The sequence below is a fragment of the Antennarius striatus genome, chromosome 4 (assembly GCF_040054535.1).
Source record: "Antennarius striatus isolate MH-2024 chromosome 4, ASM4005453v1, whole genome shotgun sequence".
Lineage (NCBI taxonomy): Eukaryota > Metazoa > Chordata > Actinopteri > Lophiiformes > Antennariidae > Antennarius > Antennarius striatus.
In genome coordinates this window covers 25,286,471-25,355,561 of record NC_090779.1, presented here as the reverse complement: position 1 = coordinate 25,355,561, position 69,091 = coordinate 25,286,471, and the positions used below count along the sequence as shown (strand labels likewise).

Below are 69,091 nucleotides of genomic sequence, written 5' to 3'. Positions count from 1 at the left end.
GCGTCCCAAATGGACCCAAACGGCCGTTTTCATCTGGTTTTTGATTCCTTCGGGAGGCCTGAGGAGTGCTGACGGATGGATGCGGAGCCTCCGAGCGTGGCCCCGCGGCTCCAGGTCACTGATCTTATTTGGCCCCTGCGTGGAGGAAGAATTGGTTTTGGCTGGGCAGAGGACAATCATCCAAACCGAGGGGACTGGATGCTGCCGGGACTCCGGGAGAGCCAATCAGAAAGCCCATCGATCAGTTCCCCTTAATCTCACAGCTGGTGAGCACATCCCCACTAAAACTCTGTAGCTTCAGTCCGACTGAAAGGGGATTGGACGGCTTCCAGGGGCTCCCGACCCCTCTGAAAATGGATCCCGCAGGAGCAGGAAGAGTTTGTCTTCGACATCAGATGGTATTTCGCTCTGTCCTCGGCTTTCTGAAGGCGGCAGCCCACAAAAATAAATAGTTAAAGATGTTTAATCTCCAGAGGAAACGTCTCGTTTTACCTCAGGAATATGGAAATGACGTGTCAGGGCAACAGAGATGCAAACAAAATGTTTTATTCACTAATTCTAAGGACAGGGAAAACCTCTTCTGTCTCCTGTCCGTCCTCTCGGTTCTGTTCTGCAGGACTTCCTGCAAAAATGCTGCCAGTCGGTTCTCAGTATCACAGATAAGCTCAGTATTGATTCCGTATTGGTTTTGTTTCGGTGCAGCATCTCTAATAAAATGATGTCACTCACATTCTGCTGACATCAAATGCCATCAGATCCCATCCTGACTCAGGTCTTATTTTGAAGCTGCTGCGTTTTTATGGTCGTTCCATCAATCTGACGCTCTGACCGAGTCTGAGTTGGATGATTTTAAATGTTGGAAAACACAAACCTCAAATAATCCAGAGGAAAAAAAAAAGGGGGCCGCGCTCCATTGGGGATCAAAAGGTTTGGCACCTTTTCTTTTGGGGTTGGACGTAATAAAGACGATCCTGGAATTTTAATGATAGGAAATATGTCTAAAGGACCGTTTTTCCACTTTGAGGCTGCAGAACCAAACCCCGATGGACGACGGCTAAATCTGTCGCTGCCCTTTTAACACGGAGGAAACGACGGCGAGGAGGCGAGGAGCAGCAGATGGCGGCGAGGAAAAGGCTTTCTATTTTAACCGACTGCTAATTAGGCTGCAGCTCACCTTTAATGTCAGCCAGACTGCTTTGGGTGCAATTATCCTAATGGGGTCCGGGCCCCAGAATAATAGCTGCAATGTCAGGTCGGGGGCCGGAGTTTATCTCCATCGACACAAAGGACAAGAGGGGTCGCAGCCCGGACCCGTTCCTCACCGCCGCTGATGGATCCCGTTATTACTCAGAAACGATTTAATCACATGCATTAATAATTGAACTAATTAGCTCCCATGTGCCCCCCCCCCCCGCACCTCATCAGCTGATTAATTAGTCCGTTGATCGTTAGCCGTCTTGACGGCCCGCGTGTGATCGGATGAGAGGGCGGATAATGAGGGACTTGTCGGTCGATGGCTGCTGGTTAATTAGACCGACCTGATCCGGGGGCCGCGTTGGAACAGTTGTTTATGCCACAGCTTCTAATGAGGAGGATTTGGGGTGGGGGGCTGGTGGGCGGTGGGGGGGGGTCCGTTTGGATGTTTGTGGACTGGAGTGATCGCTGGCCTCCAATAACCCAAAGAAAATCACTATAATGTTCCAATAATCGATCTATACGGAGACCGATACCAGATCCGTTCTGCTCGACATCAAGTCTGAATAACAGCCTTGTTTCCTTTGCAGGGTTTAGTTTCCTAAATCCTCATTATGATGACCTACAGTCGGGTTTGGACCTTCTGGGTTCATATATTTCCTCCCTTGTGTTTTCATAAAGCGGTGAGGACGCTTTATAGACCTTCTGTTTTTACCCGATCAGTAGGACAGAAACCTGGTAGGTCTGAAGCTTTAGTCCCATAATGATTTAATTCTTAGTTGTAAAATCACACTTCAGTGGTTTTTGCTGATATTCTGGGTCGACGGTCCATCGGTTCCCGACCAGAACCTCCATCTGAGAGGAGGATGAAACTCTGGAATCTCCAAAAGTCCACCAAGACCTGGTTCCAGAAGAAGTCCTGGATCGCTCTAGAGTTGCCTGAATATTCCAGAACCAGAAGCCTTAGCTGGGGAGGGACGGGCTGAGATTCCTCAGGAATACTGGTGTCCAGAAGCGTCTCTAACAGAAACTATTGACTCATTCCTGTTCTGGTTTTCACAAACAGCTGATAAATAATATATTTTTCCAATAAACCCACCGCTCCATGAGGGGTTGAATAATTTTGCCTCTAACTGCAGGTTTACCAGACTCCCCAGGGAAAAATCCACAAGATGTTCCTCAACATAAACTCTATATATTTACCACGATTTGTACTTCCAGATAAAACTTTGCTGGTCTTATAGAAATCAAATCAGCATGAAATCAGTTTCTTTACGGACCGTGACCCTCAGCTGACCCCATCCGTGTGCTCTACGATCCGTGTCCACTTCATCTTGGGAGTGTTTCTGATCTGGATCGCCTCAAAATTTAATCAACTCAAAATTCCCCACAAAAAAAAATAATAAAAAAATAAAATAATGTAATCAGTCATCTGACGGCTTCTCCAACCGACATGGGGACCAGATAATCTCTGACTGTCTGGATCTGAAGTAATCACATATTGTTATATAACATTCCTCCAACATTAGAGGAGAGAAAAAGAAAAAAAAAAAAAAAAAAAGCTCCTTTGTGTTCTCTGAACATCCCATAATTACCCCGCGCGTTTCTGGTCCTTCAAGGACCTGTGATGGAAAAAAAGTGACCCAGAGGAGTGAGTGACAGCTCCAGAGGAGGACACACAGGTGTGTGTGTGTGTGTGTGTGTGTGTGTGTGTGTGTGTGTGTGTGTGTGTGTGTGTGTGTGTGTGTGTGTGTGTGTGTGTGCGCGAATGAACGCATTGCATATGTGTCACACGCACGCGCGTGCACGTCCGCGTGAACGCGCAGCAGCATCTGCTTGCGCTCCGAAAGCGCGCCCTGGAGATAATTGGTGTCCTTGGAGTTGAATAAGCTCATTCTAAAACACCTCAGGCCCGGGCCGTCCTGGTGTGCGACTGTCTATTGAATAATTGATTCAGAGAGGGAGGGGGCGGCTCCTATCGGATCCCAGCATAATGACTTTATATAATTAGCACGCAGTGTGGAAAAAAAAGGAGAGAAAAAACGTTTGGCTGTGGGAGTTTTTACGCAGAGAGAAAGAAAGAGAGAGAGAGAGGGAGGGAGGGAGGCAGAGCGAGGAGGACGCGTCGTCTGTGCGGACGAGCCCGTATTTTGTGGGGGGGTGAGGAGCTGCAGCCCTCGGAGAAATCAGCTGAGAGAAGGAGACGCGGACACCCCCCGATCCGAGGACATCTCCACGGACGCAGCGTCCGACGAGCCCCACGAAGCCGCTCCTGACGCGCGCCGCACACACACACACACACACACACACACACACACACACACACACACACACACACACACACACACACACACACACACACACACACACACACACACACACACACACGGACTCCATGGCTGTTTCTCCGGTGGTTTCGTGGAGCGGAGCCGAAGTTTGAGCGACTCCCGGTCGGATCGCCGTGAATCTCCTCCCGGTTCGGTTCGGTTTCATCCGCTGTTCGCTGGAGGATGGTTCTGGACAAGGAGGAGAGTGAGTACCGACACACACACACACACACACACACACACACACACACACACACACACACACACACACACACGGTCCCGGTTCCGTTTGGTTGGACACGATCCACAGCGGAATGTTCTTTTTTTTTTTTTTTAAAGGATTTGTTTTCAGCTGCGAAGGAAAAACAAGAAAAGTAAAGATTGGAAGTGAAGAGAGAAACCTCTCCCCCCGGACTGACCTCCTGTCACACATCCTTAAAGCATTTGTTCACCTTTTCATAACTGATTTAATTTAATGTTCTGTTAAAGTGTCCCAGCATTCGGATCCATCCCATTCAGACTCGAATCAGATGTTGATTCGGATTTAAATGAGTACATCCGGTTCTTATTTAAATCCTCCTTAGAATTAGTTCTTAATTATGACTCATTTAACCCCATGTGTGCCTCCCGTCTACCTGTGCGCCCCCCCCCCCCCTCCTTCAGGTGTGGCCCTGGTGTCCCTCCAGTCCAGAGAGAAGCCCAGGGGGTGTGCCGGGTGTAACGGGCGGATCCGGGACCGCTTCATGCTGCAGGCCCTGGACCGCTTCTGGCATGAGGACTGCCTGAAGTGCGCCTGCTGCGACTGCCGCCTGGGCCGGGTGGGGTCCACCCTCTACACCCGCGCCAACCTCATCCTCTGCCGCAGGGACTACCTGAGGTAATCACCAGCCCCTCTGCAGGTGTGTCTGCACCGGGTGAGGGGGGGGGGCAGAGAGGAAGCTGCACCACGCAGCAGATCAGCCCAGCAGACAGCAGAGGGGCAGTGCAGTCAGAATATTCCAGATTATGTGGAGGGCTGGAGGGAACCTGGATTGATGTGGGTCCAGCAGAACCTGCAGGAATAAAACGTGGATTAAAAGGTGGATTAATGTGACTGTATGTTGGGTTTAAAATCCTTTTTTCCCCCCACTTTATTTTCTTGCAAATTAAACCAACATGTAAATCTGAGCGTTATTTCGTGAGCTTTGCTCCGTTCCAGCCTCTTCCCTCTGTTTTGTGTAAAGCTAAGTTAAGTCAAGCTTGAACTCCAATCATTGGACACGCTAACACTGACAAACATTCTCTGGCCCGATGCAGATGTGATCGGACATTCACCCGCTAAGGCCCAGCAGTCCCTTTTAATTAAATTGAACCCTAATCCAAAATTCAATAATGGGCCGTGTCAACATGGCTGCCCTCCAAGTCCTCACAAATGTAAAGGAAGTGGCAAAAATGAAGGTATTTGCCCTTTTTGTTCTGATCTGCCCCAAGAAGAACAGTATTTTCCGCACTATAAGGCGCACATGTAGGGTTTATCTGGAAGTCCCGCCCCTTAATCTGCATTTTTTTGTGTTAAACTGCAAACAGACAAAAAGTAAATAACGTCAACGTGTCTTTCCGGCGTTCGTAAACTCGTAAACTTCCGCCGGCGTTGGGAAACGGCGAGCCAGATTGGCTCACGGTTGATCGACTTTCAAGAAGTCGGCGTTGTCGCTTCCTTGGCGCGTTCCGTTTGAAACCCCGACGTTTAGAAACCACTCCACACACTCCAAACCCTCCAGATGAAGTAGGAGCCGCTCCTTCATGAAAGCCTTTTGGGTTGTTTTTTTTTTTCGTGGCCCCGGTCCTCTGGAGGTTCTGTGATTCACCACACAATTAATTTAATTTATTTGAAGCACGTCACGGCTTCGCTATACGCTCAAACTAGTTTACAGCCCTACAATCATTTGACCATGAATCTCCACGACACGACTTTGTACACAAACCTACAGCTGGCCCAGACGCCGGCGTTGGATTTATACACCCTCGGCTTTTCTGGCCTGAATAACGACGTCTGGTGTCGGGTCAGCGGGAGAACTCCTGATATCTCAGCCACATTTCTGAACTCGTGTTAGTCTCATGTACAATCCAGCTGGATTTGGTTGGGGCTAAGTCTCTCATTAGCCGCGCTGCACTTAAGAGACCAAAAGCCCTTTTGACAGTTAAATTGGCTCGATTGCCTCCTGTTTTCCTCATCATTGCGAGGGTGCAGACCAAAAAGCCTTTGAAGAGTGGGATTAGAACCATGTGATTTCTTTTAATTGGACCATTAGTAGAGAATTAGCATTGAGCTCCATTCCCTCATTGAGGAGAATGAAAAAGCCCACCAGGTGCCCACTCAGGACTCCGGCTCGCTGGATCAGAACACTCGCTTCATTAGGACGTTCTTTTGTTTCCCCACTCGTTTGATGACGTCTCTCATTGTGGTCCAGAGATCTGGGGGACACATGCTCCACTCCTTCCTGTCGGGGCTCTCTAATGGAATATGGAAATCAGCGGCGGCCACTTGTCTTCATGTGTGTCGGGGTTCTCGGCCGGTGGGGGGGGGGGGTCGCTTGTTGGCGCTTCTGGAGGTGAATGAGGTGAAGCGATCTGCAGCTGGCGGTCAGTCACACATAAATACCCTCAACTGCCCCGGCTTGGAGTCTCTGAGCTGCTGATAGAATGCAACTGGGATCGTAGTTATATAAGGTTTAAGGTTCTACCTCCAACGCTCTCTCCACTGATGGGAAAAGTCGTGACTCGTAGCAAATGGAGCATCTGGAGTTTTTACAGCTGATAAAATAGTTCAAATCCTGCCTTCACACAATGCTGGCAGCATGGGAAGGACGGAATCCCAACATGGGAGCCGTCAGCATTGTTAGGCCTTCATCACACCAATGGGAACACAGCGTTTAGTAGAGTTTAACTGGATATAAACTAGTAGACCAATGAGGATCGGGAGCTTCTCTTTATGTCAAAGGCTTTTGATTATATTCCGGTTTTAATCATAAAGAACACATAATCATGCAACGGTAGAGCAAACCCAACCTAAAAGTGAAGTAAAGTTAATAAAAGTTCAGCTTTTGCATTAGTGTTGCCAGTTTATCCATGTTAGCATTAGCTAACGTGTCAGCGCTGGATTTTAATCGCATTCAATGGCGACTTTATATTATGATTCTTGTTAAATCAGCAGGAACTTAAATTTACAATTTAGTACGAGTGGTTTGCAGAAGATGCAGAACGTTGAGTCCAGTTGAAGCACTTTCTTGGGGGGGGGGGTCCTCCTTTCATTTCGGTATTGTTTCCCTGTGCAGCTCTCGGTTTGGAATGCACCCCGACTACAGGTCTGCTTGTTGCCCTCTCTCGCTCTGCAGGCTCTTCGGGGTGACAGGAAACTGTGCAGCCTGCAGTAAACTGATCCCTGCCTTTGAGATGGTGATGAGAGCCAGAGACAACGTCTACCATTTAGACTGCTTCGCCTGTCAACTCTGCCGCCAGAGGTAAGATTAGGGGAGCAATTAGCCGGGGAGATCAAATTCAGTCGACTTATCTGCGAGGTGTAGCAGTATAAGGTCACCGGTCCTCACGAGCAGACTATGAGTGCGTTATAATCAGTGATGTGATGAATTTCACTGCTGTTCTAGACGCCAGAGTGTTCAAGACTCGGTTTGTTAATCACAGCAATCACGCAAGATTAATTTTGTGATGATTACAGCAGCGGATGTGATCAGACCGGTGGATGCACGCTGAAAATATGCCTGAAAAACACCCCCAAGGACTTCATGATTCGCTTCAGTTCAAGCAAGAACCAAGACCCAGTTCCATATTTTTATTCCTCTCTGTAGATTTTGCGTGGGAGACAAGTTCTTCCTGAAGAACAACATGATCCTCTGCCAGCTGGACTATGAAGGAGGCCATGCTAACGGCGGCGCGGAGAGGCAGCTTCAGTAAGAGGTAATATGGTGATGACGATGAATTACGGTCCCAGACAGCTGCGCTGGCGGTTTGAACTAAGCTCATATATCTGGATGGTATACAAGTCCGCTCATGAGCTCATCCCAAATATAACCATATGTAGACACGAGCCGCCAGACCAGAAGAGGATCTCCTGATGGGTCGCAGCGCGTTATCTCCAGGTCACGTCCAGCACGGACATACGCATCCATAATCTAATCCACGCATGACGTCAGGCTGACATCAAACAGGCCGAGAGTCAGCGTATACCTGCAGTAAATCTGAAACCTGCCTCACAGTCCTCTCTCCCAGTGGAATTAATAAGCATTCGCTTTTTTAAAACCAGCGCAACAGAGCAAGAGTTAGCATTTAATGAGATAACAGCGTTGTTTTTGTTGTAAATCTCCTCCGATTATTTTCAACAAAATCAAATTAGCGTCAGAGATGATCCACAGCTATGAGCCTTTAGCCTCCGCAGCTCGTCGTTCAGGTTCAGGCGACACTGACTTTCTGCATTAGCATCACTGTGAAACCCGCTTCCAGATGCAGAAGCAGATGTTAGCTCGCCAGCGGAGCAGCTGCACGTTTGTGGCTCTCTGGTGACCAATCAGAAGTCGGATGGGAGGGGGGGGGGCTTTAATCATGATATGTCTGAGTCCAGTTTACTCAAACCAGGAACAGGAACGTCTGAATAGATCAATTAAAGCGATATTTGAAATCAATATATTATTGTAAAAACCATAGTGTCTGGAGAAACATCAAGGAAGAACTCCGTTAGTGTCTCGGGGTTTTTTTTTAATTTAATGTTTTTGTTTATAATGAAGCAAAAAACAAACAAACACACAAACAAACAAACAAACAAGCTAGAATTTGAATTTTAAATAAAAATCAGAATGCACCCTGTCCTTAAAGCTGATCAATATGACGTTTTCTCGCCCTCCGTGAGGCCTTCACTGTCGACGCGTCACTCCGGTGATCTCACCGCTATTGGAATCCTGTAACTGGCGGGTTGGAACTTGTCTAATGGGGCTCTTGAAAGCTTCAAACTGCAGATGAGTGAAGCGAGAGCAGGGCTCTTCCTGCGTTGGGAATCTTAATGGCTGAGAATCCTCCACTGTGGGGGCAGATGGGACACGTTTAAGGGCAAGTGCTGCAAATACCACAAACTCCACAACTATGTGAGCGTTTCAAGGTCTGCCTGGGTTCAAAAACATACCCCAACGGCGCCGGCAGCCCAGCCTATCATTAGGAGTCTAACTACAACTACAGTTCATAAAATACACAACACCACTCCGGACAGCTAATGCACTCTGGGAGAGGAGTTTTTACTTTTAGTTGGTTTGAGGTCTGCCAGAGTTCATCTTTAGAAAACGAAAGATGTCAGGAGACATTTTCTTTGACATGCAAGTCTTGAAGCGTCGAAGAACTTGACTAGTTTTTCAGGTTTCGTGAATGCATGATTAAATGGGATGACAAATCTTTAGCATGTTCATCCAGATGTTTGCCATTTTAATATATTTTGTTTTGTTTGGATTCCATTAAAATGGGAGTCTACTTTAGAAATGTGGCTCCAACACTGTAATTTTGACAAGTGAAGGTTTTTTGGCTTCCAGATGTTGTAACTTTTTCTGTATTTTCTCTAAAAACCCATAAAGCTTTGTGGATGTTGGACGATTGCAGATCGGCTTAAATTTTAATCAAAGATGTCCATATCGGTATTTTTCCTTGTTTGTACCCACCTTAAATAATGTATTTGATATGAGGTTCAGGCCACTGTGATAAATATAGCTAAAATTGGTCAAAATGATATTGACAAAAACCAGTAGGTGAAGTATGAAGCTGTTTTCATGTATTTTGATGTTTCCTTTTCATTTAAATGATAAACTTTTCTCATTTATAAGGGAATAAGAAGTAGAATTTTAGCGTAAATGAGAAAATAGTTATAAAAATGGGTCCCCAGAGCAAGAGAACTTCTGCAACGTGTTTTAATGTAGCCCCCTGGTGGCGGTGACTGATGGCTTTGCTGAGACTGACTTGGCAAATAAGACTCACCGGCGATGGGAGATGGAGAGTGTGCATGATGGAAGACACACCTCGGTGCCACTGGATACACGGGAACAGCTGATATCTCAATCAACAGCTTCGGACAATCAGTGTGACCGCAGAGACGAGAACGATGGGACGGAACTACAAATTCAAACTAAATGTGCAAAGAACGATCCAGCTCGGCCTGCGGGTGGTAATAACAGATGGTTATTTTACCGTTTGTTTGTTTTTTTTTCATTAAATGCTGGTGCTTTACTACTGGATTTATTTTTCAAATGTATAAGAACAGTCCTGAAACCACCACAGCTGAGTCTGAACCAAATTACACGCCAGATAAACACATAATTCATGGATTATTTCCTCTGACATTTGGGAAAATGTGGATAAATAGGCTGTTTCACAATGTTAAATATGTCTTGGATCAGCCTTTCTGTCTGGATCAGAACCAACATTTCATGAGTTCTTCTCTGACCCGTTTCCCCACCCCTCCAAGAAGTTTCATGGAAAACAGGAAAACATCAGAGAAACGGATTATTGTTCTGAGAAGAATAGTTGTGTACAGTGTTCGCCTTAATAAACATCTGAAAGGATCAATAAAGAGACTCTATTAAAACCTCCAAGGAGAATGAACGACTCTCTTCTGTCTTTTATTGCATTAAAGTTGTAAAGTACTTACTTTACGACTTTTTACTTACTTGTTTCTCTTTTTAGAAGGTCTTAGTTATGTAAAACTCAATGCTTGATCAGATAAATACCTAAAATGTTTTCTCTGCACCTCTGATTTTGATCTTTTGATATTTTCTTCTCTCTCTGCAGAACCAGCAGGATGACTGTGATCCAGTTGGACCATAAACTCACAGCAGTACAGCTTCTTGTTTCAGACTGAACCATGTGTTGAAACAACCTCAACCACCAGGACGTTTTTCCTGCACCCAGTGATCGAACTCTTTATTATAGAGCTGCATGGCAACCATTCCACCATGACGGACATCTCCGGTTTGATGGTGCAGAGATCAGCCAGGAGTAATGAGACTATCAGGAGGATATTTTCCAGAGCACTTAATGTGGACTGTGTGTGGTTTGCTCTTTTTTTTTTAATACATTCAACAAATAATTTGAATAGTCTGTTCACCACACTTGAAATGCTAAATGAATGGTGGGAAAACATTCAGGCCACACATAGCATCAACCAAATCATCCACCAAAGAGAAAAGGGTCTTTTTAATCTTCTCTCTGATTGTCCAATTGTTCTGGCAGTCACTGGACCCCCACCCATCTGGCTGGCAGGAAGCCCCCCAAAAAAGACAGAAAAAATATTTGCAATTGCTTTTTGACTCCATTCAACATCTGAGTAGGAAGAGGAGCTGCTTCATCTCCCTTCCGTTCAAAGCAGAGACTCAAAGCTCTGCATTTGGAATTGTGTTGGGTTTTTTTCTTTTACCAACATTAAAATTAATTTTAATATCAGTTTTGTTTGTGTTTGCTCATTAATTATGTCCTGGAATCTTTGTGACCCCTGAACGTGAGGAAAATCATTGACAGATGTGAAGAATGATTAAACTCACCAATTTGATTCGGATCTTTCCAGTATTTATAATGATAAACATTTAGCGTCTAGATTTAGGTTTGTTGATGTTTATATGAATTATAATTAGATGTAATTGAACTAAAAGGCGCTGCTATACCTTTCACTTTTTAAATTAATGGAATTTGGCCTAAATTCCCCAGTCTCCCGTGCGAAGTTCCAATGGTGGTGATCTGGCGCCCCCAAGTGGCCACACGCACACATTACAGCGGTGACAGACTTCCGCTCCTGCGGGCAATGAGGAAGTTGAAGCGGCTGGTTCTCCTCGCCGTGACGCCGTCAGACACCGTCCACCGGAGGCTCCCGGTTCTACGTCATCATGGCGATGTCCGCGTTCCAGAAGGTGACCCTTGTGACCTGTCTCGTGCTCTGCGTCGCTCTCCTGCTTCCCAAGATGCTGTTATCCCGGGGCCGGAAGGATGCTGCCGAGCGGCCGGAGGGTGCGTCACGTTTCCCGGTTCTTCTCGTCTTGTGCACCAGGTTGAAGATGAAGCTGCTGATGAAGCTCTGCTTCAGATAATTTGATCTGTATTTTGGTGTTTGAGTCGGGATTCGACGCACATCGCCTGTGTCTTTATCCTTGCAATTACATTTTCCTCCCTGAAGGGGGAGACAAATCTCCTTTTGCTGCTTCATTATATATCAGGTTTAATCTTCCAGGTGAAATGCTGCTCTTCTTCACGTGTCCCGCTTCTCCTCCACGCAGGTGCAGGTCACCTGCCTCCCTTGATGCACCGCCACGTCGCTGCGGAGCCTCGCGGGGGTTTGTCCAGGGGCCACAACTCGGAGGCCACAGCCCGGGTGAAGGGGGCAGGAATGGGGGCAGGAGTCAGCGGTAAATCCAACCTCGCAGGGCAGATCATCCCTGTGTACGGCTTCGGGATTCTACTGTACATCCTCTACATCCTGTTTAAGGTGGAACTGCACCTTTAATCTACTACTTCATTCAAGAAGCTTGACTTGTTTATTCACTTCTATGATTCTTTGCTTTTATAAGTACAATAATTAAACTGCAGTGACTTAAAAACCATAAAGAACTGTGAATAACAACACAGAAGCTCACCATGGATGTGGTGGAAATAGAAACGCTAATTTTTCTGTTGGTTTTGTTGTTCATTCTAAACAGATCACGTCTAAAGGGAACAACAACAAGCCGTCGGAGGGCAGGTTTCCCTCCGTTCGCTCAGAAAACATGAAGAGGAAGATCAGTAAGGATGAAACATCAGCCGTGTTCCTCTAGCTTTCAGAATTGTTTTCAAATTCTCACTGAATGAATGAATGAATGAATGAATGTTTCCTATTTGAGGTGGGGGGGTTTGACTCTCCTGCTTCTGTCCTCCAGCTGACTTCGAGCTGGCTCAGCTGCAGGAGAAGCTGAGGGAGACGGAGATGGTGATGGAGAACATCGTCTCCAGCGCCCACCACAGTCCTGACAGGTGGGTCCGGGATTCCGGTTCCTGATCCAGAACAAACTGATCCAGAACAAACGTGTCGATCTGACTTCATCCGATTGCGTTTGAAGTCACTGAGGAAGACGGAGGCGTTGAAGTGTCTCCATCTGAATCTTCAAGGCTGGGTGGAAGGAAGGCGTTCCGGGTTATTCCGGGATTAATATTTCCATCCTGTGTTCCAGGATGAAGGGCGTGACGGCCGATCAAGAGGAGAGCCTCCTGCAGCAGCTGACGGAGATAACTCGGGCGATGCAGGAAGGCCAACTGGTGGAGAACACGGCACCACAGAAGAAGAACCAGGACGGCTGGGAAGGTAGGTTCCTGGACGGAATCAGGACGTGTTTGTGATGGATCCTTCCATCCTCATTGATACATCGATCAATGACTCTTCACATTTCTCTAAACGCCTGCAGATTTTGCGGCGGGGCCGGAGCGATACTGGGAACACGCCCACTGCTGTTGTCAGCACCATCGATCCGGCTGCAGTCCGCAGACGGAGACGCGAACCCATGGAGCTGACCCAGACGACCTCCCTGATGACATCACAGGTGGAGTCGAGACGACAGAAGATGCAGCAGAGGACGACATGAGGCCAGACGGCGAGTCCGGGGTGCGTGAAGACGGAGAGGCGGGCTGCGAACCCCATCAAGGCGTCCCGGAGGAGGAGCTGGGCGGAGTCTTGAAGGAGCTGGAGGTCTCGCTGAGGGTCACGTCGGCGCTGGAGCAGGAGGTGGAGGACCTGAGCAGGACGACGGAGACGGAAGCTCCCTGCGGCGCGGTCAGACGGAGAAGCAAGAGGAGGAAGGCGAAGAAGACCTCCAACTGACGGCCGTCAGGACGGCGTGAGAACTGAAGCTCAGACCGCCTCCTGGTTCCTGCGTGAACGTGTCGCCTTGTCTTATCATTTACCTCAAAGGTGAGTCGAGTGTCAGCGCAGCTCGAACATCACTGGCGTCAGATTCATCCACCGACTCAAAGACCAATCTACTTTCTGCTGTCAGATGTTGCTTTATTTACGCACCCAAAAATATTCAGGATCTTCTATTCGCCGTCGTATCAAGAGGAACGTCGGCCATGAAGGGTCTCCTCAGCTTCGTGATTCTTCTCATGATGGATGCAGCGAGAAGCTTTAGGACGAACCTGTGTGGACTTGACATCAATGGGAAATCACAACCGCCGCGTCTTTCAGAATCTGATTATTAAAGAGACGTCGTTCGTCTTGTGATGGAGAAATCTTCCCTAGTAACTTAAACAAATTCGCTGTACTGTGTGGTAAATTAAAGATTTTTACATCTACAAGATGAATTTATGACACCTGGTTATGCATCAGTGTTACTATGGTTACCATTTGAAGGATTCCCCACCTGTCATTGAAGGGTTTTGTAGTTTTAGTGGATTTTAAATGGCTCACATGTTTCACGTCAGCAGGACGACAACTATATTGTTCTTTTCAGAAGCTAAAAATATATATTCATCGGATGATTTAAGAAACGAAGAGCAGGATTCAAAAAAAAGGATTTATTACTTGCATAAAGGTAAACTTTACTCATAGAAAAGCAACATCACATTGGGTGACGTTAGCAGAGACTATTTCAGGTGGACAGTTTAACTAGTGGCACGTCACAACAACAACTCCTCCGTCTAAGAGTGACTCTGGTTGGTTGCACTTAAGTGTCAGGTTGTTCTGGGTTCGCGGCCCCCCCTCCTCAGTGCTCCATCGGCTCGTCGGGCGCCGGTCCGGCAGCGGCTTCCTCTGCAGGCGGGGCCACCTGAGACGCAAAGCAGAGCGGACGCGTCAGACGCAGAAAAACACATGACAAGCAGAACCAATCAGGAAAGAAATCTGTGGTACCCTTCTCTGAGGCCTCTCCTCCAGGCCCTCCAGGAACGGGGCCACGTCATCATCATCATAAATGATGAACTCCATGTCCTTCCCCACAATGCCGATGGAGACATTCTGAAAGAAGGAAACATCGCTGAGAACCGGCCTAAATAAAAATACCAGAATCCGTAACGATGTCACATTTTCTCCAGAAAGGCGTGGCGTCAGACGGGAGCTGCAGACTTACTTTGGTGGTCAGGTCCTGCTCAGTGGGGAGGGTTTCCCTGAGAGCACGGAGGCCATGCTGGACCAAATCATTCAGGTTACCTGAGGTCACAGGAGAGACGGCGTGATTAAAAAACCCCTGGCAGATATAGAGGAATATAAAGCTAATACAAAGTGTTCATGGAAGACTTTTCAGAACAAGCCAACAGGACTTGAAAGAGAAACTCGAACTTACAGTCTGCGAACTTGTCCATGCATCTCTCCAGGTAGGTGCGTGCAGACTGAGAGCGTGCGCCGATAGACATGGCTTTGCAGTCAAAGTAGTTGGCTGATGGGCAGGTTTGGAAGATATGAGGTCCCATGTCCTTGGAAACACACAATAAAATCACCCACCACTATGGTTAGATCTGAAATCCCAAATATGACAGGTTCCTTCACTTGAGGCATAAATAATGTGGATGAATAAAAGACTGGTTCTGCAGACTCACATCATAGCCAGCAATGAGGAGTCCAACGCCGTAGGGCCTCCTTCCATACCTCTGTGTTGGGATTTGGGTTTCTTAAAGCTCAGTTAAGAATCATTTTGTCATTATTTCACTAAACAGAAGCAGTTCGGCTTGTTCAGATGCACAAACTAGGTCAGCATCACCCTTATTAACACATGCATTAAAAAAAAAAGAGAAACACATATAGCTAACAGCAGTGAGGATACTGCTGCCGATAAGAGAGACAAGTCGCGACGTGGGGAGAGGCCTGTCGAAGACGAATCTGGAGTCCAAGCACTCCTGTCGCATGAAATTGCTATAGGAGAGAAGCACCAGTGTCATTTCAGATGCGTTTAATGGTTTTTTCTTTCATTGGAAGTCTTTATTCAGACCACTAAGGCAGCAGGGACCTACCAGAGCAGCCTGGCATCAGCAGTCAGTCCAGCAATGGAGATGCCAATGTGGTTGTCGACATGGAGGATCTTCTTCTGGTGGGCAGCCAGCTCTGACTGAGCTCTCTGAAGAGATGAGGAAACATGCAGTAGATATTTAACACCTCATGAATAGAAAGCAATAAATTAGTATTTTTTTTAAAGATAGGTAAAAATCCTGAGACACAAAACTGTACCTTCAGCGCTACCAGGACTGCATGGGTTTTGGATTTGAGTCCTACAGTTGCAGAGCCTTGCTTCACTGCCTCCATGGCATATTCAATCTGATGAATACGGCCCTGCATCACCAGGAACATGAACAACTTTCATTATAAAGCACTAAAGCCACACACATTTCCATTCTGTGAGGACGAGAAAGCGGGGCTCACCTGGGGGCTCCATACTGTCACATCGTTGTCGTACTGATTGCGAAACTACCGACAAAACAAGACAATTTTGACATTAATGCTTTTAAATTAGTTATACAACACACCTGATCCGAGCTTACGTGGCTGTCTTGCATTTTCCTGCAGCAGACTGTCACGTCCTCTAGCACTTGCAGTAGAAAATAATGAAGCTACGGCCTGGAATATTCCTTTCTGAGGTTTTAAGTTACTAAACTCCTGAATTATTGATAACCGACGCACAGGATCCCACAGACGAGCACTGAGGACATGTCTGTAGTGGAACTCAGAGCTGGGGAACTCGTCACTGTCACTGGACTAAGTCCTGGGTCGGACTAGCTCGATTTAGATCCATAAAATGCAGACAAAAGCAAACGTTTTTTTTTTATCATTACACCAGTGACGGTAAAAAAGTTCTTTATTCAACATGACTTATAATTAAAACGCCTGAAAGCCGACCAGTAAAGGAAAAACGAAAGTAAAAGATGGCTCTTCAAAGCTAACTCCGCCTGTGCTAGCTCTCATCACCTAGCTGCTTTGCCTTAGCATGCTAACTCTCTAAACACAAAGCTCCACAACCACGCGATTGTGATATGTTGTTCGACACCAAATGAAGCCGAAACTGGATAATTACGAGACTTTTTAACATATTATCAAATAACAGATTCCCGTTAGCCGTAAATGACGTTTTTGGACACACATCATTTAGCCGGCATCCATGAGGCTAACGTTAGCATCCACCGAGGTTGTTTTGCTTACTCACAGTGCTGCCGAAATTAGCTAGCCAACGTTAGCTTGGTGTGATCAAATCTACCTAATTCTAAAACTTATAAATGCAAAGTACAATCAAAATTAGTTGTGATTTATTAACACAACATGATATACCACCAAACTGATCAAAATAGTATTAAATTCATTCAAATTTACCATCTCTGCTTCCGATTGCGTCTCCTACCCTCCGCTGGCGATCGTGATTTGATTTATAATCCTGGATTCGACAGCAGGGAAAAGAGCAGAGCCCTGATTCCAAATCATTGATCGATGTAGTGAACTTTAGCCTTTTGGCAATCAAACGATATGACGATGTTTTGTATATTGTCTTATAAAATAAAAAAAAGAATAGTATGAATGATTATATTTGAAAAAAATAATATTTATTTATTAATTCACAACGGATAAACTACTCACTACCACACTCATTTATGTTATAATTGTATTTATATTTAATATCGCGTAAAATTACTTATTTATTTTTAAATTTTCAGCTCAGTAATTATTTGTAACTCAGTAATTATATGTAACATTATGAAACAGAATCGTACAGTGCATTAGCGTTATCAAGTTTTTCTTTTAGAACAGTCAATCAATGTAAAAAGAAAAGTCTTATAATTTTAGGCACTACTGAAAGATGAATGCACATCATTGTGGAAACGGGGAGTGAAGTGAAGAGAATATTCCTCCCCGTTAACGTTTCTTCCTGGTCATCTCTCGTCTGCGCCGACAGACACATCACCACTAGGCGGCAGCAAAAAATTATAAGAAGGCTTTCCGGACTGTGGATGTGGACAGTCAGGAGGAACACGAGATAAAGGATGGAGAAGTTATTCATAACAGATGTGACTGTTTGTTTGTAGATGGATGCCAACGACAGTTACGAATACCAAAGTTCCTCCTTCCTCAAGAATCAAATATGATAAATAAGCGAGGATGTAGTCTGGACATGTGAAAACTCAAAAGGCTGTTGTGACGTGATGGCATTATGAGATAATGTTTTTTCTGTTAGTTTAAATTCCATCTTTTTTAATTACTGACATGTTTTATATCTGTGCTCCAGAACGCTTCAGTCAATTCTCATACAATCAGTTGCTCTGAACTCTAGAGAAGTAGAGAAGCAACAGCGACACTTAAACACTCCGATCTGGCTCTCCTTCATGGAAAATGAAAGTCATCAGCTTATTCACACATTATTAATAAAACAGCCACTGATGGCACTTAAATCACAAGCACATGAAGTTCCATTTATATCTCCACTGTACCAGTAAGTTCAGAAAAAAGAATTAACTGTCTTGACCTGTAGTGTGAAGCTTTCCCCTTCAGCTTTTCTTGGCACACATTAAAGCAGATTTGATGATTGTGTGTTTACTGGCTTTACCTTTATACTGAACTTATACATTTATGAGTGAGGTGGGGGTTTATGCTTATTCTATGTTTTATGCTTTTTATAATATCTTATACTAACTTTTAAGGTCAAAACTAAAGCTTGCCCTGGAGTTTTTTTTAATGCTGTTGCTTAGTAGACTCTATTTCCAAGGTTATATTATATTTTCAAACTGGCATTAGATGGACGAGTCGCTGCAGATAATATGAGAACAATGTGAAACATCCTCTTTAAAGTGGTTTCTTTTGCTGGAGTGGATGAATATTATCCAGAATCAGCCCCACAGATGATCACAAAGACAGGTGAGAATCAGGTTGACCCACAAACCTGAACTCCATCTTGTCGCCCCCGGTTACGGAGTGTGTGTTGGTTTAAGAAAGGATTCTGTAACTTCTCATGGCGTATCTGAGTGTGAGAAAAGCCTCTTCCTCTCTCATGTTCAGGTCTGCTTTACCTTTTTTCCCCCTGTTAATGATATCTGATGTACCCTTGATACAGGAGGATGGGGGGGGGGGGTTGGTGGATGATTTACTAGGGTTGTGCTGACAAGCTCCCCCCCGATGCCAAGGCATCGGCAGCGCGGCGGCGGCGGCCATTACATCAGCGCGCCATCCTCCTCCCTCGTGATTGAGATTGTAGGAGCTGTGCTGAGCTCAGCAGGTTTTTCTTCCTGGGGGCCTCATTTGAGTTTGCCAGCGGCCCCCCCTTTTTAATTTTTCAAATGGAGAGCAGCCTGAGTCACTGTGTGACGGGTCGAAGCCGAGACGGCGCTCGCACGTGGCGGCGTTGGAGAGGGAGGCAGGAGAGCCCCCGATGCCTCTATTCATTCATGCTTTTCAATTTGTGTTGCTCAGGCGTGGGGAGTAATTCTTTCACCCGAGCTGCAGACCGCCATGTTTCCCCCGGCGACGCACCGTCACGTAAAGTTAGTGCTGCATCCTCAGTGGTTCATGTTCTCACTTTGCTGCTTAAAATAGGTCAGAGATGTCTTGACACCTGGGAAACGACAGGACTAATAGGCAGGGGAGGTGGCGGCGCTCCGTAGGTCTCATTAACCAGGCGGGTCAGGGGTCAGAGGTCAGGGGGCACACAGAGAAACGCCATCAAAGCCCCCGACTCGCCATTTATTTTATGAAACTGAACGCCGTGTGTCATCACTGACGTGAACGCTCGCCGCGGCCAAACGCCAGCGCCTACGTGTGAGCGAGGAAGCGCGGTGGGAGGGGCAGAGATTCTGTTGATGAAAACGCTTATGCAGCATTTTGGTGGCAAAGGGCCAAAGAGGATTTTTCTGGATAGAAAAAAAAAATAAAAAAAATAAATGCATTGTGGGACACTTAATAATATCAGTGGCTATAGAATGAAAGATGAGCTTAAAGAGAAGGAAGTATCTGACCACACAGGCTTTTTCATAAATTACATACCTCATCCGTGTCTGCAGGGTCGCACCGGCTCACTGCAAACCATCTGATGCCCGTAAACATTAGAGATATACCGGGTTTCTGGGTCCTAACGTCATCGGTAATCAGGTTCGCGTGAGTTATACCAACAAATAATTCTCATCGCTGCGAGAAAGGAACGCAGTCGTCATGTTTATCCATCATTTTCATTGTTTAAATGCCAGAAAACTCACCCCCACCAACGGCAGAGCAGCAGAATCCATCACTGTAATGTTCTGACTGCATCTGACCACAACTCACGAAGCAGAAGTTTTTAGAAGATTGCACCGCTGGAGGGGTTAGGGTTTAAAATTATGAAGGTGCCTTGATAAAGCTGTTTCTATAAATACATTTCACCACAGAGTAAAGTGACAGGATTAAAGGGACTCGCAGGTGAAAGCCTGAAACAAGAACTGCCAGGATTACTTTGCCTCCTCGACACCCAACATGCAGTCGTGTGAACACGCATGACTTAACCACGACGCATGAACTGAAATGAAAGCAAATCCACCAGAAACATTTGTTCGTTCATCGTCTTTGTCAGAGTGAGTGTGGAAACACCCGATGATGTAAAAGCCCACAGAAGAGAAACGTCCAATCAGGACTTTGGCTCGGCAGCAAAGGCTGGAGGCCTGATTAGATTTGCTCATCAAGCTCCACACTTTTCTGGGATCAAACTAATTTGAGTGGTCACTTTTGGGGATGAGAGACTTGTCTTTTGTCAGATGACATCATTTAATATCAGAACCACACAAACACCAAACCGCTAAAGCCTCCTGATTTATTCTAGTTACATATCATCTCAATCCTTCTTCTGTGGTGACGCATGATTGGATAGCAAGAGTTGGAAGACGGTGGGAGAGCTTTACGGTTCGTCTTCGTCGTGAGTCACCCTCTTCAGTCTGGGGTGGTTTAATCTGATTTTATTATTATTATTATTATTATTATTATTATTATTATTATTATTATTATTATTATTATTATTATTATTATTATTATTATTATTATTATTATTATTATTATTATTATTATTTCCAGGTAGCAAAGTTTTTATAAAGCAAGAAAAGTTGCTGCTCCAGTCTGAAACAAAGAGCGATGGCTCGACTGCGATCTGGAGCTTTAATGGGTGGAAGACACTCTGGTGGCGACGTTCAGGTGGGCGTGTGATCAAGTGTGGCTCTGGAGACACCTGGCTGCTAATCTATTCATCAAACCCTTAATGGGCTCTTGTGCTTCTGGAGCCATCATGTCACAATAATGGCTTCTACCAGTGAAGGGCAATAATGACATGTGACTGATGGTTAAGACCGGCCGTTTCTGGTGGTGGAGAAAAAAAAAAGTCAAGGCTGATTTATTTCATTCCCATTAATTGGTCGACTCAATGACATAATTCGAGACAGAAGAGGTTCACGGGTCGGGAATTCACAATTTGAGATACTTTCTTCTGAAAAAAAAGAACAGGCTCTTTAAAGAATGATGAGCACCCTTTGGAGAGGGACGTGGCAAACTCGACTCGACAGAAGAAAAGGAAAGAAAGACAAGAGTCGTGACAGAAGGTGAAGGAAAAAATGCTCTGGTGCAGAAAGAGAGATGAAAACGGTGGTAAAAATGAAATGAAGTTTGGTAAAAAACAGCATTTCAGGTTTGAATTCATGCATTCCAACTTGGGTTTCTTTGACCCGCGTTTAGAGCCAGAAATTTCCAACTGTCAGTTTTGCTGCAGAGGCAGAAATTATGGCAGATTCTTGGGCCACATCCAGACTTTATAACCGCATAACGTTTAACTTTCTATAAATACCGTGGGACGAACTCCAAGTTGATCAAGTGTGATTGAATTTGAAATGACTCCAAAGACAAGAGCCAAGTTTCTTTAGCTTGTGACTGAGCGCCGGCCTGAGTCACTCAACGATCTCCGGAGGTGCAAGGGAGTTATTCAAGCAAAAGTAATTGAGATAATAGATAAAAATGAAATCTCAGGTGGTGTTTGGTATCTTTAAAGGACAATCCAGTCGGTAAATATCAGTGAACCATTCACATATCCATGTGGGACCTCATTAGTTTCACCACAGTCTCTGTATTTCAGGCCCCCTCCTCTAAAACAAAGACTCTGCATTGGCGTTTCTCGGTGGATCTTGTCTTTTATTTGAAAATGTGAGTGGAAGAAATTAATGGACAAATGATTTTTATAGACTCATATAGAGTTTAGCTGGCAAGCACCATGGCCACACAACTCAAGTCCATTTCCACCACGTTTCACCTCGTCGATCACTCCATTCATTGCTGGGTAATCGTGATGAATGGGACTCCCAGGAAGCACTTTGCGGAAACACACTCTGCTTGGTGTTGCCGGGTCCGTCTGCAGCATCTATAAATGTCCAGCCAGTCATTGCTGAGATGTCTCTTTTACTCATTGGCTTCTTTTTCTTGAATGGATGTGGAGTAGATAGACGACGAGTCCAACTGTGCAGGAGGTGATGTCAGAGCCAACATCCCTCCCACGCTTGGATGTCCAAGGATGCTGATTGATGCTCTGAGGTCTCAGCGATTGAAAGTAATTTCCCTAATGTCCGGGGATGAACAACGGCAAATGGCTGAAAAGTCAGGCCACCCTGTTTGGTACTTGACATTTTACATGCTTCCTTAGCTGATGAACGACAGCCAAATGTTTGCATGGCCTTCTACTCAGCTGCTCGCTGGACTGGTTTAATGGATACGGTAGCATGTTGAAGAGCGTAACACCTGCCCGAAGCTCCACGCCCTCCAATTAATCCCAGGCTGAACAGCGAACCTCTTCTTCCTGAAGTAAATCCACAAAGCAACACCGGTTCCACCACTTGAACTTGAGTTTAATCAGGTGACGAACCTCCTTTGTGGTGGCGAGGCCCCTGATTGGATCTGAAGATGGAGAGCTATTACAGGAGGCTACAGCCAGATAATGACTTGAGTGCTGCTTCGCCTTCCTTTCTCTACAGCGGGCGGTGCAATTCTCAGATGGTATCACCCTCCTTTGACCCTATCAAGGCTCTCCATCCCACCAGTGGTTATCTACGGTTCTGGATGTGAGACCTGGTCGTATTCTCAGTTTAAGAGATGGGATCTTGCTTTCACAAGTTAGATCACACGCAGTTAGTATGTTATAGAGGTGATGGAGCTAGAGACGAAATGACTTAACAATAAAAATGCCAGCAACTCAGCAGAAAACGTAATTGGTGACAGATTTCACCACATGGATGATCACATGAAATAGATCCAAATTCAAAATTCACATGAGTGTCCTACAGATTAGGGTTGAAGGTCTCAGTAGGACACACCCTGCTGCCCATTAGCCACTCAGAGATTTCCTGGATTTCCCAGAATGACCTTCATCAGGCTTCGAGGAAGCGGCCTGAAAGTTTCCATCTATCTAGTCGGTGTCACCTGAAGTATTGAAACTGCTTGTTGTAAATGGTTCCTCCTCCTCCGACAATGACAAATACACCCATTAGTCTGGCTTTAATGGTTTGCTTTACAAGTTATTGAAAGTGGAAGAACAAATATCCACCTCTGATCCAATCACAGGCTGACTTCAGTCTGTGTGTTCACGTGTAGGTGGAGAGAGATAAATGGACCGTCAATGGAGACATCACTTCCTGTAACAAACACATTTATTGTGGCTTTACTTCATAAAGGACGACTGGAGCTACCGGTTAAATATTTTATAACTGATGCCACTCATTCTTTGGTAGGACTGTATAATGTTTATAAAGCCACCGTCGAAGCGGGGTCATTTAAATGATGCCGTTTCTTCACAGGGGAGAAAATATCTCATTACGGTCAAAGTTCTAAGTTACAACAGAGGACTTCATCTGTATGATCTCCATTTTGCTCTTAGATTTATTTAGTTATTTATTAATTTTAAATTGTATGAGGATGTGGGCTAATGGTTGTTGCATCTCTTTAGCTTTAAATCTAATTTTGTAAAATTTAAGTTTACATTTAAAATCAATAATTCTAAGAACAATATTGAGTTTTTCTAATTCAAATCATCCGTTTTACCTCGTTTTTTTTTTTTTTATTAATAAAAGGTTGCTTGTGAAGGATTTGGAGGAAGTACACGCTGGACCTTTATTAGCATTTAGCATCACAACCACATAAGACATCGGCATTTGAACCCATGCAACCACTGTGTGTGTGTGTGTGTGTGTGTGTGTGTGTGTGTGTGTGTGTGTGTGCGTAAACATACCTACACACCTCTTCTCTAATAAACTCAGTCGTTACGCTGAGTGATCGCTCATGTCTGCTGATACCAATAACACAGTCATGTGTGTGGCGTCATGTACGTGGGCGGGCCTTGGTTGGGTTTACACTGGAGGTTCGTTAGCACGATGCATAGCATAGCATTTGTTTACATCCAATGACACATTTATGGAGTGAATGTACTGATCTCAGCCACCAAGATTCAAGGGTTACCTCTGCAAAGCAAAGGTTTTCAGGGGTGGAGAGAAACCGCAGGAGGCTAACGGGATAGCCTCTGGAGGCTAACAGGATAGCCTCTGGAGGCTAACAGGTTTTAACCTTCATAGCTCCTTTGGGTGAAGTTTGCTAGTGATGAAAACAGGATTTCCCACAGTGAGAATGGAAGCTACTGTAGTTTTTGGGGATTTTGTTATCTTCATCAATCTATTAATATTTCATAATGTTAGCAAAGGGCTAAAAAGGCTAATTTGTGTCCAGCTGATCATCATCGTTGGGCTGAAGATCAGTCTTACACAAAAGTTCTTTCAAACCAGTTGTCGTATTTACTCTCATTGACTTGTTTTTAGTTAGGTTAGGGTCAGGGACTGGGATTGGAATAGGGATTTGGTTTGGGTTAGGTCTAGAGTTAGGGGTGGGTTTAGGGTTAGGGTAAGGGATGGAGTTTGGGTTAAGGTTTGGGTTTAGGTTAGGATTAGGCCCTGGGTTTTGGTTAGGGTTAGAATTAGGGGTGGGTTTGGGTTAGGTTAGGATTAGGTTAGGGTTTGGTTTTAGGTTAGAGGTTCGGTTAAGGTTAGGGTTAGGGTTTGGGTTTAGCTTAGGGTTAGGGTTTAGATTAGACTCTAACCCTAAGGTTTAGGTTAGGGTTAGAGTTTGGGTTTTGGGTTAGAGTTAGCTGACTTCAGAGATAGTTGTTAATTTATTAATAAGCCTCCTGATTGGTTCAGCCCACCCGGGTCCGTCTGATAAATTCTTTACGGTGGGAGATGAAACAAAGCAGAACGGTGGGCGTGGCTTCAGACCCGGTCGCTGTCCATTCAGCGGTGATTTAGCGCCTGACATAGGTGAGCCCTGAGGCTCAATAGCACTAAAAGGCTCATCCCGTCTAATGGGGTTCCTCTGTGACGCAGGCGAGGAGAGGCCAACCCCCCAACCCCTCTGCCCCCCCCAGGCTCTACCCTGACATACAACCCAGAGCAAACACACACACCTACTGTACGTACATTCAATCTGCCCACTGTGCACAAACACACATGAAACACGCAGATGCTGCCTTTGTGTGCTCACACACACACACACACACACACACACACACACACACACACACACACACACACACCGTCCTGGACACTAATGAATAGGAAGCAAATGGGGGGGGGCACGACAAACAGTTGTGTAATTGCTTTTGAGAAACGGCTCTTGTCGGAGGCTGTCATCGATCGGGCCTTTGCTGAAGACGACTCGTTTGCTCAGTGTGTGGGAGGGGGCCCAGTGGTCATTACTGGACTCGCTGCGGTATCACTTTATTAACTCGATATGATGTGATGTTTCACTGTCGTTGGGGGGGGGGGGGGGCAGTGGGGGGGGATAGGGGGGGGGGGGGCACACAGAGAGCTGCAAATATGATTCATGTTTAATCACACTGATAACAAAAGGCACACAGGAGATAAAGATTGCTCAAAGCTTTTCCGATTCCACGCGATCAGAGGTGGCCCTCATGTCTGGGGCGGGTTCCTGACGGAACATTGGGGGGGTCTCCAACGGGGGGGGGGGGTGGTTTGCAGCCATCTAAACATTATGAATGAAGAGCCCCGGGTTGCGTCATTGTGTAGTTAACATCCGTCCCCAGCAGATGGCCCCGCCTGCAAGTGCTGTGCTGGGAGGGTGGCGTTGGGGGCGTTGGGGGGTCGGGGGTGCCTTATCGATTTGGCATTTGAGATATAGCACGCAGTGTAATATTTTTGGAAGGTCCTTAAAATATTTATTGCTGGCGCTGCGTCTCTGTGGCCACCGGTTTTCTTTGCCTCCTATTTCATTAATGACATCAATGCAAATTTGGGGGGGGGGGTCGAGGGTTGGGGGGTGGCAAATGGTCCAGATGACTGGTGGATTTGTGAATGGAGCACTTAGTGACTGAGGAATGACGTCAGAGCGGAGCCGCGGCCCTTATTTGCGAGCCAGGACTGAAAAGGAGGCGTCCCATTGGATGGCCACGGGCACCGGGACGACGGGATTGGCTGCCGGCGGATAATTAAACACCTACACAGTCAATGCACAAATCCAAGTGGTGGGATATATAGGCTGGAGCGTTGGCTGCATGCTACAGAATCAAGAGTTGTCCTGCAAGTTGAGAGAAAGTCAACTTCCCGTGTTTTGCGTCGCGACGCCTTGAGATCTAAACACACACACTGGTTTACCGGCTCATCGTCACAGAAGGTAAGTGTGTGTGTGTGTGTGTGTGTGTGTGTGTGTGTGTGTGTGTGTGTGTGTGTGTGTGTGTGTGTGTGTGTGTGTGTGTGTGTGTGTGTGTGGTGTTGAAATCAAACACACCCGCTGAGTTGTTTGCGTGTGTTGGTGGGGACGTTGGTCTCTGATGTCAGTAGTGGGATTAGGGGGGGTGGTCACCTGGGGTCAGAGGTCGGCTGACGGTCTGATCTGTGAAGGCCGGAAGAAAAAGGTAAGAAAGACGGGCAGGAAGGGATGGAATGGAGGAGGAAAAGAAGAAGCGGAGGTAAAGAACAGCGAGAGAAAGAGGAGGGAGAGAGGCAGGAGAGTGTGTGACTAGATGTGTGTGTGTGTGTGTGTGTGTGTGTGTGTGTGTGTGTGAGAGACAGAGAGAGAGGGAGGGATAGCAGCTCATTACACTAATGCACTGATCCCTTAGGGAGTTGGCAAGATTGGTGTCCCTCCCTCCTCCCTCGCCTTTTCAACCCCCCCATTCCAGCGATCTGAAGACCTGCATGCATTGCTCAGTGTAGGACCCCCACTTACAACCCCCCCTTTCTCTTGCTCTCTCTCTCTCTCTCACACACACACACACAGACACACACACACACACACACACACACACACACACACGCTCTTGGACCTGCAGCACACGACATGAGAACGACCTGTCTTGTGCTCATGTCTTACATTTTTTACAAATATCCTTACTTTTTTTGGAAGAACACCGATTTTTTTTTTTTAGAATAGTTGGAGGGGGGGGTGGTGGTGACTGTAAGTGGCTCAGGTTTTTGTTGTGTAGGGGGGTTAAAACCAGGATGTTCTGCAGAAGCGAGTTGAGCGGAGTGTTCAGCAGGCGTGTCCCGGGTCGGTGGAGGAGTGTGTGTGTGTGTGTGTGTGAACGGTGGTCATCCTGCATGTGTGTGTGTGTGTGTGTGTGTGTGTGTGTGTGTGTGTGTGTGTGTGTGTGTCAGGCGTTGATGCCGGTGTCTTTCTCGCTGTGCAGAGGACCATGGTTATGCTGAAGATCCCTGCCTTCCTCGTTGCCTACACCCTGGTCATTTGCCAGATGTACTGCTCACAAGCCGCCCCCGCCAGGTGAGACGCTCCGCAGACACCGTTCACACCTGGAGCTCACGCAGCAGCAGGCGTGAAACTGCATGCACACCCACTCTAATCCAATATAATCTGCTAATCTGGGTCCGATTGAGGGGAATTAGATTTGAAAATATCTTGAATCAAATCTTTTAAAACGACAAAAACCTGATTTTTTGTCTTTTCGCTGTGATTTAATTGGATGAAATTTCCAATAAAAAGAGAGAAAAGAATTTAAATTTATATTTTAAAAAAATTAAAAATAACAAAATGACAAAAATCTGATTTTTCGTCTTTCAGCTGTGATTTCATTGGATGAAATCTCCTCCAATAAAAAGAGAGAAAAGAATCTGAATATTTAAAGTGCTCCTTTCAAACTGTTCACATGAACGTATTGATTTTATAATAACCCCCCCCCCCCTCCATAGGGCACTTTCCTTAGATTGTTTGGCTGGGGGCCCTCCAACTCGGACGTCATCCCCTCTCATGGCTGGTGACGTCCCAGCCAACCCCCCCCTATCCCACCCTAACACCCCTTTTAGCTGCAGATGATTTAATGCTCATCCCTATGCCTTACTCCGACCCCCCCTCCATGACAGACCGGGTTTGGAGTCCATGTCAGACCGGGTCACGCTCACCGACTACGAGGCTCGGCGGTTACTCAACGCCATCGTCAAGGAGTTTGTCCAGATGACGGCGGAGGAGCTGGAGCAGCAGGCCACTGAGGGGAACAGGTACAGATGACCCCCCCCCATTTTAACACCAATTAACCCTTTCCCTCCTGCACTGAAACAGCAGATGAAATCCTCCGGTGACTGAATTCAAACCCGTTCGGAGTCCGTTTCTTGCTCTGGTTTCACTGGAGACGCGTCTCTTTGTGGGGGGGTCACTCTTGCAGGGGGAGGTATGTTCGTCTGAAACATCCCAACAGGCCGATTCTGACACAAAAACCCCCTATATTCTCTGTCATGACCCCCCGCTCCCGCATGGATGAGTTTGATTTTGACTTTATTTGAATGGACGACTATTTGCAGCCTGCCTGGGGGGCATGTGAGCCTCACAGAACAAATAAAGTGTGCATGATGGCAATTAAATGGAGTTGCATGACAGTGGGGGGGAGGGGGGGAGCAACTGGTTTGCGTTTCTTCTGTGGGTGTATGAGATGTGACGCGGAGGGGATGGAGAGATGGAGGTTTTGACGCATGAGAGGATGGGTGACAGCTTCTCTGAGTGATAAGGGGGGGGGGTGAAAAACGCATGTCGCCGTACGGAAAGAGGTTTTTATTTCACGCCTGCGACGGCATGAGAACGACTTGCATGTGAGGTGGAATGAGTGACCGAAAAGAAAGAGAAATGAAGAAATGTTACCTGCATGTTTTCCCAAACCTATGAGCTTGTTCTCTGCATGTGTTCTGTGTGTCCCCCCCCCCCCCCTCCAACAGCATGGACAGACCCCTCACCAAGCGCTGCTCCAACCTCAGCACCTGTGTGCTGGGGAAACTGTCTCAGGAGCTGCACAAGTTGCAGACGTTCCCTCGCACGAACGTGGGAGCAGAAACGCCCGGCAAGAAGCGCAGTGCGCCTGAGAGCGACAGCTATGCAAGCTACGAGGAGATGTTTGACAGCATCTAATGCATCTCCATCCACCCCCCCCTTTAACCCTCACTGCATCTTCTCCCACCTCCCATCCTTTGCCCTCCTTTCCTCCCCCCCTGTCCTCTTTATTTTACCCATTGCATGTTAATTTTACTTGCTCGATTGACATGAGATGAGTAAAACCTTTAACTGCAACCAACTTTTTGGTAACCCCCCCCCCCCGCCCCTTTACAATTTTTTGTTTTTGGCAGAGAATAATTTCCCTTTATTATTTCCAACAATAAGACTCTGTTTCCATCTCTGTGTCCTGTCAAAAAAGCCCCTGAGATTTAAGGGTTAATAGAGGTCACCCGATCCGAACCATTAATGATTGATCCACTGATCCACACCGTGTTTCTTCTTCAATAAACATATTTTTCTACCAGGACGATGTAGTTCATTTTCATTCTTTGGGCACTTTAAGCGGTAATTTTTGGAGTTCATGCACATAAAATATTCATTAGAGCATCTCAGATTATCACTAAAGCTCTCGTCCCGTTGGAAGGTAAGAGGACACATTTTGGATTTAGATTTTTAAAAAAAAATTTTTTTTTACTTTGCATGCTTGATGTGGATTCAAAGTGCAGATGGATCTGGATCTAACGCCCTGCTTGCTCTCCTGAAGCAGCGTTACAGCACAGAAGCGAGCCTGCAACACGGCGACCTGCGTGACCCACCGCCTGGCGGACTTCCTCAGTCGGTCGGGTGGGATGGGCAACAGCAACTTCGTCCCCACCAACGTCGGCGCCAAGGCCTTCGGCAGGCGGAGGAGAAACGTCCAGATGTGAAAACCCCCACAACCTTCAGGGAAATGGTGAATAAAGCATCTCTGAATTTTATTTTATAATTTTAAAAAAATCACAAAGTGGGAAATAATTATGATAATAATTTATTTTTATCACTTTATTTGAATAATTCGATCTAATTGTGAATATAATGCAGATTTCCTCTTGTTTATATCACAAATCTCTTCATCTTTTTCTTTTCAGAGGCTGAAACCAACAAGAAATCATCCGAAGAAAAACCAACAAAAACAGAGAATAAACAGTGAACTGGCCCTTTAACCACTCCCTCAAGAAAACCAAGACAAACGCCGCAGGACATCTCATCCCCATCTCCATCCTGTTAGTGAAACCTTTTGGCTTTTGGCAAATAAGAGAGAAATAAAAAAAAATAAATAAAAAAAGCACTTTAGTTTGTGAACAAATGAAGTCGTTAAAAAAAAAGAAAGAAAAAACCCTCCTCGTTCATCTTTTTTATACATGATCATCCCTGCAAAAATAAAAAGAACGGAGCAGCGCTTCCACCTCACCCCCAACCACCCCCCCTCAGAGCACACCTTCCCCCCCCACATCCATCCGTTTCCCTCTCTTCCCAAAGGTTCCCTGATTTCCTGAGGGAACGCCATTAAAGATGAGCCTACCCAAGGCCCCCCCACAACGGCTGTTGTCTTGTGCCTTGATGTAGAACAATTTACATGAACATGATTGTACAGATGTGTTCCGCGACGAAGGACGAAGAGAACGAAGACAGATTAATATTGTAAACAATATTGTGAAAAACAAATTTCAGCAAGATTAAAATGTATTTTAGATACACTCGGGTTTGGGGTTTTGTTCTTGTTTTGAAGCTTTTTAGGAGTAGAAAGGTGGATTGACAGGTCGATTCCAGAACAAGAAGCTCACATCAGTTCCTGGAATATTGATTTTCAGTTGTGAATATCACACGAGCAGATTGTTTCGTAATTTATTGGTTCCAAATTTCTCTTTTAATGGTTAAGTTCAGTAGCTCCCTTTTATAATTTGGCATAAGATTATTAATTCCCTTTCATCTGGTCTTGCCTTGCTCAGTTTGGACATGTTGAGATAAATGATGCTACCAGAAAAAAACAAAAACATCCTGCATGGGTTAACTGCTTAATAAAAGGCAGCCAAACCTGCAGTAAGACTTGTTCTTCAGCCAGTGGAATATTTATACATATTATTTATATATATTTATGTTTATATATTTACACCGCTTGTGCATCAAGAGATAAATCTGAATGTTCCGTGTGGAAGTGGAAACATGGCGTGGGTAGAGCCGGCGACACATGTCATTCCCCCGGTGGTCTTTACAACCGGTGCTGACAGATCATCGTTAAAGGCGTCCTGCTGTTACAGCAGCGCTCCAACAGGGGGCGACATAACGACCCGCTCAGCCCGGCTAGAGCGACTGTTTCTCTTCTGCTCATTTAAACAGATGGAAATAAAGGACAGGAAGTGGAATCGATGAGGATGGGATGTGATTATGAAGGATTCCAGACTGGGGGGTGGATTTCTTTTTTTGGGGGGGGCTGCTTGAACGGCACTGAGGCGTCAAACCCAGTGAAACAATCACCAACCGGAGCGTCCTGACATGGATGAGAGCTACTGATGGGTTTGATTCACCAGATTTCGTTGTCCAGGTGACGTGTAACCCCCCCCCCCACACACACACACACACACACACTCACACACATGTGGTAACTGATATATTAAGTACATGAAGTACTAGACGTGGAAGGTTTCTCTGTCACGTGAACCACACCTTTGTCTGAGGTGTATTTATTTTGTGGATAAAAAGAACTGAATAAATAAAAAGTAATGAACCCCCCCCCACCCCCACCTGAAATGAAATGATTCCACACAGACACACAAATGGGAGAGGCAGATAAAAAGCATCTATTTGCTCATGACGTCCAAAAAACCTCAGAGGAACAAGCTGCGTCTTCCTCCTGAGCGAAGACCAAATACTGGAAATCAGGGACGGAACATTATTCCTTTTCTTCTTCAAGGAAAGTAGAGAAGAGGATCACCTGGTCAGGGGTTCGATTCTCCTCTCTGGACCGTTGAGAATGGAAGGAAACCACAAAAAGTATATATATGGATAAATAAATCCTCTGGTTCTGGATGACAAACGTGGGATGTAGGTTGGGAATAATGAGAACATTCAAAACAGGGTGAAATCGAACGACTGCAGACGCGATTCGGCTGCACAGATGAATGCAAAGCGTTCGCTGGAGCAGAAACAGGATATTTGTCACAGCGAGCATCAAGAGAACTGTCAGGACCGAGACGAATGAAGAATCTGTCAACTAATATCAGACGTACGTGAGAAAAATGGCATCAGACAGGCGGCGCCCGCAAATGGAGATAGTAGGATCAATAACTGATTGGCTGCACCTCTGATAATCATTATCAGAGTGAACACGATCACGGGAGTCGTGTTCTAGATCAGGGGTGTCACACTTATTTTTCATCGAGGGCCACATCAGGATAATGTCTGTCCTCAAAGGGCCAGACGTAACTAATAAATGTAACTAAATGTAACTCAGTGTAATGTAACTAAATGTAACTACTCCTTAATGTAACTAATAAATGTAACTAAATGTAACTCAGTGTAATGTAACTAAATGTAACTACTCCTTAATGTAACTAATAAATGTAACTAAATGTAACTCAGTGTAATGTAACTAAATGTAACTACTCCTTAATGTAACTAATAAATGTAACTAAATGTAACTCAGTGTAATGTAACTAAATGTAACTACTCCTTAATGTAACTAATAAATGTAACTAAATGTAACTCAGTGTAATGTAACTAAATGTAACTACTCCTTAATGTAACTAATAAATGTAACTAAATGTAACTCAGTGTAATGTAACTAAATGTAACTACTCCTTAATGTAACTAATAAATGTAACTAAATGTAACTCAGTGTAATGTAACTAAATGTAACTACTCCTTAATGTAACTAATAAATGTAACTAAATGTAACTCAGTGTAATGTAACTAAATGTAACTAAAGACTCCCGACCGTCTTTCCACCAATGCTCGTCCATCATGGAAACTTTCCCTGCTTGACTGTAGATCAAAAGTCCCCTCCCCACCCAACTTTATTCTGATAATTGAGGGGGGGTTGAAACCTGGTCTTAAACTCCGTTCTCAGCAGTAATATAACAATCCGGCCATGCCAACGAGAACAGCAGCGCTAATCACACACAGCTGCTTTTGAATGGAGCCAATCCAGTTGGAAATGAGATGTTTCATGAGGAGAAACCAGGGAGCGAGCCCCCCACCTCCACGGCGAGGACGTACCCCGGTCCGTTTCCCAGAATCCTCCACCACAAACCAAACTCAAAAGCCCCAGGCTTTGGTGGATGCTTCTCTTTAATTTTAAAAAAGGAATAACCGACATCTCCTGGAGGGGTGACGTCACATCCAGACCCCCCCCCCCCACCGCTCATTCAGCATTTCTTTAATCCTTTAAAAAACACACATTTGTGGACTTTTCCTCTCAGAAAATTCATTTCTGCTAACAAAAGAAATGAAGTCCTTTAACCGGCAGAGGAACTGTGTTATTTCCTCACTGGAATGTGTTTCCATCAGACGCTGAGGAACCCCATACATCATATTTTCCGTCCTCCTGTGGACGCGCAGCGATGCTATGACAGAACCTTCAGCCCCTGAGGTGAAATTAGATTTTGTATTTCTAGTTAAACGCGTTATCGTCTTATTGGCTGCTGTGACACAAACCAGACCTTCTGCTTTCACTCTCTGGGCGCTGATTGGCTTTATGGACTGGGGGGTGGTGGGGTGGGGGGGGTTGCTGTCATGTCTGTGCATCATGTGCTGCCAGCAGCAGGCGCTTAGCTTAGCTTATTAGCTTAGCCTATTAGCACGCAGATAGGAAGCAGAAGGAACCATTTAACTCCGGCTCTGCCTGCAGCTTTTAAAAAATCGACCTGCAGATTAAAGATGATGCAGACGTTTATATCACATGCGTGACCCCCCCACACATACATACACGTCCGTGAGGTCACAGGAGCAGTCCAGGTTTACACAGTGAAACGAGTCGATCTGCCTGAATATGAAACAACGGCTACTTTCTTTACCAGGAAACGAGGTAATATTTTAAAGGAAATTAAGTGTTTGCATTCAGATTGAAGTTAAAGCTAATATTTATTAGCTGTGTAGCGTCGCGGGCCTTCGTGAGCCGCCTCATTCATGTAATCACACGCCGCTGACTCGCTCACGTATTCATGTGCGCCCTGGACCAGCCGAAGTCGTGAACCTAATAGGAACCAGCCGGACGCCGTTTACATCCCCATTTTCCTTCCTCATTTTTTAAAAGTCCCCCATTTGTTCCATAAGGTAGTCATTTCCAAGGCTGATGTGAAAGCGGACACCCGGGAACGTTCACATGGTGGAGTTCCAGAAACAACACCGGGCCCTTCCTGACGTCCTCTCACCCCCCCCCCCACCCCGGTCCCACTTTTCCATCTTGTGTGAAAAGGTAAACACCTTTTCCACCGCGTCAGGAATGGGATTTCATTCTGCTGCCATTGCACTTCTTTCATCTGCCGCTCCTTCCTCCTCCTCCTCCTCCTCCTCCTCCTCCTCCTCTGCCACACATCTGGATCCCAGCTCCTCATTTATTTATGTGGTTTGTGTGTTTTTGGGTCTTTTTTTTTTTTTTTTTTTACTCTTATTTAAAGTTCTTACCTTGACTTGCTGGCAGCTTCTCTCTATCTGATGAGGTCTGCAATTACATCCCTCCAGAACTGGTGACTCTACAATTACATGCTTCACCACAGAGGCCCCCCCCACCCCCCACCCCCCCTAGAAAAGCACCAGTGCTCATATGGCAGACCCGAAATAGAATAGTTTCATGTCTGTTTGGACGGCGGCCCGGCTGAAACTATGCTGGGCTGCTTGACTGACAGTGGGATGTGGGCTTTTTCTCCCTGAGAACAGCCTTTAAGGCTGGTCGCGTCCAGACTGCGAGCAGTCCCACAGCAGCGGGGTTTGGGGGGGTTTGGTCGGCCCACAGCGAGACGGAGAGGCTGAATGAGACGCAGGACGGAGACGGTTTGAAGCCGGGTTTCAGGGGTGGGGGGGGGAGACGCCGTGACCATGAGCCTCACCGGGGACTGACCCAACAGGAGAGGTGAGTCTGAATCCTGCTTCAGTGAAGTCTGTTTGAGGATGAAACGGGACATCTGTGCCTTCAGAGGTGTGTTAGATTCAGGGGCCGTAGGACGTCAGAGCATCTTCAAAACCATATAAACAGGTGTCAGCTTTCAAGATGTCCCATCCTGTTTGTGGTAGGAGCGTGAAGCTCTGTGATTGGATTACAAACCTTTAAACGGTGATTTAATGGGTCGTGGCTACTTTGAGGCCGTGGGACAAACTGTCAACTCAGTGACGTCATCTTTTAACAACGAGAACACAAACAGAAGGAGGGCTGAAGAGACTCGTTTCCTGTTCACGCCGGCTGATCCTGTTTGTGTGGGAGTGACGGAAGCTGGAACGTCGGGGAAATAAAAGAGGATCAGAGCGAGATCGGCAGTAACGACGATTTGTGTGTGTGTGTGTGTGTGTGTGTGTGTGTGTTAGCAGTTACGTGTTGACTTTCTCCTTCTCTGATCCGTGGGGATTCTTTTCACGCTCGTCTGGTATCTGATGGTCATTTCCTCTCTTTGGCATCTCTTTTCCCGATCTCTTTCGTGCGTCGGCTTCCCCCAGAAGCCGTGAGCGTCTGCAGATGTTCTTGACATCAGCTGTGAGGGGGGAGGAGGCGTTCTGCATGCTGGGGAGAACGCGGCGGCACACGGAACCCGGGGCAGGAGCCTCGCCCGCGGTCGCCTCGGCCCCCACTTCCTCCAGGAGTTGATTGACGCTCGCCGTTTTGCGCGCGGCGCGCCGTCATGACGACACTTGGACAAACTCCGCCTTCCTTTCCTGTAAACTTTTATTCTGGCCAATGGGATTGAAGTTCTCTGTCGATCCTGGCTGCTAACGTTAGCGTAGCATGACGGCCCACGTGGCGCTGCCATGCTTTTATTTTCCTCCCCTGGTGACCAGCTGAGGCGGGCGTGGCCACATGTGTGGGCGTGGCCCTCATGGTGCTGTCACGCTGTTGAATTAGATTTTCTCGTCACCGGCACAGATTTATATTGTTTTTCCCGTCCGTCGGTCCTCGGTGCCACGCCCTCCCTCGCCGATGGGCGCCGCCCGTCGCTGAGGGCGTGGCTGAGCGTCGTGACCACAGCTAAAGATGGAAGCGTGAAGCTGCACGTCGCTTTACGAGTCTGGTTTTGGGTTCTTTGCTCCTAGAAGTCGAACTATAATGTTCACGCGTCTGGATCCCTGCTGGAGGCGGGATCCCACCTCGGTGCAGGACGTTTCCATCCTCCATCACCACTGTTTTTAACCCTCTGGCTGCCAGTCTGTAGACATCAGTGAGGTGTGGAGCTTGTCAGGGAAAATCAGGCTTCGAATCGTGGAATTTATCGTCATGACGACTGATCCAGTTACGGAACAGAGAGATGGAGAATCAGAGGAAGATGGAGAATTTGTGTCTGTCAGACGTCACTAACGTCGCTGTGAGCAAAGCATCATGGGATCGGTCAAGAGTAGGAAGAAAATGCCGATAAACGCATCGGATAAAAGTCCACCGAAGGAGATCGATTAATCCAAAGAGCTTCCCGAGCAGGATGGGGGGAATGGAAGAAAACACGGAGGTGGAACAGGATTCCATTCTGACTAAAACGACAAAAAAGAACAAAAAAGTTTGTTAAAAATTCTTTAAAAATTAAAACAAAACGTTCAGGAAGACGACTCCTTCAGACTAAAGTTGTGCATTCCTACACTCTCTCTGACTCGCTGACCTTTGACCCCACTGGAGCCAGTTCCCAGTCTCACACATTAATCAAACAGGATTTTTTTTTGTTTTGCAGCTGTCGCTCGGCGAAGTTGTGAAAAACTTTTTCTAGTTGATTTAAGTTGAACAAAAATAAACACCAAACTTCCGCCGGTCGGCGGCGCGATGCAGAAAACCCTTGAGGAATCCCCCCCCCCCCACATTGATTTTTTTTTTTTTCCTCACATGGCCCAACGTGGACGCCGCCCGTGCGTCACATAAACATCTCCGACGCCGCTTTAACGTGGGCGGATGGTGACTGTTGACACGGCGACGGCGCTCATGACTCAAAGGAGGCTCTCGGCTCAGAGTGGGGACTCAATTAGGAGAGTGCACGTATAAATTTTCGTGTAGGTGTGCCCCATAAGGACATAAATCAATATCAGAGCACCAGTCCGCTCCTCTTCCTCCCATCTCCACCCGGTAATTGGACGGGGTCTTGATTTAACTTGAGGTGCAAAATAAAACTCAAAGGATTTGGAACGTTGCCTTTCTTTCATAAATATCTGTGTGGGAACAGGCGCCGTACCTTTTTTTAAATCAAACGCTGTTTATCTCCACGGAGACGCGGTGAACGTTCCTCCAGACGTAATTACACACAACGCTCTCGTGTTTACGCTCCAGGCTCCAATGAGAAAGAATAGCGCTGAAATTACATTGTGTGTGTGTGTGTGTGTGTGTGTGTGTGTGTGTGTGTTCCTTGCAAACCCTTTCTGCAGATATTTTCTGATCACCCTGACCCCCCCCCCCCATGTGTGTCCCGTTCTCCCTGCACGTGTCTCGACTTCAGTCGAGGAAAACAGTTGGAGGGAAACGCCCTGGAGAACCCCGCCCTGCCCTGCCCTGCCCCCGGGGTTGTGGTGCCTGTGATCTGGCCAGTTGGACCCCCCCCCCTTCAGTAAACCCCCACATATGGACCCACCTCATCTACGCCCACCTCCTAATGCCAAACAGCTGTGGAGTCCAACTGGCGAGCAATTGCTGCTGTTATTACCCCCCTCCCCCTCCCCTTTTTGCTGCTCCACGTGTGGCCCTGGGATGGGGGGTCACCCGGGGGCTAAAACATGACGTCCGAGCCGAGCATCCACTGAAGGTTTATTTATGATGCGGCCCCGGCGATGACATCATGGCGATACATCAGGTGACGGTGGGCGGTGACGGGTGGACGGACAGCTTCCAATGAATTGTGGGTATGGATGGCTCGACTCTGATGTTTCTACGAGCCCCCCTCCCCTGACAAGCGAAGGTGGGCCGTAACTGGGCCAATGCCATTCCCAAAGCACTCCATCTAACTGAAGGGGCCGCGTGACGTTAATGTCCGTGAGGTCCTTCTCTGCATGACTGACAGGAGTTGATCAGGATGGCGGTGGGGGGGCCTGAGAGCCCCCGCCCGTCAGGAATCTGCTTCAAAGGACCCCTGGCCTGAGGCCTGAGGTCCAGCCTGGAAGATGATGCCACGGAATTCCTGACTTTAAAGGTTTGGTCGTTTCTCCCCACACATGGATTGAATCCATCAGGGGTAAATGTTCAGTAAGCAGAAGCAGCTTCACCTGTCAGGTGTCTCCTAAAGGGTGGGGTTCACCTCCTCTGGTCTCTTCTTCACGTTTACTCATTCAACACACGGGAGGATGGCTGGACTGCAGGAGGATGCGTCCTCCCATCTTTTTTTTTTACCACTAAGAAGTGGAGAAAATTTAAATACAGACATGAAATGTGGAGCAGGTGTTCCAGGGGGGCGGAGTCAATCAGAAACAGGTCAACCAGACGCACAAACAACGTCCTGCTGGGTATTTTTTCCATCCGTATCCTCAGCTGACTGATCACCAGGCGGTAACATCCTGGCTCCGAGTCGGGCGTGGCAGCGATGAGGTCACGACCACACCCATCAGTCTGCTATTTCTGAACAGGGTTGTGACCCATGTTGTCTTCAGACTGAAGGTCCGTTTTTAAACGCCACCAAAACCATAAAAGAACCTTTTATGACACTAGACAGACTATTTCAGGGTAATAAAAAACCCGGTAAACTGTTGCGGCCGCTATGTGAGGTGCAGAACGCTGCTGGGTGATGACAGAGAACTTTGTTAGCAACACGTGTCGGGTTGCTCCTGACTGATTATGGTCCTATAGCCTACTTTTACCTGACCGCGGTGTAAGCCTGTCTCCAATTATGTCAGCATGACTCTCCATTAGCCATGTGGCGCATGTGTGTGTGTGTGTGTGTGAGAGAGTGTGTGTGAGAGAGAGAGACTCTGCAGACCTCAGTCTTTCATTATTAAGCAGCTCCTGGTGTCGGGTACCCACCCGGCCCCCTTCCACTGATCGTTTGGCCCGTCGGAGGCCTCGGAGCTCCGTTACCTCTGAACTTCTTCGCCGTCTGTTATTTCCTCAGCTGAGCGTGGATGGAAGCGGGAAGCAGAAAATGCATTTGGATATTTCGGTTGGCATGACGTCGGGCCTGTTGGAGCTGTCAGGAGGTACGGTGCTGCTCAAACTGCTCTTGTCTAGGAATGAGGATTAGGGTGACTTTTATAGCTGACCATAAAGCAATAAGACTGAGTGTTCGCTTCAGCAGACCTGTGGTCGGCCGCTGTCGTCATGGATGCAGCTAAGTTGAATCTTTTTGTGGGGGTGAAGCGTGATGTCATCGCTGCCGTCTGGACGAGTCCCTCTTCTAGCGCTCCGTCCGTTTGTATTAGTGTGACGTTCAGCAGGGTGGCCGATCTCGCCCGCGGTTGGGTTACAGGTTCAGCGTGTGGACACAGGTCCGAACCCCATGGGGGTATTTCCACATTATTACGCTCAAGACGGAATGTTTTCCAGACTCGAATAGCTTCAAATGTTTTCGCCTTACAAGGGGAGGCACGGAGGCCCGTGAACTTTCAGAACTCCCTGCTAAGACTGGTTGGAAAGTTAAGAATTCCAAACTGCACACATGCTCCTCCTGATTAACTTCCTGTTCATCTGATTGTCATTTGAGATGATTTGTTCCCCAAAAAACTCCTGAAGAGAGAAATCTGGGAGGTGAAGAACTTCCTCTCGTGCCTCTGGTGCGACGCCGAAGGGCTGCAGGATGACTGACACAAGTACAATGGGGCAAAACTGCTGTCAGGTCCATTACTTGGGGAGCGCTTCACCCGTCCAGCATGTCCATCTCCTCTGTGGGGGCGGGTGACACATGCTGAATGCTAACCTGCTGTCTCCTGCTCACAAATTGATTTTTAAAGTCAGGACGGCTTAAATGATCCATTAAGGAGGAATTCTAATACTTTCTCAGCAAATCCGCCCTCGCTTTCCGTCGGTGTTGACTGTCTAACTCCCTCGCCGGGTACTTTCAGTTAATGGAAAAGCAGAAAGGGGATCATGCGGAGTCGAGTTGGTAATATAGTGCGATGACACCACATCTAATGAGACAATCAAATGAGTAGAAAACAAAATAAACACAATAAAACAAATGTAAAATGAATGTAACTACTCCTTAATATTAAAAAACTCTGAATTTATGACTTATTCAAGTTCCAAATATTACAGTAGCACCGAAAAAACATGTTTGTTTGTTTCTCTGTTATAAAATAAATTTAATTTGTCAGGTTATCAAACCCACAGAACTCCATCAATCAAGGATCAAACTATCAATCAATACAGAAAAATAACATCAGACACAAGTTAGGACATTAACTTTGTTCACAACGTTTAGTCAGAGTTAAATTGGGCTGAACTACTGCATTGTGGGGAATGTGGTGTGGGTCAGAGCGCACTTTTGACTATTTATTTTTAGACACTCTGACCTATGCTCTTGCGGGCCACATGAAATGATGTGGAGGGCCACTTTTGGCCCCCGGGCCTTGAGTTTGACACACGCGATCTAGATGAACCTTAAAGGCCGTGTGACTGAGTCCATGTGCTGCTGTGGTTTCAGTTTTTCCACTCATTCAAAGAAAACTCAGTGATGTTGAAGACATGGAGTTAACTCCAGGAGTGCTCCCAGCTGGGGGGGGGGGTTGGCCTTTAGCGTCACAAGTGATTGAGACTAGAGGTGTCGTTTATACTGAGATTCAGGCAGAAGGATTAAAATATGAAGGGTTCCTGTGAATGTGGATAAAATAATCAGATATTTAGATTTAACATCACTCAGAACAGATCTCAGATGCACATCTTTCAGGGATCATATTAACATCCCATACAGACTCTTCTTCAGGCTTACGCACATTAGATGTAGAAGGTTTGTCCCCTCCTGCTCGTCCATTGCCGTGTGTTCCAAACTCTCAAAGCATGACTTCATACCCGCCGTCTGGCAGCAGCTCAAGAAAGCAATATATAGATTATACTACAGTCCATAATTTGCAGACTGACCACCAGGGAAGTGAATTATGCAGTCGGAGTAGTTTGTGTGAAAACTACCCAGTTTAAAGAGCCACAAGTCGGTCTCAGGTTCGGTGCAGTTTGGTCAGATTTATACCTATTTATACCTCAAAATACACAACCTGATGGAGGCAGCAGGAGTCCGACACCCCCCTCGTTCTGAAGGGGGCACAAATGGATTGGTAATAGCTTCAGGTCCCCGTCAGTAAATCACACAGAGCAACCTGTGCAGGAGACGACCAGGGGGAGAGGGAAATAGTCTGTTCTGGGTGCTGATGTTCACTTTCTGGAGGAGATGATGCACAACAGATAAAGCATTGTTTGGTGTTCACCAGCGCCGACTGGACTGATGAAGGTTTGGCTTCTGGTGACCAGAAGAAATGGTCTCATCAGGTGATTTTGATGGGATGGGAAACATTCCACATCTCATGAGGCACGGATCTCATTCCTTCAGGGAAGCTGGTGAAGATTTGGTCCATCTAGAAGTTGTTGGATCTGAGATCAAATGATTGGTTCTTCCTCATCTGGGCCATTAAACAGACGTCTGTTGGGTGTATTTATCGATCATCTCCCACCTGACCAATGAAACATGCAGACGGTTGGGCCAAACTTTACTGAAGAGATTCCAACCCCCCCCCCCAAAAAGCTCCAACCCTCTGCCTCCAGATGCAGATTTATCTCCGGGGTGTGTTTTAGCCTGGGAAGTAAAAACCCGACCTAAAATAAGTTGCCCATGCCGCGCTTATCAGTGGAATGTCCTGCATTTAGACCCACAGATTATGGATGGCGGGGGGGGCTGTTGCGCCTGGACAGAACCTTCAGACAGTTCGAAGTACAAGGACCCCCTTTGAAACACTTCCCTGAGTGTGGGATGAGAATGTCTGCAGAGCTGCCCCCCCCCCAGCCACCACTATGGTTCCCATCCTGCTCTGGTTCCCTCCCCATGTGACTCCAACCGGAGGCTGGAGACGACTCCTCTGAGAGCAGGAGAGGAACCCGTGGACTAAATCACTGCTGAAGAGCCAAACCAGAAGGAACCCGTTAGACAAAGAGCCCCCCCCCCCAAATCCTGACTCACTCCGTCCTGAACCCCATCACTGGGATTCAGGCTGGTTTGGCCTCTGACGATGGTGAGTGGTTTTGCTTGTGTCTCCTCATTTCTTCGGAGTTTGATTTCTTACGAGTTTGCAAATAAAAAAATGGATTGCTTTTGGCCGGAGGATGAAGCCGCGTTGGTTTGTTATTTTGCTTTCAGCAGACGAGGTTTTGTATTCTTTCTGTGGTTTTTACCCAAAGTCTGTGAGAGGCATTCTGCTTCACCACAGGGTATTAAAGGAGGAGTGGGTATTGCTTTTTAATCGGCGACCACTGCTCTTTTGGAGGTTTGTGTAAAATGGATTCTTGACTGGTCACATGGAGGATTTCTATTGTTTCTGAGGCAGAATAGAAGATGGGAGTGAGACGTCTCATGAGATCTCAGCTGATGTATCCATCCACCAGCACGTGGTAAAGAACAAGACCCGGTCTCGCTGATGTCGTATCCATCCACCTATTTTTTACTTTGGTTTTTTGCTCGATTTTTGCTCATATCTTGAAGTACGGACACTGATGACTTGTATCTCACACAACTCGTATGTCGATCAGCTCGTATCTCGAGGTTCTACTGTTTATAATGTCTTCTACCTGGAGGTTTGAGGTCTTTTACTGTTCCAAAGTTTTGTTAAGAGCTTGAGCGACACCACCAGAGTGTCTAAAGGTCACTGAGATAAGAGAGATTGTCGATGACTCGTGTCCGACTCGGCGTGACAAACACAAACCGACATTTAAATCTCCCTCGAATCATAAATGCATGTGCTGCCGTCTGGAACACACTCCACTGATTTTCCTTGCACACACAACTTACTGAGTGGTTGTTATTTTACCCGGCGTGTGACATAAGGCCGAGACAGAGGTGTCCTTTGTTTGGCCTACCTACAACCGACAAGTTCTCCACGGCAACCGAGTGAGGAACCCCGCGAGGGCCTCTCCAGTTTCAGCCCAGACATGAAAAGAAACCTCCACCCTAGCAAGAAAATTAGCCAGGAGGCCGTCAAGTTTTGACCATCTGCTGAGGAAACGCCGGTTTCTGCAGCGCTCATAGCTTTTGTGCACGTGTGGATGTTTAAACCGAAGCGGCTGCGGCTCCGTGTTCCAGTCGTGGTTTGGAGAAAAAAAATTGATCTCTGACGGAGATCGCTTTCTGCATGTCGGCCGTTTAACGCGGCACTTAGCGCCGCTCGCTAAGTGCCGAGGACTGAACGGCTCGATCGGACGACTCATCTTCATTTGTATGGTAATCCCAGGAACACTGAGTGTCTGTGCACGTGCTCAGTCATTGGTCGATATATTTCATCCGCACCTCTTTCGTATTAATGATGGTGCAGTATCAGCCAGTCCCTGCGGCGCTCCGTCCCACCAGCACTGGGTGGATGAGGGTTTTCCCGGCACACGGTGGACGCCCAGCCTTGCGAGGACCTCAGATCTGGCCCAGCACTGATGTCTTCCCTGATTGGCTGTGAGGCTTTCTCTGAAAATGTCCCCAGAGGATTCATGCCAAGACTGCGGTTAAAAGACCTCCGCCTCTCCCGGTCTTCCCTGAACGAATCTGTATTACCAATCTCTCTCATCACCTATTGATCCACGGATATCTGTGAATGGTGATCGCTGATCCATAGGAAGCGATCAATCGCCAAAACAGACGGGACGAGTCAGTTGAAGCAAACATGAACTTGATTTGCTTTGATTTCCTCAGCTGGTCGACGTTCCAAGGCCTTCAGAGTGCTTTGCGCGTTCCCCTACTTTCGTCCATCGATCCCACCAAACCGCCGTGACGTGGTTGATGGCGTGCCTTTGTAACTACCCGCTAATTAAGCAGAGCGGTAAACATGGAATTAGCAACCACACCACTGCAGGATATCATTAACTAAAAGGATCGGGCGTCTCCGGCTTCTCCCAATTGAAGGGGGACTAATCTAAATGGGATTCATCAATAAAACGGTGGAATAAAGTTGCAGGCACTTAAGAGGGAGAGCCGCCGCCTGGCAGCCGGCCAGTAAATTAAAAGATAACAAATATTATTCCACTGGCACACCAGCGGCTTGCAGCTATTTAAGACAGTCAGGTTTATTGATAATTGAATTACTTGGAGGGAAAAAAGACGAGACAGGAATAGAATGCCTGGAGGCAGATCGATACGAGGATACGGTTGGCGGATAACGCTGCAGAAGCCGCGTCCATCTTACCCTACGCTCGAGTCCCGACATTTAACTTCTACTGTTTATCCCCCCGTTAGAGAGGAAAACACGCAGCGACCGTCACTTTTTGTGTAACCGTGATGTTTGTGTCGAATGTGTTTCAGGTGCCGAGCTGAAGTAAGATGTCCACCGACCGGATGGCGTCGCCCCAGAGCAGCTCCCTCTCTTCATCCCCGATGAGGCGAGTAGAGGAGTCGTCCAACGGCCATTACGTGTTGGGTTTACTGGCGATATAAACCGCACATCGGGTGTTTATAGCCACCGCACACAAGTTTAATCTCCAAACTGTTACTGCAGCTCATAATTATTCGACCCCCTGAATGGCATCACTCATAAAAACACATCTGTGTTAACAGGATGTCTTAAAATGCTCTGCTAGCCTTCCTGGACACGCGTTAGCATCGACGCCCCAAAGCGAGTTCTAGGAAGTCGTGTTTGGAGTGCGATGAAACACACCTGTAGCTTCTGGGAGTTGTTGTGATGGGATGTTTGAGAAAACTCTTCGGTGTTCGGGGTTGGAGGCCCACATTGGTGACAGGCTTCCGTTGGGTCACCCCTGCTGGTGTGTGAGGAGGTGAATGTGTGCTTGTTTCTCGCTCTGAATCCACAAAAGCGTCTCCGTTTACGAGACGGTTTTGCGTCACTTGGTTTCTTTTTCTTCTTCTAACTGCTGTCAGCAAAACCGTTCAGTCATACGTGATGAAACAACACAGGCGTGGAGCGATTTGAGTGGGAAGCACACATGATGATGTCACTTCCTCTCTCGGCAGTAAAATAATTCCACTCCTGGCTGGGCGTCCCCGCCACGTGTGGCTTGTACCGCCCCACGCCCGGCGCCCGTTAGCGACCCGTAGCATCATCGGCTGCCTAAGCAGCGCCTGGTTTGTGCAGAGTCACAGCTCGGGTAGAGGTCATCACCATGACGACCAGACCATGGATACTGAATCCAGGAAAACAACCCGCGCCAAACATGCTGTCATTTTTGGGTCGAGAGCTGAACCTGGTGCTTTTAAGGGTATCAATCAAACATGATCAATCGATCAGATCAGATTTAGGACCTGAGAGAACAATACGCTGAGTATACGGTTAAAAATCTTCACTCAGTTTTGCTGAATAATGAAACTTTTTATGATTTCATTGCACGATATTTTTTAATATTTGGAAAGGGTTCTCTTTCAGTCTTGTAAATTTGACAACCTGTATTTTAGCGAGACAATCACATTCCAGACACTTTTCCATTAACACAGTTTTCCCGATTGGCAGAACACGTTTTAACAGCTTGGTCCGTATTCATAGACAACTCATTGCAGCCTAATTATAAGAATGATTTATTTACTGAAGAATTTATTAATTAAATAACACAGGTTTGGGGATCTTGTGTAGTTGCACAAATCAATTCCAGGAAAGTCTCCTGAAAACTGATTTATATCCGGGTCGCCGTTGCTGGTTGTTCTTTCTGCTAATGGGAAAAGCCTCTCCATCAGCCGCCGCTCGGGTGATAAAACGTGAATAAATATCTTCTGACAGTTTTGTGTTTGCAGAAGACGTGTAATGAAAGCCCCCCCCCCCATGTGAAATCGCTCGTCACGCAAACACGACCGCATCCCGTCTGAGTTGCTTTGTGTGTCCTTCAAACACAATCACATACAGACACGCAAACATCGTTTTATTTGTGCTGCACGTGTTTCGGTACTTCGGACGATGACATGAGCGCAATTTATGGTGGTAAAATGCAAACACAAGCGGGAATACACTCGCTTGATGAATATCTGCATGACTGGAGGTCAATGGAGTGTCTGCGCCGACGTTGCATCGGGCGTTCCTTCTTGTCTGTTGGCGTTCCCAGCCGATGGAAGTTGTGTAATGGTGAGACTGGGAGGGAAATGGAACTGCAGGGAGATGCTAGTCAGCTGGAGATGGTTTGAGTCCCTGCAGGACGTCAACCTTAATGCCTTTCGTGTGCACAAACAGACGCTAGCGAGGCCTGGAGCGTGAGTCAGAACAGATGGAGTTAAACCGAGACGGGCGGAGACCAGCAGAGGAACAGTCTTTGTTAGGTGAGTCTGGGTTTGGCTGCACATGAGAGACCATCTCCAACATCTGGGAGTCAGATGTCTGCTCCCGCCGCCAGGTTTCACCAGTCGGAGGCTTTGGTATCGCCTCATCACGCTGCTACTTCAGGGGGAACTCAAGGCGTGACTTCTGCAACCAGATGTTCCGTCAGACACGCCTTCACCTTCCTCTTAGATCCATTCGTCATGCGTTTGCTCAGGAAAGCAGAGTTTAGCAAACTTCTCACAGCGAATAACAGAGGACGAACATCCTCCTCGCTGTTTGGCTCCGTTTTAAATTCTCTCCGGGACAAGACTGCGCTTGTTTCTGCCTTTAATCCGAGCCAAAGCCACAATGGTCTGCTTTGAAAACGCTGCAGCTTATTCTGTCCATGTTTCCATTCGCTCTGCTCCTGCTGGACTGTGGTTCTGTTTGGCGTCGACAAAGATTTCCATTTGTTTGCTAATTACATCAAGCTTGGATATTCATGCAAAGCAGACAACCGGACGACCATGACGGCCCCCGTCAGGGTTACGCCGTCCCGGCTGACCTTATCAGCTCCAGAAGAACGTTACGAGAACAATCGGTCCAGACCCAAAGCGTTTAACCGTGTCTGTGGAAAGTCTACCCCAGAAAGAACCAGGAGTCAGACTCCAGTTACAAACACACTTTTATTGGTCGAGGATTGAACACACGTCAGCTCCTAAACGCCAAACATCATGGGTTCATTCTGTATGATGTTTGGCGTTTAGCTAACTGGGACGAACAAATTAAAGCAGTGAACGCAACCTGACGTTATCATCCCCAATTCAGTGCCAGCATCAAATGGTCCAACTATAACCATAAAGACACTGACTCTTATCTGCCTCTCTCTCTTCCTCTAACCCTGTCCTTACCTTCCTTTTATTTCTTTTACACCCAACCGGTCGAGGCGGATGGCCGCCCAAAACAGTCTGGGTCCTGCCCGCAGTTTCTTCCTCAACGAGGGAGTTTTTCCCCGCCACTGTCGCTTATGCTCTGGAGGGTTCAGTTGGGTTTTCCTGTCTGTTGACGCGGTTTGAAATGTCTGTTGCCATGAGTAAGCACTATGTAAACAAAACTTGATTGATTGATTGGTTCCTCAACTCCTGCTCATGTTCTATGAAGCGTTGAACACGGCACAACCCGAGCGTTGGGCGACCACTGGTGAGCAAAAACTAGTTCCTGCCGTGTTTGAGTGACAACAGGTGCTAGCGCTAGCATCATGCCTGTAGCGCTGATCTCACACCGAGCTGATTCAGTATGCTGTGGTTAAAAAGCACTTGTATGGTCATTCATGATGTACTTTTAGCACACGCTAAAGGCTACATGTGGTCAGGCAGTTCTGTAGCAGTGCTTCCTTTCTTTTAGCCCAGTGAGGGGTGACGATGTTCTGGGCTACTCTGGCGTTTTACACGTCATTCACAGGTCACTTTGGTTGGTTTATTAGACTCACTCAATGACGTCTGAGCAGAGCTTAAGTAGGCGGAGCCTGATTGCAGATGGGATGCAGGTGGGTGAAACCACACAGGTGACAGGAATGAGTGGATTGAATGGGAACGGGTTGGGAATACTGAGGACAGGAGGAAAATACTAATGAAATCCAATGAAATACTGCAGCGGCGTCGTGTTTTAAACCCAAGTGACAGATACCCTCCACCCCCCCACCCTGAGTCTAACAGGTGGTTCTCAGGACATGCCCTTCCTCTGTGTGTGCAATAAAAACCCGTTCAGACCCCTTTGAGCCCCCGCTGACAGACCCAACATGAGTCAGAACCAGAACTCCCCCTGAAGAAAACTAATGACCCATAAACCGGGCGATCGGGCTGAGTTTGAGGAGAAGCGGGTTCATTATGACGCTGAATCATCGGCTTTCTGCACATTTTTTTGGCGATGTTGCTCAGATTTCTGCATATTCTCTAAGTTTCCATACAAAACCGACAATTTGTCAGCTCTCAAGACTTTCCATCTTGCCTCTCATGCCTGCGGCGGTCGGAGTTCCTGCACGCCGTAAAGTTTTAATGACATCTGCGTCGGTTCCAACCCGCTTTACTGTGAAAGAACCACGCAATCCTTCTGGATTCGTCAAACGATTACCGGTCAGGTTCGTTCGGCGTTGCTATTGAACAGTTTCACGTGGATTGAAGCCACGCCAGCAGCAGGAATATCTCCTGGTTTACTGACAGCTGCCATCAGACGAGGAAAAAGCCACGCTTCATGACCTCCGTCTGGGATAATGGCGCTGCTGTCGCCCGGCCCTCTCTTGGCCTCGCATGTAAATATTTGTCATTCCCTGCGAGCTGATGTGCAAAGTTTCCCCTCCTTTGGAAAATAAGCCCATTATTACCGTCGTTTTTTCCTCCTGCGGTGAGGGGATGCTTTTGTAACGCGATGGGCATGTAAATCCAGACGCTTCACCCTCATGCGATGCTGTTATGTAACCAGAAAAGGTTTGGAGCGACGACAGAGGGTCAGAGGTATAGTTCATGTTGTTTGCGGAGGAATCTGACGGCTCGGACGTTTTTTTGTTTCGTGCGTTTAGCTCCAGGAGCTCGTCTTTAGTTTGAGTCGCTGCTTTATCCTAAAAAGAGACATGGTGAGAAATGGAGTGGTTTTTAAAGCAGGTTCAGTGATATTTGATTTGCAAAGAGCGTTTAGGGGAAATTAAGTTCCTTAATTACCTCAAATTAAAACACGTATCTCATCCATATTCTGGAATCAAGCGTCGCTGTGGAACCGTTCACCCCACTTAGCAGAATGAGCCCCATAATAATTACTCCAGTCTCCATTTACAGCTGATTTCATCTTAATCCTTTTTGGAGGGAGGTTTATTCTGGAAACCAGACTGTTTGTCCACCTCCTCACCTGACAGGTGAGGATTTCCGCCTGTTTATGGAATCAATCTGACCTTTTCTACTTCATCAGAATTTCCAAGTGACTTCCCAGTTCGTTTGTCGAGGAATCAGCGAGTGATAAACGAGTGTTAACTCCTCATTCTGGTCTGTTTGGACCGTTAATCGCCGTAAATCCACCTGTCAGCTGGGTGCATGTGCTGTCAGACCTCTGCCTGACCTTCGACCCCACCCCACATTGATTTCCTGCAGTGCCGCCAGCCCTCTGTGGTGTTTGATCCCGGATTAGACATAATTGAAGTTGTGGCTTTCTAATCAACCATTCCCGTGCGACCGGCTATGGCTAAAAGCTGAAACTCAATACCTTCCCCTGAGGATATTATGTAATGACGCTGGCTGTTGTCAGTCTGGGACAAATGTTTGTTTTAAGTGTACGGAAAACCGCAATGCATCCCTGGAACCGGATCGACCAGTATTCAATAAGATGCAATGTCCCTGATGTCTCTGGACGAAACCCAGAGGTCCTGGAGGATCGGATCGGACCCCACCCTCCCTGTCGACTCGGGTTCGATCCCCCCCGGGTGAAGGATGCTGTTGGTTCATTAGAGACTGAAGTTTTTGCTTCGTACAGCTAAAGACGGACTCCAGGAAGGAGGAAGCAGCAGTTATTGGTGGACGATCACCAAACAGTAGACGCCAAACCCTGAGTCGACATAATTTATCATCAGATTATAATAAATGTAGTAAACTTAATGAATTAGAGCCACTTTGTTCTGATTGGTCTCCTTCGTATCCACAGCACCCGTCTGCAGTCGCTCCAGGTCGACTCCGTCCAGCGCTGGATGGAGGATCTCCGCCACATGACCGAGGTGGAGTGCATGTGCGTCCTCCAGGCCAAGCCCATCGGGGTGGAGGAGGACGCCCAGCAGGGGGAGCTGATTGTGTCGTCGGGGGTGGGCGCCGGCGACCACGTGGCCAGGAACAACCTGCAGACGCTGCTCCGCCGGGCGCTGGTGGTCAGCACCGAGTTGGGCAAGATGTTCCAGCGACTGGAGAAAGGGCGGTGGCAGAGGGTCCACAGCACCGCCGTCAGGGCCAACTGCCACGTGCGATCGCTGGTGCACGAGTACAGCGCCGCCCGAAGCACGCCGCCCGAGATGCAGAAGGTGATGACTGAACTACTTGATCGATCTCTGATCACCTTGATGGACCGATCAAGAAATCTCTTCCTCATGTGCTTCTCTTCTTCTTCTTTTGGGGGGAAGTATGAGAAATCTCTGCTGGAGAAGTGTCTGGAGCTGACCAACATCACCGAGAGGTAAAAGTCTTCGTCTGGCCAATCAGAAGGAGACTAGGACCGTGTGTCACCAGAACGGTTCTTCATCCACAGGTGCCTCAACACCGACGACGAGTTCTTCCTGAAGTCCATGAGGGAAGCCATTCACGAGATCCTGACGGACGTCAGCGATTCCTTCAGCAACATGATCGACATGGCCTTAGCCAATGAGATCCGGGTATGTTCGTGTCCCTCTTCATGCTTCTGTCTAACAGGCTGGAGAACCTCCACATACGAGCCGTGTATCCATCTGCTAGTTAGCGGATGGATATCTCCAGGTTCTACTGTATTCGTATCGTCTGGAGAATGAAGACCGTGTGTGAAAGAAAAGCCGAGCAGAAACCTTTCATTGATTTTCTTTTGGGCAGGTTCTGATCAAACAGATCGACTCGTCTGACGACGTCCACGCCATCAGCAGCGCCATCAGCAACCTGCTGTCCCTCACCCAGGATGGACCTCAGCTCTGCAGCATCATCGCCAAGGTACGGCGGACACGCCCGTCTCGCATCCGGAGTCATCGGAACCCGACTCCACCGGTGCATTCAGGGGCGTAGAAACCGGTCGGAGATGTTGACGTCGGTTACAAATCAGCAGGGAGACGGATGATGGTTTCAGGTGTGCGCCGTTCACACGGGCCTCTCGCCCAGGAGATGACATCACCACCTCTGACTCGGTTTGGGACACGCCCCCCCCGGAGCGATCAGCTCCGACTCGTCATCCGGATCCGCGGCTATCTCTCTCTACATGCCTCTAAAAAGCTCCGTCCATGCGAGATAAGGCCGCGCAGACCAGACGGCAGCTCTAAATGGGACATTAGTTGAGCGGCTGCTTCCAGGACGCTTTCGATAAGACCGCTCCTGATGGTCGGCACTCACACACAACCACACACACACACACACACACACGCGTGTCCTTTACGCCCAGATCTACAGATCAATACTGTCAGCTCCCATTAGGCGTGAGCCGTGATCACCGAGGCAGGCTGCTCGGGCGTGTTTATCCTCCGTAGCGCCGCTGTCCGAGGCCTCATGAGGCGTCGGAGGGAGGGGCGGGGGGCTGTTGGCGACGGCGGCTAATGAATACCCACTACGAACCGTCCTCCACCTGCCTGTTGGATTAATTAGCCAGCGCCAATCTGTCTGTCAGAGCCCAGCTCTTAACTCATGATCGGTTTCCTCACTTGGTTCCAACCCATTACTTGTTTTTGAGTAACTGCAATTAGCCGTTTAAACATTAGGGTGGGAGCGTTCCATTCCTGGGCCCCCCGCCCCCCGCCTTTTGTCGCCACGTAAAGTTTGATGCCAGACGTTTACGTTTAAACTCCTTTCCGAAGCGCGTAATCTGATTAGCCGCTAATATAGAGAGCGATCGCAGTCTTCCTAATGATAAAATATTCATTACAGCAGATTCAAATAAACAGAGTCATAAATTAGATTTCAACTAATTGTGGCAAGTCAACAAATCCATTTGAAAATGAAAGAAATGTTTAATTAACTTACGATGGGTGATTAAATTAATTTGCATGCATTAAATCTCCACGTGTTCGTGACAATAATGAAAGACCATCCTCATCCTCACTGGTCGTCACGATGGATTCCGTCGACACGCGTCGCCGTTGGCGACCGCGATGGCGTCTGCAGGGTTCTGAATCTCGACCGACGTCAGACATCGTGCAAAAAAACGACGAAACAGGAAGAAATCACACGCTGCGTTGGCGTGTGGACGCAAACGCGCAGACTTAGAGCCTACACGCCGCGATGCTAATGCGGCGAACGCTGGGATGCGTGCGAGGGAAATCAAACGTTCCGTGGGGAAGAGAGAGGAAGACGTCAGTGGAAACAAACGAGCCGCTCGGCGTTTGATGAGGAAAGAAACAACCGACAAGCCAACGGTCTGTGAAGAAGAAAATTATGACCTTAAATTAAAGCCAATGCGGCTAAACAGGCTAATACCTTCCAGTGTTTTTATCTCCTAATGAAGCAAATAATAAAGCTTTTTTTTTTTTCTAAACTGAGACAAAAACAGATTAATCAATTCTTTTAAAATACAGTAATCCCTCGTTCTTTGCGGTTAATGCGTTCCAGGAACCACACGTGATTAACTAATTCCGCGATAGAGCGATGGACTATTTATCTCATTATTTACAGTAATTTAAACGTTTATGAACCCTCCCCATATTGATATTAAACCACTTTCTATCTCTATTATTATTATTATTATTATTATTATTATTATTATTATTATTATTAGTAGTAGTAGTAGTAGTAGTATTGTTGTTGTTCTTCTTCTTATAGTTGTTATTATTATTATTATTATTATTATTATTATTATTATTATTATTATTATTATTATTATTATTATTATTATTACTATTATTATTATTATAGTTATTATTAGTAGTAGTAGTATTAGTATTAGTATTATTATTAGTATTATTATTATTCTGTATCACCTGTTTATGGTAAACATCTGAGGAGAAAAGAGTCCATTTTTACGTTTTGTGGTCACAACATGAAAAAATATAATTTTAAGCAAAAGAACCAATATTCTGATGGAAGCAACATGAAGGATGTTCAGATCTCTTTCTTTACAGGTATGGGGGAACTCCATCAGGCAGGCAGAGGGTGGTGGTGGTGGTGGTGGCGGTGGTAGTGTTGGGGGGGGCAATCAGGCTGGAGGGCGGCGTGATTATCACTTCAGTCCCCGGCGGCGAGGCCTTCCTTCTCAGCGGACGCGACGCGTCGGCCCGGTATAATGGTCTTATTAGGATAATGGTTGTAGTTTGGGTCCGTCTACCTCCTGGTAATTCTCTCTATCACTGAATGGAATTCATTCCGCAAGTGTTTTCTGTCATGGGGGGGTCATCAGCGCCGACACGCAGCCACTACAGCAGCTATTTCTGTTTGTTTACTCTGAGCTGCATCCAAAAAGAACATTTCCAGCCATTATGTGGAGCCAATCATCTTTTTGTCCACCTGCTCCTCATGAAATATGTATATTCTGGCTGTTTTTTTTTTTTTACGTGACATGATGGATTGTGGGAGCCGTCTGATTGGTTCTGTGTTTTGCGGACCGGCTGAGCGAAGCTAGCCCAACGCTATCCCGGACCCCCGATTGGCACAATTCAGCGAGGAGCAATTTGATCCATCATTTCGCACAATCATACCTGCTTGAAGACAAGAGCCGACTGCGATGTGAAAGGTAGAATTCAGTGGGGAAGGCTGTCGTCTCGCCCAAATCTGTTTTGTTAATTCTAAACTATATTCTATTCCCACATTAACTTGTGACGCAAAACATCTAAAGAACGCTGATTCCACCGGTGGGTAAATTCTCAAAGTGGAAAATGACTTTTAAATTTTTGGGCCCTGGTTAAATAAACACTATCAAGCTGCAGGGAGAGCGTTCGCCGTACGAACTGGATGATAACCTGAAGCTGGCGCCCCCTACAGGAAGGAGCCGTGGTGGCCCTGTTCAAGATCTGCAGGCAGGACCGCTTCCGGGAGCTCTACGCTCACGCCCTGAGGACCGTGGCGTCCATCTGCTGCGTGGAGGAGGGCATCAGCCAGCTGGACAAGGTGAACGCCTCACACGACACACACATCACAATTAAAACCTCGTCCCGCTGCAGAGTTTAAAGAACTCCTTTTCTCTTAAATCAGGGGGGTCAAACTCATCAGCATCACGGCTGTCCTCAAAGGGCCAGATGTAACTAATAAATGTAACTCAATGTAACTCAATGTAATGTAATATAAATGTAACACACCACATATTTTTGATTAAATCCTCCTAAAAACCGACACTTTCTTGGTTTAACAGTAATTTCCCCCCATGGGAAACTTTCCCCATCCTTCTGTTAACTTGAGGAAACTCGGGGTTCACCAGGTTTGCCGGGGCGACCTCCATTAACCTGCCGTTTAATTCCAGAACGGCTTTCGTCTTTTCTGACGAGCGAATCAAGCGACACGCGCAACAGGATGGGTCATGATTGGCGGCCTTGTTTGCAGAAGTGAGCTCATTATCTGGCACCTCCTGACCGCGTCACATGACCTCCTGACTTCTCATTGTGTTGTTCTATGCAGGCAAAGCTAAAGTTCCCCCCGGGATCAATAAAAGTATTTATCCATCTAATGACATCTCATGGTTTGTTTGTCCTCCATTGTTCCCCGTGGAGAATTCAGCCCAAATAAACAAGAGACGCACCAGAAAGACAAATATAACCTGAGTAATGATGCCACAGTGGCGTCTGTGTTCACATATAGAGCAGCTGGGACAGCGTGAATCATCCGAGTGTGAACACTCTTTAACGGAAAGCAAACCACCACCCCCCCACCCCCCCCTCAGGAGAGGCTGTCAGGCGAGGCTGCGCCGCCAAACGCTCGCCGCCGATCACTCAGGCTTGAGGAACACAACTGTCACCGGTGGAGGGTGATGGAGATCGCAGCGTTCCGCTTTGGGTGGTGATGCTGCGTAAAGAGTTTTATCCCCAACTGGAGCGTTATGTCATCCTGTAACGATGACGAGGAGGAGAACGGGTCGGGATGAAGGAAGTACAGAAAAAGCTTTTTCTGTTCGTCATGAGAACAACTTAAAAACGTTGAGTGAACACATCAGAACCCAGAGAGGAGGTGGAACCAGTTCTTTTGTGGACACGTCACCGCTCTGGTTCTGATCCCAACATGAGTGAGGAAGAGAGGGCTGATGGGATTAAAAAGTGTGCAGTTTGTTTTAGCGGTGAGGAGGAGGAGGAGGAGGAGGAGGAAGAGGTCCGGTAGGGACGGGAGGGGAGGGTGGATGGTTTCACGTCAGCGGGTCGTGCCGACACGTCGCCGCTGACGTCCAAGGAGACGGAAATAGGGAATTACCCTGGAGACTGACAGGTGACGCCTGGGCGGGTCGGGTTGGGCTCGACCCGGATGCTCTGGTCCAAACTTTCCCTCCATGAGGGTCAAGTCATTAAAAACAGTTGTAAGGAGATGATGTGACTGAAAGGTGACCCTAAGCGTGACCCTAGAGGTCAGGCTGTTTCCTCCTGACGCGTCGGAGGGTTCCGTTTGGGTTCCGTTCGGGTCCACACTCATTCAAAGGATGTGAATGATTTCTGTTCATATGAACCCAAAACCTTCTGGATGAGGGTGGCTGCTGGGACGCAGCGACGCGCCACAGCTGGAGTGGGGTTGGCTTGATCTGTGCAGCACTGCCCCCATGTGGACAAACACCTGCACTGCAGCACATCTGGTTCAAGGCGCACGGAGCGCGTAATATATAAAATCATTTAAATAGTAATAAGACCGGATGGATGATTTAACCCTTTTAAGGCTGATGCCGTGTTGTTTGGTAATACCACACATGTGTGACGTGTCCTTTTTAACCCTCCACGCTCATGCGCGCTCCCGTGCGTGTGCGCGCAGGTGGACGGGATCCTGTGTCTGGCGGACATCCTGACCGACGAGCTGAGCGTGGAGGCAGCCAGGGCCGAGGCGGCGGCGGTGGTGGCCCAGATCACGTCCCCCCACCACACCTCCACGCAACACCTGGCCAGCTTCCTGGAGAGCATGCACGACATCGTGACCGCGCTCATCAGTGGGTGGACGTCACGCAAAGAGTTTGAAACTTTTATTTCTACGTCAGGCGCGTCAGGTGTGTTCTGTTCCACGAACTCATCACGGATGTGCTGTGTTTGTCAGAGCTGTGCGAGAGCGCCTCCTGCGGGGAGGTGTTCCTCCTGGCCTCAGCAGCCCTGGCCAACATCACCTTCTTCGACAGCATGGCCTGTGAGATCCTCCTGCAGCTCAACGCCATCCAGATCCTGCTGCAGGCCTGCAGGGACCGCCGGAGGGTGGACACCCCCTACTCCAAAGACCAGGTGCGCACACGCGTCTGGATGGCGCAAAGTAGCGCCATCTAAAGAGGGCGTGGAGACAATGACGACGTTTCTATGATTAAAACTGGGTCTGGGTCTCATTTTAAGTGTAAAATGTCTAAATTGTGTTTCTAATCCGGTTCTGTTGAACCTCAGGTGGTGACAGTTTTGGCGAACCTGTCCGTCCTGGAGCAGTGCGCGTCTGAAGTCCTGCAGGAACAAGGTAATCCATTCCCAATCAGTTCGATATGATCGATATACTGTATATCTCCAACTAAAGAGAAATAAGAGACAAACCTGCAGTTCCAAGATCGTCCTGGAGGTGGCAGCACCGGATCATCTCTCATCGTGTGTCCCTCCAGGGATCGAGCGCCTGCTGCTGCTGCTGGGGGAGAAGCCGTCCTCCCCCAGCCCGTCGGAGGGGGCCGCCTGCGAGCGGGTCCAGCAGAAGGCCGCCGTCACCCTGGCCCGCCTGAGCAGAGACCCGGATGTGGCCCAGACCGCCATCCAGCTGAAAGGTGCGGCAGAACCCGGGTCCTCCTGGAGGGCTGCGATGCCCCCCCCCCCGTAGGATCAGTAGTTTGAAATCAGTTATTAATCATTATTCAGTACCAGTGACGTGTGGTGGGGTTCATGGCTGGTGAGGCACTGACGTCATCATCATCAGATGAAGATGTTCACCACCAAACCAACCGACAGTGCAGCTCATTCACCATTTAATTAACAACAGTCAGTGGGTTATTTTTAAAGTCTCGTAGCAGAAATATTTACACGTACAAACTGTAACACACAAATAAGCACATTTGATTCAAAAATAATAATTTTTTTTATCTGTTATTTTTACTTATAAATGAAGTCCACGCGCCGCTGCTTCTGAACAAAAGCATCGAAAGCATTTTTGAGTTGAGATGCAGTCCTCCATTTTTATAGTAAAGCAAGGCGAGCGGAAAACAAATGAATGGCTGCACTTGACTTGCTGACTGTAGATTGTAGTTTACTGCCACTTCTTCCTTGTCCAAACCCCTGGGATCACCAGCGCCCCCTACCATGAGGCAGGAGAACTGCGTGCCTCACTTCATGCCTTTTCCCAGCGGTTTCAGGACCACTCAACTCCAGAAAGACGTTACACACACGCATTTGTTGACAAAAAACACTGTGCATTATGTACATTAGCTAAATTATGGGAATTTACTTCACAGAGCAAACATTTTTGAATGTTTTGATCGTGACATATAGAGAGATAGCATTACGGTCTCACTGTTTAGCTACCAGCACAGCTAGTGGAGTCACTGATCAATCCATGGTGAGGCTCGGCTGGCTGGTGTCTCACCGCAGGTCTCTGATCAGGATTTCAGTGATAAATGTGAAAATTCAGCCATTTTGAATAAAAATAATCTGTCAAACGGAAACTGAAATTGGTGATGATAAACAAAAAATAACAGAAAATAGGCCTAGCCTAACTCTCCTGACCACATGTCACTGTTCAATACCCAGAACTGTCTGATTGTTAATTCAGGAGACAATCAGAACCCGATCTGCTCTGCGTCTAGGAAGTGCCGGGTTTGTAATGGGTTTGTAACGGGTTTGTAACGAGTTTGTAACGAGTTTGTAACGAGTTTGTAATGGTTTCTAACGAGTTTGTAATGGTTTGTAACGGGTTTGTAATGGTTTGTAACGCGTTTGTAATGGTTTGTAACGGGTTTGTAACGGGTTTGTAATGGTTTGTAACGGGTTTGTAATGGTTTGTAACGGGTTTGTAATGGTTTGTAACGGGTAACAACGGGTTTATAACTGGTTTGTCTTCTTTTGTCTCTTCTCAGCTGTTCCTCGTCTTATTGAACTCTGTCGCTCCCCCACGGAGAGAAATAACAGCGACTCGGTGCTGGTGGCCTGTCTGGTAGGTGTGTGTGTGTTCGTGTGTGTTTGTGTGTGTGTGTGTGTGTGAACATGTGTAAATGACTCCATGTCTTGAATACAAATAACGTCATTCAAACGTTCAAACCTCCTTTTTTCCCTCAGACCCTTAAAACGCTCCGCGCTTTAAATCACCTGCGTGAACGGAGTGTGTTACGCACAGACCCACATGTGACGGACACACACTTTAATTACCTCCACGGGGCAGTGTGTGTGTGAATGTGTGTGTGTGTGACACCTGACAAACCATCACACCCTTGATTTGTTCAAGTCACACAAAGAAAACTGCAGATTGTATTTAAATATGTACATATCATGCATAAGACCCGGCGTGTGTGTGTGTGTGTGTATGTGTGTGTGTGTGTATTATCATCCTCCCATTCTGATCACCGTCATCAGAGCCTATGGAGGGCTTTCAAACCCATGATGCTCTAATTGGGCTGCAGCAGCTCTCCAGTCCGTTCGGATTAATGCGATTCTATTTCATCCTCTCATCCACGCGTGGAGCCGGGGGTCGGGTGACCTTAAGAGGAGCCCCCGCAGATCATTTGTAATCTGAGATGTGAGTGTCCACGATGGAAGGAGTTTAGGATGACACACGTGTGTTATAACGCGCTATGTCAGCTGGTGACACTGGTCCTGGTCCGGTAGGACTGAATCAGCTCGGTTTGGGGATTCTGGCCGAAGAGTTTTTTACTGTTTATCACACAAATACTGGATCAAATTACACAAAACCTGCAGAAAGATGAGGCTCGGGTCAGAAAAGAGGCCCTTAATCTGTGTGAGTTGTGTATTAAAAAGCATTTTTCAAAAATATTCATGATTGCAGGAAAAACTTGTGGATTGATTTGCATGAAGCAGCTGAATGGACGTGTGTGTGTGTGTGTGTGTGTGTGTGTGTGTGTGTGTGTGTGTGTGTGTGTGTGTGCAGGCGGCCCTGAGGAGGCTGGCAGCGGGGTGTCCAGACAGCATTGCTGCCGCCGACCACCAGCAGCTGATCAAGCCGCGGCTGGTCGACTCCTTCCTCCTGTGCTCCAACATGGAGGAGAGCTTCGTGTGACGTCCCGCCAACGTCACGCCACGCTGACACCGGAGATTCCAATGCGGCGCCAGCGTCACGGACACGCGCTGCTTCGTGCACGTGCAGCAGCAGAGGAGATCTGAATCCAGGTTCCATAGTGGGGGTGGTGGAGGTGTGACCCAGATGACGTGAATGTGTGCACCTACGAGAAAATGAGTTGGAACCAGGAGGAACTCTGGTTTTGAGAGGGAACACTTTATTTATGCCACCGCTGTGCAATTTATTTAACCGTATCTGAAGCATTCTGGTCCACACGACTGGATCGACACCTGAACTCATCTGATGCGTTTAGGGTCGCAGCACCAGGATGTTTTTCTTACATAATGTATTACTGTTAAAAATATATATTGCATTTAAAAAAAAAAAATTAACAATCAGCATCCACTTTATTCATAATTTGCAGCTAAATTATTTTCATTTACTTCATGTTTTGAGTTTGTTATTTGAGAAATGGGAAATATTTGTATTTAAATGCTTTTTTTCATCGAGGCTTCAGGTCTCGAATTTAAAAATAGAATTGTTTTTTTAGTTAATTTAAGAGAAATACCGTTATTGTACGCCATGCTTGAAATAGAGTCAACCATCGATTTGATGTCATGTATTTGCTGTTAGCAGGATTTCTAAAAATAAAGTCAGGAATAGAAAAATCTCTGCGACTGGCTGCTGGAATGATTCACTCTCATCGGAGACGAGAACCCTAGACCTCCCTACACGAGTCACCAGACACGAGAAAGAACCAGAATAGGGTCCGAATCTATCAGAGGATCCTGGATAATCTCTGGATTTCTTTGGAAAGAATATGTCAGTTATGAATTATGAAAAAAAACAACAACTTTATTTCATCAGAATTTCAACTTTCTACAATCCGTTTCTGGCCTTGATGAGGGTTACATCTGCAAGAGTTCCATCGGATTGATTGGGACACGACCAGCAGCGCGTCTGCACAACTTGTCCTTTGTGTTGTCCTCTCTCTGATGAAAACACTCTCAGGTTGTTTTTTTTTTCCTCCATCGGCCTTCCTCTCCTTGGAGAGACAATCGAGTCTTCTTGCTTTCTGTGCAGCTTCTTTTTCACCTGAGGGCACTTCTGCTGCGCCTGGACTTGTTACTCCGACCCGGCGCAGAGACAATTGTGCTGCTTGGTGTGTGCGTCGTGTGGGACTGTGTTCACAGCCCTTTGTGATAGAATATGCTCCTGCCTCACTTTGTTGAGACCCGATGAAATATGTATCGACACAGAGGAGAACTAAACAGACAGCCTAAAAACATCGGTTCCTTTGATACTGCTTTGGTTCGACCATCATGATGCCAACAACCAACTGACTTTTTGAGTTTTTCTCGCTTTCCAAGCTCTTGGATTTTTTCCTCTCGCCCATTTTCATGTAATCAGACTCTGAAAAGGATGCAGTAACATGTGCTTTTGTTTATTAATGGATTATTGGGGTTTATTTAATCATGTAAAAGCAGGATTTGACTTTAGAGAGTCATTTTTTAAAACTCCTTTTACAGGAATACAAAATATTGTTTTGACTATGTCCTCATCTACTATTTTCCCCCATGACATGCTGCATGTCGACCAGCCGGAGTTTAATAAAGAACAATTATGACAAAAAAAATCTGGCTCATGTGACAAAGAGTTTTGATGCACAAATAAAAGTCAGAACCATAATAAAGTTTGAGTTGTTTCACATCTTCACATCTCCAAACATCAATCACACACGTTTTGTGAAAAAAAGAAATATATTTTATTGTTAATTTATTTGTACCGATTTTGCTTTTATGGCCTTTTTTAAAAAAAATAAAATAAAACATTCTCTGTCTGTCTCCTTTCATTTCAGAAAATGTAAAAGAAACGTCTGACTTTGAAAATGCTTTCAAAAGTTGGTGCATTATACGTTACATTTGTAAAACTCACCAATTAGAATGAAATGTGACCAAAATTAAAAAGTTAGATTCTTTTCTTTAAGACCTGAAAAGTGCTGTTTTCACTAAACCCAAATCAAAGAGCTCTGAAGAAGAAGAGTGCTCTTCCTTTCTTTCCTTCTTTCGTTCTCTGCGGGTCTATTGAAGCGCTTCAGAAGCACTTATTCAAAGAGAGAAAAAAACTCAGAACAGGAGAAGCTTGTTTCTCTCAGTGGTGATGTCAGACCTGTTTGTCTGCAGCAGACATTGTGGAAGCAAAAAACTACAAAACAGGTTTAAATAAACTCACACAGGCCTGGATTAGTAGATATAAACGTGATAATGAAAAAAATAAGTAATAATGGCATAACAACTGCAGTGGTGGTCCTGCTTCCTGATGTTTCTGGTCCAGTTCCCTGGGTTTTACTAAAATCTGCAACGTTTGGTCAAAGTCATTCGAGGGTGAATGTGTGTGTGTGTGTGTGTGTGTGTGTGTGTGTGTGTGTGTGTGTGTGTGTGTGTGTGTGTGTGTGTGTGTGTGTGTGTGTGTGTGTGTGTGTGTGTGTGTGTGTGAAGGTCACACATCTTTACTCTGCAGGCGACATGCATTACACATGAAGACACTCCTATTCTGGTGTGTATGTGTGTCTTCATACTGCTCAAACATAAATAACAAAGACAACACAAATAACATAAATAACAAATAAACTTTACTTATTTTTTATTTGCTGCTGTGTTTAAACTTTTGCCTGACATAAAAAATTCCAGTTAAAATCTATAATTATTTGTCGAATAGACAACATTCTTGATTATTTTAGTTTTACAGGTGATTATTACTCATTTAAAAACCTCAAACAGTCGAGCTGCGCTTCTAATAGTTTTTGGCGTCGATCTGTCGTTACTCCGCTGACCTCCGGGGGCGCTATGTCAAAACGAAATGAAGACGCCCACCTGGTAAAGCGTAGTAGAAGAAGAAGAGGAAGAGGAAGCGCTTTAAAGAAGAAAATAAATTAGCTGTTAGCATCTAATTACGTTTCCGTTAGACAGCAGGAGGAAATGTGTTGGTTGTTCGTCACGTTGGTCGGTGAGTAAATAAACACACGGTTTTTTTTTTTGCTTCGAGCAATGACGTCAACAGCAATGACGTCAATTCAAGAGCGGAATATTTAAGGAATTATCCGGCTCAAAAACCAAACATCCAAGAATTCCTGTTGGCTGTGTGTTAAAACAAAGTCCCGGAGGTGTTCCCTTTCTTCCGATTGGATTTTTCTGGCTGATAATTTTTGGTGAATTAATTAATTGATTAATTAATAACTTAAAGATGAGGAAAAAAATGTGCTTTAAAAATGTTTTCTTGTCTAAAATATGGCTCAAATGTGTTTTCAATGTTTTCCCGAAGCTGCTCTTCTCAGAGGTATTTTTAATTCTGATAATTTATTGGTTTATATCGTGGCCAATGATATTATGAATTATGTTTTTGTCAGTTTGGAAGGATTTCCTAGAATCATCTGAGGTCTTTGCCTGGAAATGAAAACTGACCCAGAATTGAGAAGGAAAAAAATTAGCCTGTGAAGTGTGGTAATTGTGAAATTACCATGTAATAATTTTAATTTTAAGAAGCCTCGTGCTTCTGACTGCAATGCACTTTGGGAGTTGTATGCTTTTCTCAACTTTATGGTGAAACCTCGATGCTTAGTCTCCTATTTTACTCTTTAAGGGATCTTAATGAAGAAAAGGAGTTATTTTGCCTTAAACGTGCATGAAGAAGTACTAGAAGCTGGTGGAGCTGCCCCCTGCTGGTTGGTAGGAAAACTACAGCTTTGAGGTTCTTGGGCTCTCTGGGCCTTTTTTCTCGTCAGGAATGCTTTCCCACTAAATATCCATTCATTATCTTAATATTTGCTAATATACAAATAGAAGCTCGTGGTAGTACATCCCTTAACTGTCAAATGAGGCCTCTGCGTGTGGAATTGTGCGAAGCCAGCGGGACATTGTGTGCAGTAAATGTTCGCAGACCTTCAGCGTAAAACAAAACCTGTTTCTTTTTTTGTGTTGGACAGAAATGCTAATGGATATCTACGATTCTGCTCATTGTTGCCTGAATGCACCTTAATTTGTTTGTGGAAGGCAGGACAGCAGGAGGTTGCTCGCAGTGGGTCAAATAAACGCTCTGCTCCACAGCTCCTTTTTGTCCCACGATGCACGACCTTGATCAGATGTTCAGCACATTCAGGGCTGCAAATTATTTTTCACACACGCAAAGTAAAGGATAATGATTCGTTTTTAGAGACAGAAAATGAACATTTTAAGTCTTTTAAAGTATTTGAAAATACTCTCCAGCATGGCGTGCAGTGGAGAGCGGCGTGAATGTGGGAAAAGAAACAAATTCATGCAAAGTGATGATTAAAATTTGAGAGCCCACACTTGGGCTCTCAAATTGTTCCTTTCAAACGGTGTTTTTATTCAGTTTGTATTTTATCATTCAGTTGTGTGTCGGGTGGGGGTGCGGGGGCAACTACTGCTCTGTAAGGATTGGGGTAATTCCAACAGAGGAAAAAGCGCCTTGAACATCTTTTTATATGATCATGTTTGTACCTTCAAACGCTCAAGGACCCTCAGCGATGCCATTAATTATAGTCTCTAAAAGTTCTGTCATGAACTGCAAACCCTTAACTTTACCTTTGTTGTTTGCGATTGGTCGATATTTAACTGAACAAATAAAACAGAAACACATCCAAATGCAACGCATGGTGAAATCAATGCCAACGTTTTTGATCCGGATCGCTGCTGAGCTGCACCTGCAGTCCTCCGACCAGCGGGGGGCAGTGTAGAGATGAGCTCCATTACTGTTTTCTTTAGATAAATGAGATTTAAACCCATGCTGCCACCTCACCTGCATGAAAACGGTCCAGATTTTATTGCTTGATTTGGATATGCATTGTTTAAAATGAATATATATTTTAATTTTAGTGTAGCTCTGCTGTAAAGTGGTGTCTAAATAAAGCCGGGTTGACACAATTCACCCCATCCCCGCCTAGAGAGGATCACACTTTTCTTTCTCGGCGTTTCTTAAAACATGCTGCATGTGCTGCATCCTTGAAGCACAACAAATGTGTTGATTGAATTTCTTCCTGGTATAACCTTTGAAAAGCGTCTCAAACCTGCTGTCACTCTTCATTTTCACTGTAAATTGTTCAGTATTTACATTTAAATTCTTACATTTGGAAACCTGAGATTCATTTGGTTTTTTTTTCTATATCTTAGCCTTCAATTTTCTAGATTGAACCAATTTATTATAAGATTTCACAAATATCCTCAGAATTTATTATTAAACGTATTTGATTTATTACTCATATTTTAGCAGGTAGTTTTCTCGGTTAATTTTACTACATTTAATAGGTTAGAACCAATCAGATCAGTGATTTCATGAAAACATTGATCTGCGTCAAAGTGATTAGAATTGATCTTCAATCTTATTCGCTGATCCCTGAACAACATACACACACAAACACACACACACACACACACACAACACACACACACACACACACACACACACACACACACACACACACACACACACACACACACACTCAGATGGTTTGTGTTGATTGTCTATCCAGCTGTGACCCTTGTGTGTGATGTGTTTGTTTTCCTGCAGCGCCCTCTGTGGTTGCTGACGGTAGCAAGTGTGTGTGCATGTGTGTGTGTGTGTGTGTGTGTGTGTGTGTGTGTGTCCAAGACACTGTGTTCGATTTGAAAAAACAGTTTCTGGTCTCTGGGGTGTGTATATTTTAAGCCCCCACCACACACACACACACACACACACACACACACACACACACACACACACACACACACACACACACACACACACACACACACACACACACACACACACACACACACACACACACACACACACACACACACACACACACACACAGTACAGAGTTTTAATTAAAAAACCCCAAATGAACTGAATGGACGAACGATTCCTGCAACTTTTTCAAACCAGTAAAGTAAATATGGACATTGGGATGTTGGTGACCTCATGTAACCACTGTTTGGGTACACCAATGTGTGTGTGTGTGTGTGTGTGTGTGTGTGTGTGTGTGTGTGTGTGTGTGTGTGTGTGTGTGTGTGTGTGAGACCCTTCATCCTCCTCTACTGCTGTCATAAGTAACTGATAAAACCAGGACTAATTTTATTCTCTGTTGAAACAGTGAAGGATTGGGATGACAGGCTTGATTTTAACGTGTGTGTGTGTGTGTGTGTGTGTATGTGTGTGTGTGTGTGTGGATGACCTTCCATCATTAGCATGAATTCCTTCACATATTCAGCCCTTTTCTTTCCTTCATCTGTCAGAGATAAAACGATCCCGGTGCCGGTACCAAACAGGTGAGGATGAGGAGATGCAGAACCAGACGGATCTAGTACAGTACTGTACCCCCCCCCCACCATTAAAAGAGACCCAGCAGCAGTACTGAGGGCCAATCTGTGATTTTGCAGCCGATGAAAGTGAATCTGTAATTAACACGCTGTAATTGCAGGCAGTCTCTTTTTATTTCAACATGAAATGATGCGAGCCGCCTCCGAGCCAAGGTCAGAGGCCCGATCCGACGCGCCGCATGTTAAATGGAGGACGGCTCCATCGTGTAGCGCCGGATCCACGAGCTGTATTTCATATAAAATAATCAGCCATCAACGCTAATGCTAACGCTTCAGTTAGCATTACCATGTTTGAGCTTAACCTGCCAAGATGGGCTTGCTGGTAGTGGGTACGTATCGGGCCCTTCAGGGGCCCGTCTGGCGCTGCTTGCATGTATGACCTCACCAGCTGTGGCTTGGGTGGTTTGGCAGCGAGGGTCCCAGTAGAAGCTGGGGCAGGAGATGACAGGAAACACAGGAGACGGCTGAGAGGGCGTGTCGGGCCGACGCTCTTTAGGTGATGGGTTTGAGTAGAGCAGTAGAGCTCTGGAACCACCAGGATTCTGGATCCTCCTGATTTTCCACATGTTGTTTTTAATGCAAGAGGAAAAAAACCAACATTATTTTAAAGTGGTGGAAAAGGAGGAGGTGATGAAACGTTTAGATTGATTAGATGAGATCAATGATCTGCTGCAGTGAGCATCGTTTAAACTGGCGGCCCCCAGCTGTGTTTTACTCCAGAGACCGGTTAAACCTTTGGAAATATTTGCACGGACCGTTCTTTAAGGTGTGGAGGATAAATGTAAAACAATAAAACAATAAACCAGCATTAAACTGTTTTATTCTAACCATAATAATAAAGGTGAATCCAGTTTAAATCAACTTTATTAGCAGCGTCCACCTAGCGTCACACTAACTTTTGTTTCTTGTTGGTTCTGCTAGCTTGGGAGTTTCACTTTAGCGCCAATTTATTTTGTGTTAGCAGCCGGAGCGGCCCCTTTAAGACGGTAGTCATGTGACCGAGGCAAGCATCTCCACAAGCGTCAAGAGGGACTCAGACAGATGTGGAGGAGAGAATCCACTCATTTAAATAAAACATCGCTCAGAACCAGATCAGAAAGAAATCAGAAATGATGGAAATCTGGAGTTAAAGTGTTTAAACAGTGAGACGCTGGTGTTAAAGTGTGGGACCCGGTGTGAGGCACTGGTGTTAAAGCGTGGAACGGACTACCGGGGGCTTTACCAGTGGTGGGAGGATGGAGTCTACGCCCGGTGATTACCGCAGCCCCACTACAAGAACGTTTCTCTCTGACAATCAAATTGGATATTAACCTGTCTGAAAGCGTCTCCATTTACCTGGAACAAATGTTGGCAAACAGTTTGTCACACTTTCCCTTTTGAATGTGCCGAGAAGGCCAAGTCATCCTTCAGCTCGCAGTAATGGCCCGTCATTGTTGGCCACAGAGGATGTGGTGCTATTCATACCGCCGGATGATTGAAAAGAAAATTGAATCCCCTTTGATGTGATAAATGTGTCTATTACTGCATTTGCACACAAATGTCGGTGGAAATTATAGTGGGGAGGCAGGGCTCAGGAGAAAATGCATAGGGACGGCGTATCGACTACTTTTGATTGGAGCTGGAATATAAATATACTGTACCGGTAAATGTAATGAGTCCAAGCTCCCTGATTTTTCTGCAGGAACTTCACAAATGAAAGACCTTGACAGCCCCAATTGTGAGACTATATAAAAGGTTAAATGTCTGCATAGCGCTCAGTCTGTTTCTCTTAATAGAGCCGTTTGATAAAGGACACCAACAACTGTTTGCCTTGTAATAAAAGGGAATTTTCTTTTTCATTTTCTGAAAGACAGCGAGCCTGGGGAAGAAAGGAGCCAGGTATTTTGTTTTGAATAAAGTGGTGCACTGTGAAGGACACATTCATTGGAGTGTTAAGCCAGTTGATGAAGTGGTTTCACGTATACAATTCTCAAAATGTTCTCTTAGGGGATATGAAATCCCTTCTTTTTAAAAAAAACAACAAAACCTTTTGGAAACGTCATAAAACCAGGCTCGACAATGTGATTGTGTGGAGACAACACGAAATGTGTACATAGACATTGACGTCTCATCGTCGCATTGATTCCATTAACGCGACACTTCATCAGGTAAACCACTCCGCTCCACCGGGCTGGGTTCTTCCTGGCGTTTCATTACAATCCATCAGGTGGTTTTTTAATTCTCTAAAAACCTCATTTGGTTGAAATCTGAATCCTCTGTCGGCATCAAGAATGGAAAGAATGCAGCCTTTCCTTGAACAAGAGTTCTTCAGAGCTTCTTCAGGATGTGTTGCTTTAAATTCCTCGACTATCCACGATTGTTTTTGATGTGACCTCACAGACTTATGATCTTTTTTTGAAACCCAACAAACTGTTTCCTTCTCTGTTCTCATCTGAATCTAGATTATTAATCCTAAATTATCTATGAAAATCCAATTTAACAGCATCTAAACTGAAACTAGAACTAGAACCAAGCCGTCCCATCCTCCCACGTTGGCGTTTGAAAGGATTTACCGTCATGTGACGGCAGGACAGATGATCATTTATGAGCCAGAAAGTCTAATCTGTGAGTAATGCAATCATCTACTCCTCTTCTGTCTCCTATTCTTCCTCTTCTGCTCTACATTTGGTTGAATAGGTGTCGCTGCATCTACAGCTTTAATTGCTTCAGTGAAAAAGATCCATAGTCTAGGAAATGTCAAGAAGTCAAGAGAAACTCCAGCAGCATTAACTCAGTTTTGTTCCTCTTTCATGCTGTCTTTTCCACAACTGCTGGTTCATACATAAATGATTAATTTTCAAGGCTCAAAAGCCCAAATGTTAATGTCTACAGTCTCCAACATTAACAATCGAGAGGGACAGAAACAAAGAGGAGCCAGACAGAGTAGGAGAATGTCTGAAAGGTGTCACACGTGGAGATGCTTGTGTTTCATCGGCTTCTGTTGTTCAGCGAAGCTTTAGAGAGGAACATGAGCCACGAACACTGACTCCACTCCTCCATTCTACCGCCTGACCCTTACATTTTTAATCCAGACACTCATCTCTGCTTCAAAAACACAACGTCTTTGATGATGAGACGCTCTTTGATGGCAAGTGAATTTAATTTGCGTCTAAAAGCTTGCAAAAGTATTCGGTTCAAGACGATCACCACATTCGTGACTTCTAGGCAATTACTGTAATGATGTAAAATGGTAAACATTGGCCCAACATCTAAATAATTTAACAGACTGAAAACATGCGGCTCCAGTGTTTATGAAATTCATTTTGTGTTTACAGAGCGATC

General features: G+C 46.3%; 5 protein-coding genes across 10 annotated transcripts; 4 read left to right on the top strand and 1 right to left on the bottom strand.

Annotated features, from left to right (window-relative positions):
- The first annotated feature begins 3,291 nt into the window (after nt 1-3,291).
- LOC137593604 (rhombotin-1-like) lies at nt 3,292-10,988 on the top strand. Of its 3 annotated transcripts, none has more exons than XM_068312477.1 (5): nt 3,292-3,726; nt 4,185-4,398; nt 6,896-7,021; nt 7,367-7,475; nt 9,470-10,141. In XM_068312477.1, the coding sequence occupies exons 1-4, from the start codon at nt 3,705-3,707 to the stop codon at nt 7,470-7,472; spliced, it is 468 nt and encodes a 155-aa protein (XP_068168578.1). In that variant the 5' UTR covers nt 3,292-3,704; the 3' UTR covers nt 7,473-7,475; nt 9,470-10,141. The 3 variants fall into 3 exon arrangements, with proteins under 3 accessions (XP_068168578.1, XP_068168577.1, XP_068168576.1); XM_068312476.1 differs by having other exon boundaries at nt 7,600-10,141; XM_068312475.1 differs by lacking the exon at nt 9,470-10,141 and adding an exon at nt 10,338-10,988 and having other exon boundaries at nt 3,295-3,726.
- A 363-nt stretch (nt 10,989-11,351) lies between these two features.
- On the top strand, nt 11,352-13,834 carry ric3b (RIC3 acetylcholine receptor chaperone b). The gene is made up of 6 exons (XM_068313626.1): nt 11,352-11,546; nt 11,813-12,021; nt 12,233-12,314; nt 12,449-12,542; nt 12,740-12,870; nt 12,971-13,834. The coding sequence occupies exons 1-6, from the start codon at nt 11,426-11,428 to the stop codon at nt 13,381-13,383; spliced, it is 1,050 nt and encodes a 349-aa protein (XP_068169727.1). The 5' UTR covers nt 11,352-11,425; the 3' UTR covers nt 13,384-13,834.
- Nucleotides 13,835-14,060: 226 nt separating this feature from the next.
- psma1 (proteasome 20S subunit alpha 1) lies at nt 14,061-16,939 on the bottom strand. Its single transcript, XM_068313070.1, has 10 exons — nt 16,852-16,939; nt 15,910-15,954; nt 15,718-15,819; nt 15,504-15,607; nt 15,317-15,405; nt 15,093-15,163; nt 14,840-14,969; nt 14,627-14,706; nt 14,410-14,514; nt 14,061-14,326 (listed from the first exon to the last, which is right to left on the bottom strand). The coding sequence occupies exons 1-10, from the start codon at nt 16,852-16,854 to the stop codon at nt 14,264-14,266; spliced, it is 792 nt and encodes a 263-aa protein (XP_068169171.1). The 5' UTR covers nt 16,855-16,939; the 3' UTR covers nt 14,061-14,263.
- Nucleotides 16,940-26,060: 9,121 nt separating this feature from the next.
- Nucleotides 26,061-30,812, top strand: LOC137594152 (calcitonin gene-related peptide-like). 3 transcript variants are annotated; one of them, XM_068313442.1, is made up of 5 exons: nt 26,061-26,190; nt 27,206-27,297; nt 27,894-28,028; nt 29,558-29,743; nt 29,919-30,812. In XM_068313442.1, the coding sequence occupies exons 2-4, from the start codon at nt 27,212-27,214 to the stop codon at nt 29,715-29,717; spliced, it is 381 nt and encodes a 126-aa protein (XP_068169543.1). In that variant the 5' UTR covers nt 26,061-26,190; nt 27,206-27,211; the 3' UTR covers nt 29,718-29,743; nt 29,919-30,812. The 3 variants fall into 3 exon arrangements, with proteins under 3 accessions (XP_068169543.1, XP_068169542.1, XP_068169541.1); XM_068313441.1 differs by having other exon boundaries at nt 29,555-29,743; XM_068313440.1 differs by lacking the exons at nt 29,558-29,743; nt 29,919-30,812 and adding an exon at nt 28,737-29,020.
- Nucleotides 30,813-34,607: 3,795 nt separating this feature from the next.
- On the top strand, nt 34,608-61,232 carry LOC137593524 (protein inscuteable homolog). Of its 2 annotated transcripts, none has more exons than XM_068312307.1 (13): nt 34,608-34,897; nt 44,409-44,485; nt 50,026-50,392; nt 50,492-50,544; nt 50,617-50,740; nt 50,931-51,044; nt 54,012-54,137; nt 55,971-56,142; nt 56,247-56,425; nt 56,579-56,645; nt 56,785-56,940; nt 58,243-58,319; nt 59,268-61,232. In XM_068312307.1, the coding sequence occupies exons 2-13, from the start codon at nt 44,427-44,429 to the stop codon at nt 59,394-59,396; spliced, it is 1,623 nt and encodes a 540-aa protein (XP_068168408.1). In that variant the 5' UTR covers nt 34,608-34,897; nt 44,409-44,426; the 3' UTR covers nt 59,397-61,232. The 2 variants fall into 2 exon arrangements, with proteins under 2 accessions (XP_068168408.1, XP_068168409.1); XM_068312308.1 differs by lacking the exon at nt 34,608-34,897 and adding an exon at nt 38,951-39,126.
- The last annotated feature ends 7,859 nt before the right edge of the window (nt 61,233-69,091 follow it).

Excerpts from the sequence above, each read along its gene's own strand:
- LOC137593604 (XM_068312475.1), top strand. The coding sequence starts at position 3,705 with ATGGTTCTGGACAAGGAGGAGA. Across the intron at positions 3,727-4,184 it reads GGTTCTGGACAAGGAGGAGA|GTGTGGCCCTGGTGTCCCTC; the intron begins GTGAGTACCGAC and ends CCCCTCCTTCAG. Across the intron at positions 7,022-7,366 it reads TGTCAACTCTGCCGCCAGAG|ATTTTGCGTGGGAGACAAGT; the intron begins GTAAGATTAGGG and ends TCCTCTCTGTAG.
- ric3b (XM_068313626.1), top strand. The coding sequence starts at position 11,426 with ATGGCGATGTCCGCGTTCCAGAAGGTGACCCTTGTGACCTGTCTCGTG. Across the intron at positions 11,547-11,812 it reads TGCTGCCGAGCGGCCGGAGG|GTGCAGGTCACCTGCCTCCC; the intron begins GTGCGTCACGTT and ends TCCTCCACGCAG. Across the intron at positions 12,871-12,970 it reads GAACCAGGACGGCTGGGAAG|ATTTTGCGGCGGGGCCGGAG; the intron begins GTAGGTTCCTGG and ends AAACGCCTGCAG.
- psma1 (XM_068313070.1), bottom strand. Across the intron at positions 15,608-15,717 it reads CAGTCCTGGTAGCGCTGAAG|AGAGCTCAGTCAGAGCTGGC; the intron begins GTACAGTTTTGT and ends TCATCTCTTCAG. Across the intron at positions 15,406-15,503 it reads GCTGATGCCAGGCTGCTCTG|CAATTTCATGCGACAGGAGT; the intron begins GTAGGTCCCTGC and ends TCTCTCCTATAG.
- LOC137594152 (XM_068313440.1), top strand. The coding sequence starts at position 27,212 with ATGGTTATGCTGAAGATCCCTGCCTTCCTCGTTGCCTACACCCTGGTC. Across the intron at positions 27,298-27,893 it reads TCACAAGCCGCCCCCGCCAG|ACCGGGTTTGGAGTCCATGT; the intron begins GTGAGACGCTCC and ends CCTCCATGACAG. Across the intron at positions 28,029-28,736 it reads CAGGCCACTGAGGGGAACAG|CATGGACAGACCCCTCACCA; the intron begins GTACAGATGACC and ends CCCCTCCAACAG.
- LOC137593524 (XM_068312307.1), top strand. The coding sequence starts at position 44,427 with ATGTCCACCGACCGGATGGCGTCGCCCCAGAGCAGCTCCCTCTCTTCA. Across the intron at positions 50,393-50,491 it reads CGCCGCCCGAGATGCAGAAG|TATGAGAAATCTCTGCTGGA; the intron begins GTGATGACTGAA and ends TTTGGGGGGAAG. Across the intron at positions 56,426-56,578 it reads CCCCCTACTCCAAAGACCAG|GTGGTGACAGTTTTGGCGAA; the intron begins GTGCGCACACGC and ends GTTGAACCTCAG.